Below are 69,091 nucleotides of genomic sequence, written 5' to 3'. Positions count from 1 at the left end.
GCTGAAGCTGCTGTAAAACACAACAAAAACATTGTCAAATTCAACCTCGCATTCATCCACGAATGCCTGGCCAGTAGGTCTGCACAGTGGGCTCAAATCAAATACACATCAACTCACACTACCTGTCTGTCTTCACGCTGAAGTGTGAATGTCCAGTGTCCAAGATTGTGCAGCAGTGTTGTAGGATTGGTAAATGCAGGTTTGTTGCATTATATCATATAATTATATCTAATAGGGTGGTAATAGCTGTAACATAAATGCAACACAAGACTATTACAAAACACAGTTGCAATATGTGCAAAAACACAGTTGCAATATGTGCAACAAACATGGAATAACATTAAACATTAAAATAAAATGCTCCAGTAGCCAGAGACAAGAGTTAAGAGAGCTAAATGTGTGTTGCATTTGATTGTTGGAGGAAAAATATCCAGAGACCAACGTCGTCCTATTAGTGTTGTGATTTATTTTTTTGTTTTGGAGAAGATTTGGATTTTCCTCCATGACATCCTTCCTTTATTGTATTTGATTCACAAATAAAGATTTTTGTTTTTGTTCACTGTACAACGTTCAACACCACCCACCGTCTCACACCACCCAAACAAACACGCACGCACACACACACGCACACACACCATCAAAGTGACCAGTGAAAACTAAAAACGCAGACAATAGTACATATAGCTTTCAGTTCTGTAAGTAAAGTTTAAATAGGTAAATAAGTTTATCTTTTTTACTATGTGCATCTACAGGGCTCCACTTTCCTCTGTGGTTAGTCCTGGTCAGTTCAGCCATTATTAGATCATTATTTCATTCAGTATTTTAGATGTTATTTTGGCTATTATCAATCATGTGACAGATTCATACAGCAGCACACGTTTAGACCTGCATACGGGACTTTTTGGACTGAGATGCATTAACCTGTTTGGCTGTTAGGGGGAGCAATGACACAGAACAACAGAGAGGCTGTTACAGTAGGCCTGCAGAGGAGCTGCAGTATACAGGGACTCCATCTCAGCAAGATATAAGATTATTTACATCAACATGACTCCAAAAATACCCCAAAAAGCGAATCAGTGAAACCACTTCAAACTTTTAGCATTATTACTTGTGTTAGGAGGCCCATCAGTAGCCTGGCCTCTTTTAAGGGCTCTTGAGCAAGACGACAAACTCGCATGCTATTGTTAGTTAAATCGCCCTGCTTGTACATGCGTGACTGAACTGAGAGGACACTCACCCGTGGGTGCTGCCTTTGTTACTGCAACAAATGCTCCTTTTAATGGTCTTTCAAATCCAAACCCATACCGGACAGTTTAATTGAACCAGCAACCTGCCGGTTATAATGAAGTTGGACAGTGTGGAGGTCAGTACCATGCCCCCCTGCGAGTGTTTGATGTTTTAATTTTTGAGGAAAAAATCGTAATATTTTACACTGATTGTGTTTGTTTTATAGGTCCAGATATGGAGCCTTTATTCTACTCGCTGATATTGTCTAAGTCGATGTTATTGTGAGATAATGTGGATCATACTAACACAAGAATACAATTATTATTACAGTATTTTATAATATGTAGAAGGACAAATATGAATACTGACAAGTAAAGAAAAGAGTTGTGCGTAATAGCTGAGGGGTTGTTTGGAAGATAGACTACATGCCTCTCGCTCTCACACACACTTTTCATGTCAAAGGTTTTCCTTAACATCCAGCTCTTAACAAGTAGTTTTTCTTTAAGTCAGTTGTTAGTTTTTGTTCCAAAATGAGAATAGTCACTGTTTGCTCTTTAACACAACATAAAGTCACACGTCTCTTCCTGAAGGACAGGTCACGTGAGGACTTGAATTGAATTTACACAAATTAAACTTAATACACCGTTTATATTTTGATTTTCATTTGCGAATTAATTAATAAACACGAGCATGAATTGGATTATATTCGAACAGGCATTTTGGAAACAAAATCTGGAATTGCGCTGAACAAAAAGGTACAAAAATGGCTTAAAGTTTGTACGTACGTATGCAAGAAATGAAGCACTGACGAAACACGAATGGAAACTGATTCGAGAGATTTTTCATTCTTATTTTTGAACAAAATTTATTATTAAGAAAGAATAATTAGCTAAACTGTGTGTGAGCAAAGTATGTGTGTTTATATGGATACAGAGAACAATTGTAATTATAGTAAGTCATCATTATCATAGTTTTTTGCGCTGTGCAACGACTTCAGATATATATTCTATTATATCTATTATATATATTATATATATATAGTTTTTCTATAACGCCAACATAAAAAAGAGAGTTATTATTACTGAAGAAATAAGGTTCTGAGGTCTTACCTTAATTATCGAAGTTAAATTCAGTATATGACTCGCTTTTATTAAAAATAGATAGGGTAATTAGATATTTTTTACACACACACACTCTCTCTCTCTCTTACACACACACATACACACACACATACTTGCTTCTGTGTGAGTAGAGGCAGATGTGCAGACATGCATAGACTACAGTATAATGGCGAACGCTGTGCTGACAGAGCTTCGCCACTAGATGGCGACATAAACTCTTAATGGTTAAACCCACAGAGGGTCTGAGCTCAATGAGGGCTCTCTCATGCAGGCCTCTTGGCCTAAATACACTATCATCAGTTTAGGGAATATACTATGGCCATGTGTCATTTTACCATACTTGCCAATCGTCGATCGATCAGTATATATTTCCAACTTTGACTAAAACATATGAATGAAAATGACAAGATCACGTTACGTCTCTTAAACATTTATTGTCAGAAACGTTGGCTATTGCAGTCGAAAAGAGGGAGAATAGATAGTTGCAGTCAGATAGTATTTACATGTATTAAATATGCCTACGTTTTCAGTACTTCTCTGCAAAATGATTCTTGACTGATAGACAGAAATTGCCCATAGGTCAGCCTGTTGACAGGCGAGTTATTCTGATATTCAAAAACCCTGTGTTTGGAAAAGAAAAAAGACACGTGACATGGACAAAGTGGGCAAACATACTGAAATGCTCAGGCTAGTTTCATGGTTTGATAACGTTTCAGAAAATACAGACTGATTAACCAAGAGATAGAAGTTTATTTTACATGGAGCGATTTAATCTTTAAAGGTCTGCTTTTTAAGCTTCCAAACTGTGGAACTGAGTTTATCTAAAGAATTTAATTATGTACACACCCAAGAGGTGTTGTTAGCTACCATTGCATTTGCAATGACAGAGTATGGAGATATATTTTACTTTTTCGTCTAAATTCTGAACATATCATTTAGGATTCATTTTCTGTTATTCCGTTATTATTTGTTTAAATTTGCCTGTTTGCATTGTGATGGTCACAGACTAAAAGAGATTGGTTTCAATGTCTAAAGACGAAAGCTGTTATTGTAATTTATTCCAGATTCAGTCTTAGTTTCTGGATTGTGTGAGGTGGAATAAAAGCGCAGGATTGCCCGGGGTGTCTCATGCCTTCAAGGCAGAATGTCTCATTGTCTGGTGAATATTTGAAGGAGATCATGCATCCCCTCGCAGTATCGCCTCGCAGTATCGCCTTGGTCAACGTGTTGCAACCCATTTCCGATCTTCTGTCAACAGGCCGCATCGACTGGTTCCAATTAAAATGTGAGGAAGGAAATGTGTAGGTCAGAACAGAGGCGCTCTGGCGACAGAGAACCCGTTCATATAATATAATAAATTATAGCACAGTTTTTTGGATGAAGGCGCATCCATGTCCGCCCTTCACCTCCTGTTTCAGTATCTCCAGAGCTAACTGGAGCCCTTGAATTTATTCACGACTTTCTTCTCCTTTACGCGCCTGTTCTGAAACCAGATTGTCACTTGTCTCTCCGTCAGATTAGTCTGCGCGGATATCCTCCTCCTTTTGTCCTTGGTGATGAATTTATTGGCGCCGTACTCCCTTTCCAGTTCCTTAAGCTGCACCTTGGTGTATGGCACACGCTTCTTTCTCCCACGGCGGATAGAACTGTCTCCACCAGATATAGTGTCTGTGGAGAAAAAAAAATGCAATATCACATTTAATCTGCTCGACTTTATCAGAAAGAAAACGAATGTTTTTTTTGTTTTTGTTTTTCACAGACATTTAATTCTCATTTTTAAATTGGTCTTCTTTCAGGCGCATTATCAAATATCAACTGTGGAAAACAGCATTTACATCAGACACATCTGTTGGGGGAGCTTAACTATCCATTTACATTAACATAACACATTTATGTGTTAATAAAACAATTTAAAAAATACCTTGTAACGAGGATTTCCACAGAGGATTTGACTGTGGCTGCTCCTTGGTGCAATAAACCTGACCACTCCAACCATTGGTGATGGCCCATGGCTGGTAGGGCTCCATGGGCAACAGAGGCTCATGTCTTGGCTCAGATGGAGCACTCAGGGCAGGAACGACAGGGACGTCCAAGTAGCTGGGCTGGTAAGGACCAGAGGAGTAGCCCTGATAAAACGCAAATTCCTTTGCCCTGGTTGAGAACTCCTCACCAGAGACCGATGAGTCCATGTATTTATCGCCATAACCAGAGGGCTGTGCGCAAGCCTTGACGCTGCCGTGTGACATCCTACATGGGTAATAACTGCTGCCAAAATATCCATAGGGCAAAGATGCATTGGGCGAGCTCTGAGTGGCCGAACAGGGACTGCATTGTTTGCCAGGCTCCCCCATGCCAGAGACTGGCACCTCGCTCGCAGTGTAGGTGGTGCTCGGAGCCAGCGAGGTTGGATGCGCTAACAAATTCCTGCACTGGTTTGCAGCAAAATTGCCTCCAGTAAATCCTTCCATGTTCTTGTTTCTTTCATCCAAGCCGTTGTCGTAGAGAAACATCACCGGGTCAATCCAGTGCGAATGGAGGAGTAATGAAGCGGTCATAGCATGCCCTACATCGAGACGACCAACTCTTTTTCAAAATCCCCTCGACTGAGCAGAGACAGGGACTCGGGCAGAGTAACGATACCAACAAGCCTGAGTACATAAAGATCGCAAGGTTATTGGCCAGGGCCAAGCACGTGATATGCAAAAGAGATGATAAACGTCTAGACATCAGATAATGCAGATCAAGCTGCATATTTGTGAAGATGTACTGTACATCAGTATACATTTCAGATATGCAAATAAGCCATAAGGGTATTTCTTTTTCAAACAAAGTGATATTGTGATCTCAAACTGAGTGGAACTGTGCTGTAAAGGCAGAATTTGTCTGTCTTCTAGTGCCATCACAACAAGCTTATTTGATGAATTGTGTAACACATGGCATGAGATAAACTATATGATGCATCTGCATGTTTTTAACAGCAGAATGGATGCGCAATTACGCGTGCCATTTCGGTTGCACGAGCATTTAATCAAAGAGTAAACCAAAAATGATGCCGGAGATGTGGATTTAAATGATTAAATGATTATTTTAGCTTTGTATCTAAAGACTGGACTTTTTATGCGCTTTAAGTCAAAGCTGCAGACTTTAAACAAATGTACCATCATGTTACTAAATTATCTGAACAGACTGACTGACTTAAAGAAAGTATTTTAAGCATAATGATTGTACAGGCGGTTTTAAAGAAAAGAAACAGAATGATGTCTTATGAATACATTTAAAACGAAAAAATTATAAAATGATAAATTTAATCATCCTCACATTTGGCACTGCGGCGTGTAAATCCAGACACAAATTCAGAGTTCACAAAAGCATGCCACATTTGGCTGCACTCTTCCTCATATGCGGGTGGAGGCCAAGGTCAAGTTGAAAGTTGCAGTCTGGCCAAATAGACACTTCACGCCAGGAAACCCGAAGAGAAAACCCCACAAAATGCCGAAGAGGAGTTTTAATCGGCAGACTGTGCTCGCCTTTTTTTTTTTAAAAAGACAAGTTACATTAACTTGTTCGCTTCTCTTTTCTTTCATCCCATCAGACACTGGAGATAAGAAAGCCACAGGCATTAAATGCTCAAAATGAAAGCTCAGGATTATTATTTTATCCTTCTACTAGAGTAAAAAAGTGACTTATGGACAAATAAATGATGCCTACAGGTTTCTAAATTCTGCGTAAATGCCTCCCTAGATGGGATCTTGTTTCCCTCCGTAGAGCTTAAAACAGCTTTGAATTAGGAGCACATATATGATACATAAACAAATCCTTCATGAGCCCAAGAATAAAGAAGCCCAAGAATAAAAATAAAATGATGTTTACGGTTTTGCCTATATATGGCACTGAAACATTCTGTGTGGGAGCGCTGTGACAGACTAAACGAGGTGAATGTGGACATGAGGGGTGCGACCGGTGTCAAACAAAATACTGTTTTAACGTTCAGAATTCAAATTTGTTTTAAATTTCTATGGCGAGACCACAAACGCAGAGAAATGTTTCTCCACCTAAATTTGAGCACCTTTTTATTTTTAATAGAGTTTTCCCACCTTTTGAGGCTGTAAATCTTTATGGCCCAAGTTCATAGCTCGTAGGCAACAGTGAGTAGTGGAAGAAAAGCGTAATGTTTTATGTTACTGAATAGGTTTAGGTCTGATTTTTGTTTTTATTATTGTTTTTACATTGTCATGATGACCGACCTTAGATAGACTCGGATTTTTTTATTTACTACTACAGTGCACCGCATTTTGGATAGATAAATTGCATACTTTCTTAAATTTCGCGTGAAACCGATTTGGGAGCGTTGGTTGGACAGGAATCATCTCAGCCACGTTGTTCACACATTAGAGGGCGGCTGCAGCAGCTGGTAGGAAATGTTATCTGAGCGGTTTAACGAAAAGACGACCCGTGTCTAAACTGCAAATTGGCAAAATGAGTTGTTGATAAAAAAAAAAGCATTTTATTTTCATTTCATTATGCCGTCAACACACACACACACACACACAAACACCAGGCTGCAGATGTGCAGACTTCAATATTTAAAACCAAGATACTTTGTGTTCATTTGACTAAAAATGACATGGGAACCGAGGTGCTATTATTAGTTACGGTGGTTAAAGGCACATTTAGGACAAATAAAAATGATGGTACTCTTTAAGAATCTTTGAGTTGTCGAAACGCTCACGTTAATTTACAACTAAAATGCTACAATTTGTATACACGTCGGCAATATACAAATATTAGGCTATATGAAATAATTAAAAGAATATGTCCTATTGTGCTCAAATGAATTAAAGGATTCCTGAAGTTGTTAATAAAACAACTGATTTAATATTGTATTTTGATAATGTTTTGATTTGACATTAGTTTTGATGGCTTTACAGTTCTTTAAAAAGCAGGGTTTAGTTTATTTTTTAGAATAGGGCCTATGGGGCGCGCACACGCGCGCGCGCACACACACACTCACACACACACACAGCTTTATATTAGAAATAGTCATTATAGCTTTGACAATCGAGCTTTATGGCTGCATTGGTTTGAATACAAAATGTAAAAAAAAAAAGGCTTGTAGGCTACAATATGTATTTACAAAAAAATGGAACAGCAACAAATGAAGTGTGTGAGAAGTCTTCGGTGTTAAGATGAAACATCCGCACTTTTTTCTCCAGAGACGGTCTAACTTGTTGGCGAAACCTAAAAAAAAAAACACCATGCACCTTCTTCCTGATCTACTGTAACTGCAAATTCACATCCATTACATGCAAAAAAATGCACGTGTCACCATCACCATGTTTAACATTTAAACAAAAATGGACCGCTCAATTCAAAGCTTACTGAAGTGTTGAAGAGGCTTTAGGTCGAGCAGGAGGGATGAGGCGCAGCGCTGCAGCAGATGATGCAGGCTGCGTGTCACAGTCTGCTGGAGGCCTGAGACCAAAGTGCTGCTCTGTTTGCGGTACCTATCAAGTAGATGACAACACAGCTCTTAGCCTACAGTGCTTAATGGACTTTTTATGGGTTTGTCTTGTGATCGCATGACCTATGGCACCTTGGCCCCTCAGTGGCTCTTGGCAAACTAGATCAGAAACATGCCGCCCTCCTAAGTGGGGATAGAAAAAGAGGTCCACATCCCCAAATTACTGAAGCTGTCTGCGTGATGCGACAGTCGGTCACAACTTTGTTTCACAGTGGTGGAGTAGGCAACATGCAATACACATATCCATTAGAGAGGAATTTTAACATCGGTTTGGATCATTTTGTCTTTTTCGTGTGCAGTTTTGATCCCGTGTTCCGCATCCCACCACTGAGTCCGCACTGCAGCCAAGTTTGTCCGGCATGTTACCGTGACTACAGGATGCAAACTTAAACATTTCAGAGGTATTTACTTGCTTGCGCTCGAAGATATTGATGTACAAATGTACAGCGAGAGTCAAATTTCATCGAAGAAATGACAATCATTCATCCTCTGTCTGGTGTTTGGGTTCATTTGCATTACTGAGGCCCCCATTCACGCAAAGCTCTCTTTGAATCTATGACAGTTGTTCCAACAAAAACCGAATTTAAAAGGCATTACTACACAAATCAGCAGCAATCAATGAATATTATGCTTCCAGTTAAAAAAAAAATAAATCTATTAATATTTCAGCTGAGTTAAAGTTAACATCCAAACCCAGAAATGAAAAACAGATGACACTTTAACAAAGGAATATGGTAAATTGTCACATCAATTGACATCACAATTTGTTTTTATTTCCTAACAGGATATGATCAGACATTCTTATCCCAAAGTAACACTTCCAATGTCAAAAAGAAAGAACCCTCCATGAACAGAAGAAAAAAACAAAACAGCAACATAAAGAAATAAATCACAAACAATATGTGGATAAATATGTGGAGACTAAACTGTGTTTGCAGCCTTCAGCCTCGACAGAGTTAATGAGTTGTCTTCTTAACACCACAGATGCCCACAGAAATTCTGGGATCTGCACGGCTGCCACTATTGATATCTTGGATCCGCCATATATCTGACAATTTACTCGCTTCTAAAACTGAAAGGAGTGTTTTAAAAAGGCTAGATCACACAGGAAACATGATTTCCAATAGGAGATAAGTGCACACATGATCTGTCACGCTGTGTTGGAGCTCTGTTGGCTTCATGTCTTTCACAACTTTTGAAAGAAAAAAAAAAAAGAGGTCCTCAGGGCAAAATGCACCCTAACTACACTATGTTAGTCCTGTGCAGGGTCAGGCCTGGCAACGTTGTGGACGGGGTGGAGGCTGATATTACTGGCCCTCCTCCTCACGCAGGAACTGGAATACGGAGGAGAAATCTTTATTGGCATAACCGCGCGCGCACATCATACGGTACATCTGATGGGCTAAGGAGCCGAGGGGGACAGGAGTCTTTGTGTTAGTGGCTGTGTTTTGTGCGAGTCCTAGATCCTGAAAAAGAAAAGCAAACATACATTAAAAAAAAACCCAACGGGGCTGAAAATTGAACTTAAAACCAAAACCACCAGTCCACACACCACAGAGAATTTTTCTTTATGTTGTAATAATATGGCCATGATTCGCTTTTAAGAGGGACATAAACTACTGCTCAACAGTTCACTGCATCATTTTGGTGGTGTGAGCTAAGATAGAAATTCCTTTTTTCCACATGCAGGGCATATGACACAGAAATCACTCCCTGGCTGATTCATGATAAAATAACTCACTTTAAACAAAGCATGAATACGTTATTTTTAAATCTTTTTGTTCTAAATAATATCGAGGCTAATAGGAACAAGTTATTTTTCCACACTAATGAGGAAAAATAACTATTACAACCATATTTGTGATGACAAGGGCAACATTATAATGGTCCTACGTTATTAGAAATAAGTTATCAAACGGACCTTAGCCATCAGCTGGGTGCCGAAGCCTCCCTGGTAGTTATTCCCAGAAGGAACTCCCTCCATGACTCCAGGCACAGGGTTGTAAGTGTCACTGGACCAGCACCGACCTGAACTCATGTTCAGGATTTTGGCCAACAATTTAGGATCAAGACCAAGTCTGCAAGTGAAGACAAATGTTACTTACACAAAGTGTACTGCTGCTGCAAACATAGTCCTGATTTAAAATGACTGCACATGCGGTTAATTGTAACCAAGAGAGTGTTCACCGGATTCCCAAGTTCATTGTTTCTGAAGTCCCGATCATTCCAATGGCTAGAAGCATGTTATTACAGATTTTAGCTGCCTGTAACAAGATATAACACCATGTTAATCATTTTTTACTTTAAATTTGGATTTAATTAAAGAATTTACTAACAAGTTCATTCACATTCTATTATATGTGCAACCTTTGAAAAAAAAAAAGAAAAAAGAAATGCTTTAATTTCTGAGTGACAATTGCACTGTGACAGTTTGTGGAAAAAATAAATATCTGCTCGTACCTGTCCAGTTCCAACCTGACCACAGTACACCACATTGGCTCCCATGCAGCTCAGAAGTTCTGAGACTGCAGTAAATTCCTCCTCTGCTCCTCCAACCATAAAAGTCAGTTTACCCGAACTGGCAGCTCCCACCCCTGGGAATGAGAAATCGTGCTTACATACAATGAACCATGTGCAAGCAGAGGTGGTTGCTTTACAGTGATTTTCTGAAAGTTTCGTAAGTTCAGATGCAGTGAGCAACATGAAAATTGAAGGCAAACAAACAATTCAAGCTAATTCATAAAGCCAAAGTAATTATTGTTAATCATAGCAGCCGGCCTTCCCCGCTACTAATCATAGTAGCATAGGAGAAGGCTGCCATGATAACACCGATCACCCTTTGAAAATGTGGATTTTTATACGTAATTCTTTATACGCTTCACACGTAAGTACAAATAATCTTTTTAAAGTTTCACAACCACATAAAAAAGGGCCATCAAACTTGACAAATGTTTTAGGCGAGATACAATCGGGAGATAATTAAATAAATATGTTTAAATGTGTTTGTTGCATCTTGTTATAATGGTGCATGAGCATAATTTAAAACAAATAAATACGTGGGGACAGAACTGACATTCAAAGCTTTTGGAGGGAAGACAAATGAGTGAGTTTCCGTCATTACTTTGGAACTATAGAGATTCCTAACTGTAAATTTAAAGGCCCTATGAACCTATTATGTAGCAATCATCTCTTATTTATTATTATGTAGCCTCACAGTAACACAAATGACGACACAGTATTGAATGCATGTTAGATGCTACATAATACATAAAACATAAATAAGTAAGTAAGTTAAATAAGGCACAATCACAACCATTTAAGTATTAAAAGTACGCATTTAAAAATTTTGAGAAGGACAATAACCTATAACCTGCTCTCATTGGAAAAGTTGGTCCAAAGTTTTGGACACTGTTGCAAAACATTTGGTCAGCTTTGGACAAGATTTAGGAACAGCTGTTTCTGGATCTATTTTTTTTACATTTCACGGTGCATTCAGGTTCACATGGGGTTAAAAGCTGTGTGATATACAATAACCAGGTGCAAGCCACATGGGTGCCAAGAAATTAACCAACATAGTCTTATAATTAATCCTGAAGTTTACAGGAAGCCAATGGAAAGAGGCCAACATGGGTGTAATACATTTCCCCCTCCCTAGTCATCATCAACAGTCTGCCAGCAGCATTTTGTACTAACTGGAATCTAGAAGGACCGAGCTGCTGGAGACACGTGGGAGTTACCACAGTCAAGCTGAGAAATAATAAAAGTGTGGGTAATGGCTTCAAAATTTATACAGAATAATGGCAATTTAAAAATTCAAATAAAAACTGAGATATGAAAAGCAAATTTTCAAAATACTGTACGACCAGCAGACACTAGTCTTGGATCATTTGAAGACCGAGTTGAAAACTGAAAACTCCTCTAAAGTATAGATTGAAAATAAATTTTAGGTTGAATAGTTTTAAGTCAGTGTTTCTCAAACTTTTTACACAACGTACCACCTCAGAAAACATTAGGCTCTCCGAGTGCCACCAAAATAACCGACTATGGACAGTTTACATAGGAGGCATTATTTGTTGTTGACTGTTTTGAATCCTGAACGGAACTGGTTCAAGTACCAGAGCTAATTGGTGGAAAGGGGATTCCCCTGATCTGCACTTAATTTATTCTGCTTAGAGGCACGACTGCAGTGTTATTGAACCATTAATTTTACCTCCACTTACTAACTAACAATGAATGTATGCACACATTACATGCAAAAACACAAAGTGCAAAACTGTTTTGCTGTAGAATTTTCATAATTATGTTTTTAAATAAAAAAGGTATTTCATTTTTTTAAAAATATTTTTCCTCCTCGTACCACTAGAGGCAGCTTAAGTACCACCAGTGGTACATGTACCATAGTTTGAGAACCATTGGTTTACGTAATTAGCTACATAGTTAGCTACGGGTAATAAAATACATTCTTAAATGTATTACTGAGTTTGTTATTGAATGATTGATAACAAAGCTGTCAGAAAGCAGGTTTGTGGATTTTCTCCAGTGGCAGTGTTCTTCTTAAATGTGCAGAAACTTTACGGACGCATTTGACGTGAGAAGTGAAATTGTTATGAAACTGGAGAAAAAGCATGGTTGATTACAATCTAAGGAAACACAGATGACTACCTTATTGTGAGCCACTGTGAAAACACCTAATCAGACATTTTTGTTAAAAGTAATGCATTTGTTGTTGAGGGAGGTCTAGAAGAAAATTGCTTGGTCACTCCCAAATACAATATTCCTTCTTAGCACAAAGTTTGTTCTTAATCCATATTTCTATTATCAACCACCAGTTCAACAGTTATTTCACAGCTCTACTCCTTTGCTTTTGGTAAGGTAATAATTGTAGTGTGAGGCAAAATGAAAGATGGCAGTTATCTCATCTGGTCCGTACATTTTTTCACGCAAAAGAAACTACTATCAGACACATGCTGACTCAATTATGTCCCCACCAACATGTGTGCTTTTATGTTTAAGCTTTAACCACACTGGATTAAACAGTCACTACCATACCAATGTACTTCTTTTGATTTCTATCTGACCACTAGAGATGTTCAAAAAGTTTCATTTAGGAGTTAAAGCCTGTTGATTGACATGATGTATCAAAGTATGACATACATTTTACAGTTTGCACTAGTAAAACTGCTACGGCCACCACACACACACACACCCACACCCAAGTTCAAGGCGGAAAGCTGGACTACTTTAATCCATGTGCACTACCACAGGACGGAAGCATATAAATCATTACTAATCTTTAGGGCCAGGCTATAAAATGGACCAAAATCAATTCAAAGAAAGTAGCTGTCCTGACGTTGACGAGGTCAAGTTCAAACAAACTGGGTTTCGGTGCGGACCCCCAGGAAAGTCAGCTCGGAACATTTCTGCAAGCAGGAGCTGCTGCTCCTCCTCGTCTTCCTTAGATATATGCTGTTGGTGCTTCTTTATCAACCGTTACTTTAGCAAAGAGCAGCATTACTGACCACTTATTGCCACCGTCGTAATAAATAAGTACTGAAATGCCAATGTTTAAGTGTCAACTTGACACAAAATTAATTATGTTGAAAGAAAGAGTCCCTTCCCAGCATTCTACTATACATATTACTGTAATACAGAACTTACACAAGTTTTATTGTTGAATCTACCTTTCCAATAATGTACAGCTAAAAGAAACTACTTTGATGATGGATTGATTTGTTATGAAACTTTCAAGCAGAAATGGCAAAGATTCACAAGTTCTACCTTCTTGAAATTGAATATTTTCTGGATTTCTCAGACTTCAATGATAGTAAACTAAATATTTTGGGGTTTAGGACTGTTGGTATGATAAAAGAAGATGCCATGCTAAGCTCTGGGAACTTGATGTGATAGATTTGTTTTGCTATTTGCTGCCATTCATTAATCCAATCCAACAATGAATCAAGAAAATGATCAGTCAAATAGTTTTCTTGTTGCAGCCATTCTTGCTAGACTGGTCGGAATCACAATTTTCCAAACACCACAAGTAAATAAACATTTGAACAAATATAGTATGTTTTCATAAAGTATTCACTAAGTTGCCAGTGTATTGAAACAGTCAGTTTTTGCTTGCATTTATTTCACTGGGGGTTGAGACCTCTTAGTATGATGTAATACAGTTCACAGCTCAAAAATAGCCTCTGAATTGACCATCAAGTTGAATAAACACCTCTTTAAACAGTTTAGACAAGAACTAAACATTATAACCTCTGTGAATGGGGGGGATTTGTACTAGGCTGCATTAGTTTTAGTTGATAACCCGACAACCAAGTGTGTGTATTTCAAGATTAGACAGCAAACTAAGATATATTATGCAACATATATCGTGATTAAATATGTAAAATGTACCTCCTGATACAGGTGCATCCATTAAAACTGCCCCCATCTTCTCAGCGGCAGTGGCCATCTCTTTTGAAACAGCTGGGTCGATGGTGCTGGAGTCAATGAGCAGGGAGCCTTTTTTCACCTTTCTGTTGAGAAAAGTACACATTTAGAATACAACTAAGATCCATAAGGTTATTAAGTATGTATAGAAAGAGGAACCAACTTCAGAATGCCATTGGGTCCGGTGTACACTTCTATGACATTGGGACTAGAGGGGAGCATGGTGATAATGCGGTCCACCTTGTCTGCTACCTCGGCAGGATTATCCACAATCTGAGAAAACACACAAAATCACAAGGTAAGAAGAGAACACACTGTTGTGGAAACTGTTTAAAATGTAAAAAGGCGTGTGTACACTCAGCACCCCCACCTGAGCACCCAGCTCTTGCACTTCTTTGCAGGACTCCGGGAACACATCGGTAGCAATGACCGGATATCCGTGCTTCAGCAGGTTCTTTGCCATCGGGTTTCCCATATTGCCCAGACCAATAAACCCCACTGGTGTCTTCGAGGCCATAGACCTTGTGGAGACTACAAAACAACAAATGGATCAATGCTAAGACACAGTATCCTTTTTACATATTCCAGGACTAAAATACTTGTCTTCTTGTCATTAGGTGCCTTATTTCCCCCAAAGTGTTAATGTAATATCTTAGATGAGTAAATCATTCAAATTAAAAATGTATTAGCAAAACTGTGTTCAGATAATATTGTCTTAATGTGTCTAAGAATACCAGATTTCAATTTAATTTAGTGACAATTCCAATGTAATTGCCCTTCAGTGTCTCAAAAGACAAGGTTGCTTATTTCATTGAGTAAAATAACTTAATTTACTCTTTTATCTTCCCATTCATAACAAAAAAAAACAGCCATTTACTACCATGTGCTTACCCACATACTGTATCTAAACGACACCTCGTTGAGCAAATTCAACGAAACTAAATAAATATTGAAGTAAACAATTATGCTCAGGTTGTCCCTCTCAGAAGTGCATCTGTTCAAGTGGCTACAAAAAGCCACCTGCATCTTTCTGCAAAAGGACTTGACAAAGTGCACGGTGAATGACATTACATAACGTGCCTTAAATAAAAAGTCAGGATGCAGTAGGACACAAGAGCAACATAATGACAACTTCAAACCCTTCAGCGGTTTCAATAGTGCAGTCGAGACACATTATTGGCGTTTAGCACGAGAGAAACAACATCATTTTAACAGAAAAGCTCCTTAACCAGTAGACTGTGAGCACAACCCCCCCAACAGCAGCAGCTAAACCCCGTCTACTAACAATTAACTAAAACTTCTCTCCCGACATTTCAAGCTAAAGTAGTGTTTTCATGTCACAAAGAGCCTTCAAGTAACAACGGGAGCGTGTAAAGTAAGCGTAGCGACGTGCACAATGCGTCCACGGTGTCCGTTTGTTCTCCTTACCAAACGCAAAGTCAACATGCTTGCAACACCCTCCAACTAGGTACCGAGACCCTCTCAACACAGCGGCCATGCTTCTTTCCTCTTGACCTTACGTGTGACGTATTCGTACGTACATGACTGGCAGTTCCTTCCTCCAATCAAATTACAGCCCTCCTCCCACAGTCAGCCAATGACCTGGAGGGGAGGGTCCGGAGTCACCAGCTACATTTGTTACATTTATTTTATTTTAGTGTTTTTATTTTACGTTTCCTCAACAGTTTTACTTACTTAAAGTGGTTCTACGTGTTTCCAGTCGGTCTGTGTTAGGGTAATGTTGGGATAGTTTTATTCACAGTGGTTGGAGAAGTATTCAGATCCTTTACTCAGGTAAAAGTAGCAATATTACTGTGTAAAAATAGCTACAAAGTAAAAGTCCTGCATTCAACACTGCGCCAAACAGCATAAGTGTTCAGTATTAAATATAAAGTATCAAAAGTAAAACTACCGTACTCATTATATGCTGTATATATTAAATCATTATTACTGACACTTTAATGTGAAAGCATTTAATATTGTAGTTGGCCGGCCTGGAGTTAATTTTAACTACATACTGGTAGTCCAAACTATAAAAATCCACGGTATTTTATGTTTTAGTTTATACCTTAATAGGGCAACGTATCCTGGGAGATACAACTCATAAAATCCAAAATATTGAATATATATATATTTTGAATGTGGAAATACTTTTCTTAGGGCCTAAAGAGATGAGTGATAACATTAAATTATTTTTTGCAATTTATTTTCCACTCCTGCCTGTTTAAGGGATAAATTACTCTTGTTATGTAAAATCTGTTTATACAAAGTGACTAGTAAATAAATGTTATGAAGATATAAAGTGCAGTATAGCACTAACACATAGAGGAGCAGAAGTATAAAATGTATAAAACAAGTAAAGTAAGTTCCACCACTGATAATCATTAAATAATTTAAAGAAAATAAGTTATATCTTTCATACGCACTGTATGTTATACTCTTTATGACGTCATAAGATATTTTCAGTTTGGGATTCCCGAGCCGATTCCGGATATGACGCAATGTTGTTATTATTCCAGGAAGTGGGCACGCGGACAGCACTGAACTGCGTCAACAATTGTTTTTATGATACGTTCAGGTTTCAGCTTCTGTTCAACATGGCAACTGGGTACGTTCAAAGTTCATTTTATAAATGCGACTAGTAATAGTAATAATAATATTTTCTGGTGCTACCTCGAGAGACAGCGTCGCTTAATGTTTACGTTAGCTCACCTTGATAGCGCTGCTCTTCTAGTTAGCTGCTCTGTTTGTCGTTAAGGGCGTTGTAAAGTTACTAACATAAACCGTGTGATCAACCAGTAAAAGTGTTGTTTATTTTGTGCTCGGTTCTTTACACATTCCCTAAGAACAAATGTGTATTTGCCATGCGAGTAACGCGTGATCTTTGTTTAGCAAAGTATGCGTTCGCTAGCTCGTTAGCTCGTTAGCTCACTTCGCCACATATGATCAGTGTTTTCACTTTAGGCCTCGACTCGTTTCAGCCATCACCGTTCACTTTCGACACGTTTGTGTTTATTGTTAAACATTAGATTGAGAACATCGTCGACTGTCGTAACGTTAGATGGCTGAGGTGAATGTTCACAGTTTCCGATCATGATCCGAGGACATGTTTTGACTGTCACAGGCCTAATTACGTCGGACAAAATTATATCAGCTGAGGCCCAAATGGAAAATCCTCCCCGAAGCAGAACTCATGAGAATCATGTGTCCGTGTTTTTAGTTTTAAATTTAAATAAAGGCCACCTGTATCAAGAAGAGCCCGCTGGTTATATGAGAGTATTAATGATTTACACCTGAATATAAAGTGGTCTAACAGATAATTCAAGATTTACACTAGGTTGATACTACTGATGGTACTAAAGCTAGAAGAATTAATGTCACCCATTATGATAAGTAAATGTCTTATTATGTCCGGTTTGTGACTAAGTATCAAAAGTAAAACTGAGCAGTGCTTCATCATTGTTTACAAAGTAATTGTATGCTTGTTAAATGCTTATTACCATAATAAGATAAGATGAGATATTCCTTTAATAGTCCCACAGTGGGGAAATTCCAATATTACAGCAGCAAAGTGGATAGAGAAAAAAAACAAATATAGATGGACAGTATAACAGAACAGTAAGAGTGTGAAAAAAATAATATAATATAATATACAACACTGTACAAGGAGAAAAACAGTAAATAACCCACAACAACAGATAACACAATAACACAAACACTAGCAGCAGTTGCACATGGGCAATAGATTGCACAGTAATTATTGTCCATTGATTATTGCACATTGTATTTGACAAAATTATTAGGTAAAGATTACACATAATAAGAGTTCTGGGGACAAAATTCATTAAAATAAAATAAAGTTGGGAACAACAAAATCAAATTAGGAGTTATTGTTTACAAAATTAAATCTATTTCTCTTTATGTATTGAATTACAAATGTAGTCTGGTTTCAAATTCAGTTTTGCTCATGTAAATCTAGTAATGTGAAAGTATTTAGAAAGATAAATATCTGAGTAAAGAAAAACTAAGATCTTATACAGACAGACACCAATTATACTACAATGATAGTATACAACTACTACTAAGGGTGTGACGGATAAGTTAAAGTTGGATATGTCTACAGTTACAGTACCGCCTGGTGCATTGTTTGTCCATTATGTGTTGGAAGTGAAACCCCTACTGTAAATGTGTGTGTCATGGACTGTTCCCCGGTTTCCCAGTGATAAATTACCCTTTTGCTGGTCAGTTGTCCTGGTGACAAAACTGGAATTTTTTGAACATTACGTCTTGACAAGGACTTTTTTCGACAGTCCCTTTCAGACTTAACTGTCTCACACAGGGAGAAGGAATATGCCAATGAACCCAGCATCACACAATCCTACATCAAAGCCAAATCTAAGCATTTGTTGAAAATGTGGATTTGTAGTTTTCCTTTTCGTAGACAAGTTACTTCAAATGATCAGGAATCATTTCATATCGAAGGCTCAGATTGGGACCCATCACCTACAATCCTGAATCATTTTGTTTGTCCGAAAAACAAACTACAAAAGATGATTCTACACGTTTTGTGTGACTCTGGGTACAATTCTTGTTTTACAGAGCCCATAGCAGCTGGAAATACCTACATTATAACATTTTAGTTTTTCGCAAATGTACATTTGAAGTAATCAGTTTCATCGATTTATAGCAAAATGGTACTTTCCTTAACAAATCTGTTCATGGTTGACATTCCTTGAAGTCTTAAATGATTGCCCGATAGGCCTGAGGTTAAACCTAATGACAAGCCTAAAAACTACAGCAGAGATGGCAAATGATGGAAGAAACATTTTAATAAGGATTGAAAAACAATAGTTTATCCTTAAATAATGATTATATTTGCTTTATGAAAACGTATTATGGCTCTGTTTGAATATCAGAAATGGTTAGAGAACTTTAAAGTGTATTAGCAGTGTTGTATGTTTCAAATAGATTTTACAGTAAACTTGACAACTGATAGGAAAAATGTCATTGTCATCAGTAACTGTACAGTAATTGTGGGATTCTCTGCATTGAATCTGTTTGTTTGTATACAAATGACTTGCTTCTTATTGCTCACTTATTGTCATTTATTGTAAATAATGTTATTTTAGTATTGTTTCTGTGGTTATTATCCTTTCTAAGCACATATTTTATTGCTTGTCTCTTCCTGTTTAGCCACTGCTGAGTAATTTATGGCACTGTTCCTGGACGGGACTTTATTAAGCAACGACATGGACACATCAAACTTTGCCCACGTCATCTTTCAAAATGTGGGGAAGAGTTACCTGCCCCATGCTGCACTGGAGTGTCACTACACCCTGACGCAATTTATCAAACCACATCCAAAGGACTGGGTTGGCATATTCAAGGTGAATAATCTTCAGTGTATTATAAAAGCCTTTGAAGAAAACACAAGATATAGATAAGTGTTGTGATTATTAGTAGTTTTAGTATTGTAGGATGTATTGTAATGACTGGAGCACAATGTGCAATTGAGCAATGTCATCTTGGTTATTTAAGCGTGATTTAAAATATCTATGAATATGTGCAGCTGAACACTTACTTAAGGAGTTTATTTTACAGAATTTCAAGTCAAAGTATTGACTCAGTGGAAAAACAGAGAGATTTTGAGTGCAGTCATTGTCACGTTTATTTGAAAAACGAGCCTGGCGGAGGGAATAGAGCATTTTGACCCCCAACACACACTTGAGTGTCCCACATGGATCTTGTTAGAGGAGCACATTAAATCCAATACAGCGGTAGTAATTTATTTTGGCCCCATCTGTAGTGAATCGTGGATATGGACGGAAGCATGTGGGTCTGAGCTCTTCTAGACCAACAGGCTTTTTATCTACCAGAGATGAGATGGAAGCTGGGATTAAATCACACCAGATCAAAAAAATCAAACTAATGGTTCTCTCTGTTTGTGTTACAATCTGTCTGAATGTGCTTCTAGTGTTGAGAGTCACAGATATGCTTACTGTAATGCCATTAAGCCAGCCAAGACAAATAGTTACAGTTTTGCTGAACATCAAACATTTCAATTGGTCATGGATGTGTAATGATAAAAACCTTAAATTTATACTATGTCTGAAAAATTTGTCAATGATTCATATACTTTATGTGTGTTATTGGTGGTATTTCTGTGGATTCAGGAAATGGATGTATACAGGATACCAAGCCTCACTTAGAAATGAGGGCACATTAGGCTACCGGAGGTGGATCAGGTAATGTCTGGAGGCTGTTTAAATTCTGGATTCAGCACTCTGTCGTAGCTGGATGCCACATCACATTGTGTTTAGCTTCAAGGTAGGCACCAACTGGCAGTGTAGATCTTACAATCTCTAATTTCTTGAGCCGCTTAAACACATAGCTAAGCTGGAAAAGGCTGAGTGCAGGATCGTAAATCGTGTAAATGTTCCTGGCAGCGATGACAGATGAGACGTTTGGTGCCAAGTTCTCGCGTTTGTATATAGAGATACTTCAGTGTTTGCTCCCGGTCACCACTTTCTCATTGGTTTGCTTCTGATCTGAACGCACTATGCGTGTACCAGATGTGTCTAGTTAAATGATTCAGGTTAAACTAAAAAACATCCTGTGGTTGAGTTGGTTGAAATGTGTGAAACTGTCAGTAAGTTGTTTCAAAGAATTATAAATTTGAAAAATTATGACTAAAATAAAATGATTTGCTCATTTTAATCTACGCATTCACGTCAACTTAAAGTAATTTAAAAGTAGTTAAATCATACACTTCTACTTTGCAAAGAAAAACTAAACATACTATTGATAAACAGATAGGAGACAGGTTCTTGTTTGCACATGGACAAAAGCAGCCTTTGGCCCCTTTGATGTTGGAACATTCACCATGCTGCGTGATGCTAGCTGTTCTCGGCTTCATGGAGGAATGTTGTTGGGACAGGTTGTCAGAGAGGCCTAGGAAAAAGCAAGCACGGCTTTATAATTAACCTGTCTCCAAGCACAACCTCTCGGTGTGATTCACGAACAACTCGCTCCTGAATTTATACAGTCTGACTGGCACATAGACAACACATTACCTCCTGCAGTAACATTGCCACAGGCTTCTATCAGCTTTCTAGCAGAAGTATGACTTTGCGGTAATGCTGGGGAAAATGTCTAAACTAAACTGTTGCATTGGTAGACCCTATGGCCGCACTTTGCAGCTGCTTTGTTTTTTGGAGATTTTACTCTTGCATCGTTGCCTGTGCTGTGCGCTTCACTCACCAGTCCAGTTTTTTTTATGGTGGCTCACTGGCTCTACACCATCTCTCCCTTCTCTCCTCACATTTGGACACATTGTAGACCAGTCTGTTGTAAGTGAAAGAGTTCCTCTCAGAGTTTTCACCCACCACCACCTCTGCTGCACTAATGAGTGGACTGGTAAGGGCTAGCCTTCAGTAATGACACTCACTAACTAGGTGCATGTTTTAATTGCTTCCTGTTCTTTACTGCTGGCTGGAACTGCACTGGTAACAATTGGGGGTTTTGGAGCACCAGAGCCTTCTATCTCTGGCTCTGATGAACACTTGCGGTATTGTAGCTGCAGGCTGTTTGTACACAGGTGAGAAAGTAAACTTCCCACATAGTAAAAAAAAAAAAAAAAAAAGCCTGTCCACACCAAAAATATCTGCTTCATCAGTATATATTTAAATATCTGTCTGCATGACTATTCAAAATTGTATTAAGTCACACTTTGAAAGTCCCATAGAGACAGCAGAGGCTGGTGTAATAGGCTGGTTTGACTGGGCTCGTTGTGGATGCGTGTGTGTGCCTGAGTGTGCACACACCGAGAGCCAGCCAGCTCGATGTGACTCTGATTTTGTTTGACAGTTTTATGGCACCGGGCTGAAGTTATGGATGTGTTTTCTGTACTCCCCCCTCATCAGCCATCAGTTAGCAACACATAAAATACGTATAATTACATTTTGGTTTTCATTTTCAAGTCACCTATGTATAAAATTTTCACCTATTTTCCTCTTCCTGTTAGAAGTGAGTTGTAGCTATATTTCCACAGTTAGGCTTCTTCATGACAAGGGCCAGGCCACATGCACATGGTGACCGGGAGTTGGTGTTTTAACAGAAATTATCATTTTTTTCTTGTTAGGAAAAAAAGGTACAGTAGGCATGGTGTTGCACTATCATCCCAACATAGATTAAAAACCCTGTGATTACTGTAATAAACCAGTTTGGGATATTTTGGAAGTGGCACTGTGTGGATTCTAGGAAGTCTCCCTGTTAATCCTCCGTTGTTATTATCTTACACTGATGTGGTGAGAACGTCTGGTTGAATGTATTCCCCACAATGTCTCACAGGTTGGTTGGAGCACAGCGAGGGACTATTACACATTCTTGTGGTCGCCTCTGCCTGAGAGCTATGAGGAAGGTACCGCAGTTCACAGAACAGTGGTCTTTCAGGGTAAGATCATACCATACTTTTATATAACTTTGACACCTTTTAATAACCGCGTATCAGAGGGCTGTTCAGAGGATTGTTAAAACTTTAATACCAAATCAGTGGATAAAGTTTAATGAGAAATTCTCCCAACAGATCTCTGTTCTGGTGTTAATGAGAGTTCAGTTTATGTGTTTTATATCTTTTATGCACTTTTTATAAAGTAATGGAGAGTGACACTAAGGGGAGAAAGACATGTCTTATTAGCTTTTAGATTCAAACCCACAACACCACACGCATGCTCCAAATGACTTTTTTTGAACTGCACCTTGTTATAACTTCAGAATAAGTGTGCAGTTTAAGATAAGCTAATGATTGGGTTTTGGATTGTAGATTATACTTTGCTTTGCTTCTCTGTACTGCTGTACACTGAGTTCACTGACTTGATGTCATTCTTTCCCAGGATATTATGTGCCCAATGACGATGGCGAGTTCTACCAGTTTTGTTATGTGACCCACAAAGGGGAGATCAGGGGAGCCAGCACGCCATTCCTGTTTCGTGCCAACAGCCCTTCAGAGGACGAGCTGCTGACTGTGGAGGACGAATGCAACTCTGACATTCTGGTGGTCACCACCAAGGCTAGCTTCCTTGAGGTATGACATGCCACAGCAGCGCTACTAAATATATAAATGTTCTCAGATCTTACTAGGCTGTCTTATCCAGAAGGGCTAGTTAAACCTCTGAGTTCTTATTAGTCTGATGAAGACATAAAATACAGTGGTGAACACTATTATATACAATTTGAGCACGCTGTTAGTGAAGTGAAATATGTGAATGGTCCGAACATCTTGAACAATTTATCTTTCTGTGCAGCAAAAGGTGGAAGAAGCCCAGAGAGAGAAAGATGAGCTGGTCAAAAACATGGCCCTCGTGCAACAGGAGAAGGAGCAGCTGGAAACTGAGAAGGAGAGCCTGCAGAAGGAGTGTGAGCAGGAGAAAGAAACCTGTGCTCGGTTGAGAAGAGAGAACCAAGTAAGCGGAGAATGGACTGAGTCAATTTTTAAGGGAGGGGAGAAAAATGTTTGTTGCTATTGTAAAACTTTTGTCAGAGAAGCGCAAGGCCTAATTGTTTTTTTTTGTTGTTGCAAAGAATAATTTTTTGTCGTTGATTGAGCACAACATACTGGTAAATGTGCTGAATCATATTATTAATGTTTTTTTCTAGTTCATATAGGTATTCCAAGTACAGTTTTATATTTAGCCAAACAGTCTCTCAGCACCCCCTAGCGAAAGACTGCAAATATGCAGAGCTACACAAAGTCGTGATCCACTAAAAGTATAAATCACACTCTGACAGATATGAATGTCTGTATTATCAAAGTTGTAATTCAGCTTTTTATAGCATAACATTAAGTCTTAAAAGCAATGTCAGTAATAATTCATATTGCTGTCCTCTGCCATAAATCTACTGGTTTTAAAATGGCTTTCAGATGAAAACATGATTACAGATTTTGTGGCTGTTAATTTTATGACTATACTTTTATATGATTTTTTTATGTGGTGTGAATATAAAGATTCCAAAATTCTGTCTATAAACAAACTGTAAAAACATAATTTCCTTTTGCCTTTTTGATGTCATCTTTTAAGTTTGAAGGCTCTGCATCGAGCCATAGTGTTCATTTTGATTTAGACTTGCATTTCAAAGACAATAAACTTTTTATGTTTTGAACACGTTTTCCACAAGCTTAGAGTCAAAGACAAAGATGGAAAGCGGTACACTAGGAAGCTAGTATTATTTGTCAGTTTAACCCATCTTGATTTATGTGGGTCTTGGCATAAATTGGAGTAAATTATTTTTTTATGAATGAGAATGATTAATTCACTCAGTAATTCATTAAATCAAGCACACTGTTAAACTGAAGCACTTTTTCTTCCATATTTTATTTGGTCTTATGTCTTTTTTAGGATTTTTATTCCACTTTTCGGCTTTTGGTTTTTTGTTTCTAACATTATATTTAATTGTCTCTCAGGACGTGCAGAATTCTTCCCAAGCGCTGCAAGAGGAGAAAGAGGAAGTTAAGATGAGGCTGGAAGAGGCCACAGCCAGAGTTATACAGTTGGAGGAGGATCTGATTGGAGTCACCCAGAAGGGCCTACAAAAGGAAACTGAGCTGGATGGGTGAGTTCAGGATGGAAGGGTTGTTGAAGATTGACTGAATTGCTGGTTTTGGTTTCATACAGAGAATTTAATAAATTAAAAAAAAAATCCCCTGGTTACTCCAATACTCAAAACATTAACAGTGAGAGTTTTGTGTTAATAAGTACATTAAGATATCAACTTGTATGTTGTTGTGACGTCTACAGGTTTTATATGTACTTATCTGTTCACTTTTACTTATTTTCTGTCTGCAGCTTATTTTATCTGTGAATAGTGCTTAAAAACATATGCTTTTAAAGACCACAATCTATGGTTATTTATCAGTTATTCCAAACACTGAATGTGAACATAGTCACAATTTGTATCCCTCATTCAGTGTCTAATAATTTGACCTTTTCTTTAGTTTCAAAGATAGAGTGAAGAAACTTACAACAGAGAAGGAGGCACTTGAATCTCATCTCAAGAATGAGAAAGATGAGAAGGAACTCTACAAGGTAATGCACTAGTAGTATTAAAACTCGTCTTATACGTATGTCCTTAAAACAGTTGCATTATCGTATAAAGATTAACAAAATAAAATGAAGAATGTCAAGGTTCAGATGTTGCAGCTATGGATGTTCATGTCACATGATCATTATGTCAATGACTGCTGCTGTTAGTGACAGTTGTACAATCTGTCAACAGTCAACAATAATTTTGTTATATTAGAGTCCCCAAAATTGGAGGTCCAGTTTACTGACTTCCTGTGTCTGTTTTTCACTTTTTACGACTGTGATTATTCTGCACAGTCTTCCCTAAACATTTAGTCTAAACAGGGCATGCCTTATTCTGTCCTTTTCTGGTGCGTCTGGTGTTTTGTGTCTTTGTTGTGGTGGGCACTGCACAGGAACTGGGAGTGCCACATACTGTACTGTCGCCATGGAAATGCAGCCAGAAACCCATACCTAATTTAACTTGCACCATCACACTGGGGCTGTTGCACAAGAAAAACTTTATGGGCCTATCTCATTCTCCGTTTTTTTAATTGAGGTCATGCAACATTTATTTTAATAGTCATATGCTCTTTGGTACACGATCGTGATGTTGTATAAATGATGCGAAAGCCAACAACTTTATGTTTTTATAAGTTTTCTTGTGTTTTATAACTTCTTCTGTGTGCGTGTGGGCCTGGTTTACATCTGTGTGTGTGCACCAGATTCACCTGAAAAACCGGGAGTTGGAGAACACTAAGCTGAGTGCAGAGCTGCAGATGCTGAAGTCTGTGGACGTGAACAAGGAAAACACCATTGCCCAGTTTAAAGAGGAGGTGGGACGCCTGCAGGCATGCCTCACTGAGAAGGAGAAACAGTACAGAGAGATCCTGGCCAAAGTTCCCCCCTTGGTACAAATAATTTTGTTTTAAAGCTTTAAAAAATTCACACCTCAGTAGATATAACTTGATGAATTCTTATATCATATAAAACTTTTAAGATTAGTGATAACAAGAATAACACACAATAACACATTTATAGGGACCTTACGGAAATGAAAAACCTTCACCTTAAACATGTTTGTCTCTGGCAGGGAGACATGAAGGCCCTGAAGGAGCAGCTGCGGCAGAAAGAGGAGCAGCTCCAGGCCAACCAGCAGCAGTCCTCCTTGTTAGCCGCTGAGTTGAGGGACGCCTCTAGCACCCGCGACCGTACCATGTCTGAACTCTACCACATGAAGCTGGAGGCCGATGCCCTTCGCCAGGCCAAGGCTGAAGCCCAGGCCCAGTGCGTCCGCCTGGAGCGCCTGGTTGAGCAGATGAAGGCAGAGGCCAAGCAGGAAGCGGTAAGGATGGTCATCAATCTGCTAACAATCTTCATTGATTCAATTAGCTTTATATGAAAGATTACATTTATTATTAGAGGTGTTAATTAATTGGGGAGAAATTAATATAATGGTAGGAAGGCGGAGATGATGTGTGGCCATAGAAAACATGTACTTTTCTTTGTTTCTTTGTAGCAATGAGGAAAAAGATAAAAAAAAAAAAAGAATTCCAAATTTTGACATTAATATATAATCACACATCAAATTATCAAGTAGTAAGTAAGTAAAAAATAATAATATCCCAAATAATTAAAATTTCATGAAAACTATGTTTAGGTGGTCAGTGAGCAAGAAGAGCAATATAATGGAAACGGAAACAAGAATCTCTCTCACAGGGGGGTTTACTGGTTCTGCCTTTGAAGGGGGCTGTAATTCTTTCCATAGTTCAGACCTAGCCAAATCTAAACTAAAACAAAAAACAAGACAACAGTCCCCCCTAAAAAGCAATGTTTCTTAAGAACATAACATTACCACATTACAACCGCCTTTTATTTAAAGAGTGATTTGATAGCACCTCTGAAATATAAAAAGGCTAATATACATTGTAGATCATAAATGTGCTAATAATAAGGGGATCTTTTCTCACTTTACAACTCCATATGTGCCCTCACTGTTGGCCCATTACTGTGTTTGATATGTTCTGTTTTATATATTTTGTCACCAGGCCAAATCAGAAGAAGAAGAAGCTGCTGACCCAGCGGTTGCAGCAGAGCTTCAGAGAGAGGTGGAGGACCTGAAGCTGCGGCTGCACATGGCTGCGGAACACTACAAGGAGAAATACAAGGAATGTCAGCGACTGCAAAAACAAGTGCTTAGACTCTCTGAGCAGCAAGGGGTAGGTCCCAGCAGATACCAGCCGACATACTGTATACTTGTCCTGCACAAGTGAAAGAACAGAACTCGAATTAGATTTCAGTCAAACTATGCCTGCCTATCTCATCTCACCAAATGGCCACTCCTTGTGTCTGTGTTGCTAATTTTTTGACTGGCATTCAACGTGCTAGACACTAGCGCATGCACATTTTAATGTCTCTTTGTAAAATGAATATGCAAACTTAATTAAATACACTCTAATAATTGAAATAAATACAATTGTGTGTATCCAGCTTATGCATGCACCAGTTTACTGTCTCTTTCTAGTTGCATTTAGAGCTAACACTTTTTTCTGTCTGCAGGAACTGAAGAGAAGCTCAGCACAAGAGGCCACAATAATCCCTGCATCAGTGAGTCCAGACACATCAGTTCCAGGTATGTTACATCTAACTGTGCCAAATTGTAAGTTATAGAATGAGTAATTGCACTCAAAACTGTATTCAGTAATCAAAATTAGGGAAGTTGATAATGTGTAAGTTTACCAGCAGTGTCATTTCTTAGGTGGTTGCCTTGTGTTTTCTGTTTTTTCTCTTAGAAATCAGTCAATCAAACTAGTTTTATTTTGGACACTGCTCTTTGACATACTGGTGTGTGGGTGGGCTGTAATAACATGCCACATTTAAGTGTATTTGTCATTTTAATGAACAGTTGAACTGATAAAATAGCTTTTTGCCTCAGCTAAATGTCTGACTTGCCTTCATCGTCTTCACAGGGAGTCCAGGGTCTGCTGATCCCATGCTGGAAGCCATCATCCAGGAGAAGCTCAAAGGCATCAGCAGAGAGGCGTCTGACAGGAATGACAAGTACAGGAAATGCAAGCAGATGCTGGTGGTAAGAAATGTATTATTAGCATCCTTTTATTGGCCATGTGTACCCAAGTTAGATGGTCAAACTCGGTTGTCAAAGACATACAGTCTCCAAAGGTATGATATCCTTTCTGTGCTCTGTGCACCGTGAAGGGAGGGATATGATAAAACAATTGGTTAATGTCTGGCGGCTCTTTAGGAGGAGAAGGATCGGAGCTGCATGTTTGCTGATGAGTTGGCCAAGATGGAGGTGAAATTTAAAGAACAGCTGAAGACCAACGAGAACCTGAAACTGCAGTTGGCAGCAGAGGAAGATCGCTACAAGGTCAGTTCATCGGAATACAGACAGCACTGTGCTCAGGCCATTCGCTGCCAGTGATGCTCTGCTGCTTTTTGAAGCAGGTCTGTCTCTGGACACTTTGTGTGTTTTTACCGCTGGGTATGGCTGGTCTAGCTCAGGGATTGAACCTTTGATGCTATCTTCCCCTTGAACACAGTCGCTCTGACAGTGTTGTTTATGAGCAGGCCTATCTGTGAGACGACATTTTACTGCTATTTATGTCAGGCTCCGAGGAGTCATCTCCAGTTGCCAAGCTAATGCTGTGCTTGGCTCAGGTCAGGCGGATATTTGCTTAGTGTCTCAGAGGAATTCAAACAGGTTGTTTTGCTTTGAGCGGTATTGTACATAAATCAGTCCTCTGCAAAGTGAAGCCTTTTATGGTTGTGATCAATTAATGTCACGCACTGAGGTCTAAGAGTATTTCAGTGATGCAGTTTTCAATCGGCTGCACATATCAGATGTTAGAAAAGTTGAAAGAGTTGAAAATATCTCTTCATTCTTCTGTTTTTGTGTTTTTTGTGTACTTCAGGGCCAGGTAGCTGAGAAGGGACGGGAGCTGAAGGAACTGAAGGATACACTAGCGCTTGTTGTTAAGGAGAAGGAAAAACTGGAGGGGGTTAGTGACAGCTTTCATTTTCTCTTTTATAGACTTCTTCCACTCTAAAAATTCCCTGAAAACTGCTATTCCTCTGCCATTTTCCCTCTCCCAATCTGGTCTGTGTTTAATATGCCTCTAATTGTAGAAGCAAAGTAAATGAGTTCTTATTTTCCATTCCATTACTTTGGACCACAGCAAGGTCCTCACTGGCCTAAAATATTGCTTCGAGGTAATGCTGTTACAGCTAAGAGGAGCAGAATGACCCAATTTGAGGTTTAGACTGTAAATTAAATTGGCGTCTGCAACTAACATCAATAAAACACAGCGTCCCATTCCCTTTGAAAATAAGAAGAGTTTCTTTTTTAATGAAGGCACTAATTAAACTGTTTGTGTGAGCGAGAGAAAAGTCACAGCTCAGGAGCTGCTGTGCGATTGTAAGTGGTGATGTATTACTTGCCTCGACAGACTGGGAGATGCAACCAGATATGTAGCTCCACAGAAAACATGTTGATGCCATTTACTTTAGCTATTGGCCTTTGTTGTTGTGAAAAAAAAATCAAATACTGCTGTTTTCCCCCCCAGGAGTTGCAGAAGGGCAGCAGGAAGGGAGATCAGGGGGGCAGTGAGAAAACCAGTTTGGAGAGTAACCAGTCCAGTGTGCCTTTGTTCCTGCAGTACCCTGTCCCTTACACACAGGATGCCCCCACCCCTCTGCTGGTCTCTCAGAGCCCCAGCAAGCTGCATTTTGGCAACCCTTATTCCAGTTCAGACTCAAAAGGTTGGTTTCATTTTCAGAAAATAACACATAGTTTGTTGAAATAAGTAACATTTGCGGGAATAACTGACTTGTATTAACTGTAGCTCTGTCTATGAATCCTCTTCCTGCAGATGAAGGAGATGAGGAGTTCTCAGATGACCAGCTGCTTAGGCTGCCCCCTGTGGGCCCGCCCTCCTGGGACAGTAATGTGGTGTGTATCCAACCCACCCGCAACCACAGCCGGCCAGAAGGCCACGAGGAGTCAGAGGAAAAGCAAAACAACAACAATGTAAGCCTCTCAGACTGCGCTGTCTCGTTTCTCTCCCAGTCTTTTTTTTCTTTGTGTTAAATATTCACAAATTTGAGTGGATTTACCCTTTTTTAAAATTTATTTTTACCTTTATTTCTCAGGGTAATACCAACGAACAGCCCACAGCAACTGAAACTCACAGCCCATTTGTGAACGACGGACAAACTGCCTTCTGCTTTGATCCCAGGTAACACACCCTCACTTGCCCAAACTCTCATAAATGCCGTGCAAGTTTGCTACACCCTACATTTTTCTAAACCTGTGCATTGTAACATGTGTAAAGTGTTTGTTCTGCCACACAGCCCCCTTTTGTTGGCATTAGTCAAGCGGCAGGCCACCCACGTTGCATCAGACAGATGCTCTTTATTAGCCTGCGCTCCTGGTTCGCCCACATCATCACTTCACTGCTTATTAACATGAGCTTTCTCTCCCTGCCATTCTCTTCTCCTGTCCTCTCCCCGTGAGCAGCATGGACATGAAGCGGTGTCCGCTGTGTGAGGTCATCTTCCCGCCCAACTATGACCAGAGCAAGTTTGAAGAGCATGTGGAGAGCCACTGGAAAATCTGCCCCATGTGCAGTGAGCAGTTCCCGCTGGACTGCGACCAGAAGGTGTTCGAGAATCACGTGCTCACTCACTTCGACGGCCACCCGCTCAACTTCGACTAAAGAAACAGAAAATCAGCACATCCGCTCTGCCTACTTCCTGTCACAACTGAAATAAATCCCTCTGCACTCTTTTCTGCATGTAATGGTGTGAAGATCCACTCTTTAGGACTATACTGACTTTCGCTTTGTTACTTCAACTTAGAGAAACACTTTGAAGTGATGTGACATTTTGAAATGACATTCTAATTCAGTGTATATGGCAGGGCTACTGAATCTGTCTGCAACAGTTTTTTAAAGATGAAAGATTTCCCTTCATTTGGATTTGGAGAATAATTTAGGAGGATAAGACTGTTGTACGTATATATACCGACTTTAAATTGACTTGGCTGTCACTGATCTGTTAGACTACAGGACGTAACGAATCAGGGAAAGAGATAAGTGTTTACCAAACTTACATTTAAGACATCCAGCCAAATGGTTCGCCCCTTAAACATCACTGTACATTTTGTCATTCTTTATAGAAAGCAGCCTTGGTGCACTATATGCAGTCAGGGAGAAATCTTCAGTGATTACATTCAGACATGATTATACAGTATATCATCAGATCATCTATTTTAGAATAATTAAAGCCAATGATATTGTGAAAGCCTTGATACTTTGTGTATGATAGATTTGTGTTATGTTAGGTTTCCTTTGTTTTGATTTCAGTTATTTAATTGGGTTTTAGTGTCCGAATTCTTAAGATCTTTCATATCATCAGCTAATCTGTGCATGCTGAGCTTATGTTCAATTTCCTCCTTTTGTTCTTCACTTTTACAGCATTAAGTTATTTCCTTCATAGAAATGTTTCATTTGTTAAGTGAGTTTCATGTATCTAATATGAACTAATAAAGTCCGTTTGAAACTGAGTTGTGTTGAAGCGCAGTTAATAAAGCAGTCTTTAGGCACATGTCAGAGGAATTTTTATTCTAAATGTAATAAAAGTTTACATGAAGCAGCTTTTTGAAGAAATACAGTACGTCACCATTAGTTTCTCCAAACAACCTCTGATTTTGCCTGTTCATACACATTATACTATTTTTTTTTTTTACTCCAGAAACATATGAAAATATAATTTAATGCACTTAACACATAACAATACATTCACTGTACACTATAGCAAAGACTTTTCTCCATACTGGCAGTACAATACTGTCACAATTCTTAATTGGACTGTAGTTTTTTAACACTAACATCCATGCAGTGAAGATGTTACCTAATGGCTCAATGGTGATAAATCCCCAATCCTGTGGCATTTTATGATCTGGGGTTCATTATTTCAAAGATTAAATGGTGTGGTACATATCCTCAACTGACATATCATTATGGCACAAAGTAGGAGCCACGTGTGTTTCTCTCACAGCCTGAAAACAGGACTGTGAGAACATAAATGTGCTGAATACATGGCGAATGTTGGCCCCTTTCTATCCATTACCAGGACAATCACAGTTTCATAAGACAGGGGAGTTGTTGAACAGCATATTGTCTGGACTGAGCTGTCTGCATTCAGATGAATTTATCTGAACTGTCAAAATGAAGCCATACAAAGATCTGTACTAATTGGAATGGTTTACAATTCAAGGCAACTACTGTACATACAGAAATCTCACAATACTGGAAACACTGGAGGTTTGGTATACATCTTCCCTGGGAGCAATGCAAACATCTGCTCTGAAGGCCTTTTGCCTCGTTTTGGTAGCTACTGTACATACACCAGAAACGAGATATTGGCGAAAAGAAATGCTGATTTGTTGGCAACTTGTTACAAAAAGTGCTTCAATCCCTCACTTTAAAATAGCAAGGAAAACTGATTTAATCTTCAGGAAAGTGACCAGGAACATTTGGAACAATGACACAGAGTTCCCATGATCCCACAGAACAGCATAAATACTGTCAGAACACTAGGGCAGGATTGTGGTGCTGAAATGCTTGCAAACGTCTCCTGAGATCATCCTTTGGTGCTCACACACAAGTGTTTGCAGTAAAACAGATGAAAAAGGGTATAGAATACTTGTGATATGAAAAGAAAAGTAACTAAGTCTATTAACTGATTATTAACATAAAATCTGATAGAGAATGAAACATGTACAAAACGTTTTCAGCCTTGTTTACCACACACATTCAGATTTTTTTTTCATTTGCATCTGTCACACTTTTTTGGCTCAAATTAGACGGAGGCAAGGTAACAGTGTCTCCTTTCTCTAAAAAAAACCCAATCCGAATTGTTCCTCTAGTTTCCTCTGATTTCACGCTGCCTTAAAAGCAGGATGCCCTACTGTACATGCAAGGCCACTCGTGACTTGGTGTGGCCATCATGCCCTCGTCATCACAAGCACCATATGTACAAATGAAAAAAAAATTAAGTCAGATAGATAAATGATATCTTAAATGTGCAAAATACAAAACTGTGAACTACATAAAGATTCAACATTCTGAATAAAAATTAAGGATGAATCATAATATCATGCAATCAAAAATAGTGTCATAACAAAGTGGGATAAGAGAGAGAGAGAGAGAGAGAGAGAGAAAGAGAAGGGGGTGGGGGTTTCAGGATGAGGTGAAAAGGGTGGAATGAGAAACAGCCATTGCTGGTGATGGAGATGTTCAGATGTTCAGGAAGTGGCCTGAAGAAGAGTGCTGGTCGCTCTCTCTCTCTCTACTGCTGCATCTTGCGGATGATTTCAGTAGAGATGGGTGGGTGGAAATTGATGGTGTGGTGGCGGAGACCCTGAGACGTTTTGTAACTCTTCCCACACCGGCACTTGAAGGGTTTGCGCACCCTTATCTGGGTTCGATGGCCGTTCTTGGCATGATACTTGATCCCGTTCACATTCTGTAATGAAGCAAAGAATATGACACTCAACCATATATCTTACATATATATATATATATTTGTCTATTTATATTAGGATATAAAGAGGAGGAGAGGAGAAATTTAATGTTATTAGAAATCTATCTTGTTCTGCCCCTAAACAAACTCCTGCTGCTGCCTCAGACTAAGTCATCGCCCGTAACCCTGTCATTCACGTCAGCAATGCAATTTTCTCAAGCTGCACATCATTTATCCCAACCACACACACCAGATGCGAATGGAAAATCCTGTAAAACTCCACATCACTGAAGTAGACTAGATGTATGCATCTATGTTGACATGCTGTAATGCTCAACTAAGAACTGATTTTCTATTGTCAACAGCAGGGAATCCATTTTGATGTTACATCCTCATTTCTGTGAGAAAATAAAATTTCACACTTTGTACAATGCATTATTTAAGTTGAGAGGGATGCTGAGTGAAACCTACCTTGTATCTCTTTTTACAGCCTGGCACAGGGCAAGCAAAAGGCTTCTCATCTCCTCCGTTCATGCACATAGAACTGAGGATGGACTCGGAGCTGATGGCGCTCTCTGTGGTCCACGACTCGTCACTGTCAGACTCCTCAAAGTCTACCTCCTCCTCATCACACTCGCTACCTGTGGGAGGGTGGAAGGCAGGAAGTCAAACAGTAATTAACTCAGGGCATCACTACCAGACATGCGATCATAGAAACTGTTCTCCAAGAAGCTCTGATTTATGCGCTCTTCATGACTAATCTCTGGCGATGAAATCTTGGCCTTTAAGCCTTCAGGCTGACAAGCATGGACTGTTCTCAACATGTGCTTTGGGGCAGTGTTCCCATAATCTCTGCTTCGTGTAACGGCACCATGTGTCTGGAAAGACTGAAATATGCCAATCGTGGGAAAGACAGTATGTAGTATTTGGGGTCAATGATCTGCAATTGTTTTGTCAATTAATTAAAGATCTGATGCCAGAAGACGAGCTGCAAAACCACAAGAGCTAAAAACAAGACAAAACACTAAAGACTGCATATTTGTACATGGGAAAACATTGCAAGAAAACTTTTTTACTGTAATGTAATGCACACTGTAACAATAAGACCAATCAGTTGGTCTATGAGAGCTGATTTTTCTCTGTAGCTTGAATGTAAGCTTTATCAAATATATCTCCTGAGATCTTCTGCTAATGACATGAATAGTGCCAAACTAATGGGCATGCATTGCAAAGCTGTTGAAAAGCAAAACAGGAATAGCAAACAGAGGTGCACAGCATATCAATCAACCAAGTAATAGAAAACATGCTGAAGTAACCAACAATTCAACATGTCATGTTTTCTACAATCAAAACTGAATTTTAATTGGCCATTAAAGCCATAACAACTCACAGTATATATTGAATCTACTAGTATTTGAAAAGTGAATAAAGGGGTAAAACTATGACGTACTCTCTGCCAGTGTCTTGACATCGATTTAATCTTTTCTATATTATCTTTTTTTAAGTAAGAAGACTAGAAGAACAGCCTCATTACTCTTTGTGATTCCTATTTGATCCCTGTAGAGGACATTGACTCTTTGCCTCATTGCCTGTCTTCATAATGTAGGAGGGTGAGAGCCCTATGTAAGCTGGCAGAGATTCAGATTTACTTCATGCTTGCCTTGAAAATAGACCTCCTGGTTGAATGGACTGGAGAGGTGATTCGTGTGAAGGATGGTTATGTACCTGTGGGTGTACTGCTGCGGAAAGAAGAGGAAGGTGTGATGGGTGGGGTGACCGGAGGGGTGAGGTTTCCACTGGTGTGGCGCGTCGGAGCGGAACTACCGCTGCGAGACAGACTGCCTGTCAGGGACAGAGACAACTTGGGCTGCACCTTCTTCTTCACGGCCTCGTGTTCTCGCCGTGCAGCATCTGTCATGAACCTGGCATCGTGGAATATTAGACGGGTCAGGGTTTGACATCTTTTTTTATGAAAAGAGGTGAATCTATTATTCGATGTACCGTGGGTGACTTGTTACTGTGGCACCGCCCTGATGTTTAAAAAGTTCTGCTATTGTAGTTTGCTATTGTAGAGCACATTAACAAAAAAATATCATTGGTCTCTATTGCCATCAAAAAAGACCAGAGCTTATGATGGATAGTAAAGTCTTTGGTAAATGTGTATCATATAAATGAAATGTTAACATAGACATTGTAAAAACAAAAGTGGAATTAACAAATTAAGCAATAACCACATCAAGATGTGTTGGTGAAGACAGGGAGACAGCGGCAGACCTTCTTCTACACTGGCTTTTTGCCATTAAAACCACTATTCAAGCACCATATCAAAGACAACTGGGATGAACCTAGGCCAATAAAAAAAAAAAACCAAACACTGAAGCAATTTATCTAAGCAATCCACCAGATGACATTCGCTGGTAGAAGCTCTTAAGAGCAAACGCTTCATAGGACACAGTAGTAATACTCACTGATGTAGAGGACTTCTGTAGATAAATCTTTATAGGCCCAAACCCAAACTAGTAACATCAATGTCATAATTATGTCAGATGTATTAAGAAGAAGAACTTATAATTGAGTGAATGCATAAATAAGGGACCATTCTGCAGTTTTCTTTCTCAGTAAAAGTTACATTTCTTTACCTGTTGATGTAGCTGAGGGCAACATATGTCGGCTGCTGCTGCTCCTGCTTCTCCAGAAGACGGGGGTCTGTGTCTGAGCAGGCGAGACAGGTAGAGAGAGAGAGAGAATTAGGCACATAATCAAAATCTAGTCATATAAGGCAATATTGAGACTAGCAGTGTGCTTGTTTTCTGTGGTGCAGTTTTCGGTTTCTCTCCCAAATTGGGATGGCCAGTTCCCCCTGTACTGCGGTCTTGGCTTCACTGAGAGCATAGTTTGTTTACACTATCTCCCCAGATCGAACCCCTCTCTAAATGAGCATCCCGACCAACCAGTTAGTTACTAGTGCAATGAAATGGATCCCTCAGTGGCTTCCCACCTGCAAACTCTCCCTATTGTTTTCAATCAAGTGCCCAGCCAAGCTGGAAGCAGCAGAATGAATGAATCCAGGTCTCTGTGGTGGTAGCCAAGTGGCTTTTCCTGGATCATAAGGAACACATCTGGACCCACTAGGGGCCATTATGCATCTGTTATTGTACATCTCTAAAAGAAAATGTGAAAAACAAATAGAACTTTGGCTGTTTGAATGTTGTTGAAGATGACAGATGTAAACTTGACTGAACTTTTGCTCTCTGCTGCCTTAAAAAACATACATCCGTGTGGCCCTGAGCAGTGCACTCACTGGCAAATGGTAGCAGACTGTGGTTGAACGGGGTGAGTCCCAGGTATGAATGTGAGGAGTTGTGCTGTCAGAGAGCATGCATGCTCAGCTGACTCAACGAATGAAGCCAAAAAAACGTTGTTAAAGTTATTTAGTGAAAATAATCAAAATGCAGGATATTGTGAAATGTGCAGTACAATTAGATTAAACATGATGTCATGTACCACTGTCTAGACTATAGTCACTGTTTAGTTAAGTGTTTCTGGACAAACTCCACAGTTATTAAGGTGATGCTAGTTTCTGGACTTATTGGACCTGTGTACACTTTTTTTCTATTAGTTGAAGTCATTGCCCTTTACTGCATGATTAGGCTACTTCCGTGTTAAATTGCAATAAACCATATTCTGACTCTTGCTTTTATTTAAAATGTACAAGAAGAACGTAACATCTCAAGTGCCCTCTCCTTTGAATTTCCATGGCACTTTTTGCTGCTTTGCAGACACCACATTGCTCATACATGACCACACTTGACACATACTGCGTTTTCCCATGCTGTGCTCCAGACATTCATCTTGCTCAGCGGTGCTAAATGTACAACAATAGCCAATCTCCACACCCTGAGGTGAAGTGGGCCTGACTTCAAACACTCACTTCCCACTGCCGTCCATGTGGGAGAAGAGAGATGCCCCATAAAACAACAGTGTCTACCACTTACCAGCTGAGCCTCCCTGTCTGCCTCTGACAGAGCTGTGAAAGGCTGCTACCCCCATGTGGTTAAAACTATTGCTTGTTTCCATCCACAACCTCATTTATGCACAACACTTACACCTAAGGCTATTTGTAACATTGCATTTTAAATACTACAACGCCGTAAAAGAATCTGTATGTTCAGCAAACAAAAAAAGGTCCAATCCTACAGGATATAATTGATGATTATGGCAATGACACAAAACACATGGAAATAGTGTAATTCAAGTTTTCCTGGTTAGAGGGGTAAAGCAACACCTTTCCGGAGCTGTAATAAAACCCTGAGTCATACTCAGTGATTACCTCCACAGCCTTTCACTCCTGTGTGTTTGTTTGTTTATCTGGATGTTAGAACCAAACACTTAAAAACAGATTTCTATTAAACTTCGGATGGACACAACGACCTTGTGCCAAAAAAGAACTGATTAGATTTAAGTGGTGATTTCGGATATATTTCACCATTAAATGATGATCTATTTCTCACTGTAATGGGGACAGGTGTGTCCATACTTTTTGACCACCAAATGAGATGCAATTGCATCAATGCATCAATTATCAATAACAGTACTGGCATTAAATGCCTGGTCATATTTAGTCTAGAAGTAAAGTTTTTGTGTTAAGAAGTTAGTTTATTTTGTTAAATATATAAAAAAGGATTTAATAGAAACCAAGGTAAATAAGGTATCCAAAAGTATTGTTTAGGTAATAGCTCCAATATTGGAGAACTTCAAATGCCCAGGCATAGCCAAGACTCACAGATTTGGAAATGTGTTGATGTGTTATGTATTCTTGTTAATTTCTGATCTGGTTAATCCGTCAAAATGATCTCTCGAAACTGTTTTAAGTTAATTTAACTTACTGATTAACTGAGTTAATCACAAATACATCTACTCATCTTCATCTGGAAGCCATAAGGAGAAATCTATACCAGTTGGAATGTAGACAAAAGCTTAAAGTGCAGACACAACCATCTAGGAAACACAGCACAGACTGCACTCTGTATTTTAACAGTATAACTACTGACTTAGTTCTGTCATGAAGGAGGTGAAACATGATGTTGACCAGTAAAACTCAACCCAAACCACATTTAAGTGTACACGAGGAAGCACACATTTTAGAGGTCTAACAGAAATCTAAGTCAACAAACCAATGTCAGCCTTACTGAAAAGTAGACAAGAGTGATGAAAGACACGGGGCATCATCCACTCAGTGGTCAAGCCGCTCGGTTGTCGATGAAATAGAGACAGAATTTTATGATACTGGCAGGTAGGCTCTACGAACAGCTTAAACCTCAGCGCCTAAGGCTCAGAAGGGCTCTCTCAAGGCCTCAGTCATAAGCAAGTGTTTCATTAACAGTGGATTTATCCCCAGTGAGAAGGACAGCACACCTCTCTTTACTCTCCAGCCAAAGTCATGGAAACAGAGTACGAAAGACACATTCATAACAGCACTATTCCCCTGCCAAAAGCCAGAGGCAGTGCAGAGACTATTCTTAGCGCTGTGTGTTGGTATGTGTGTGCGTGAGTGCAGAAGAAATCCCTCCTAAGATCCCTAATGAGCCTCAAGGAGTGGAATAGCAGCCTGCTCACGTAGCGCTCAAACAGCAGTGGATCAATCTGTTCCCACACACTGTAAATCACACACACCTCAGGTGGGGACTGGGGAGAGGGAGACCTGCAGGGGCCAGTCCCCCGCAGCCTCTGCTATTCTTTTGGGGCCACCAGCAGTCAAGGACTGGGATGAAGGCGCCTCAAGTAGAGATGGGAACCCCTCTAATCAAACTACACAGGTGGTCCACCTTGGTGGCCGACCGCTAAAAGCCTTCTGGGAAACAAAAAAAGAGCATTTATTCATCACTTGTTCCAGAGGCAAACAATCAGTTCCTTTAAGCCTCAGAGATTGTTTATGTACCAGTCAGGTGTCGGATAAAGAGGAAGTTGGGACAAGCTGAACAGCGAGGTATAATAAGGCTCTTCAATTTTAGATGTTCACCGAAATATATGCAAATGTACATTAGTTAAAAATATTATTTCCCATGCAAGGTTTCCACTTCCTGCAAACAGAGTTCTCTCTTTGCAAAGTGAAGAAAAAATTCAGGATAAAATATAAGAAAGCTGCAGATCAGAAAAAAATCCTTTAACTAATTAAAAAAACATTTATGGAACTACACCCAGTCTTAGAAATGCAAGTTCCCATCCAGTGTTTTAGATTAAGATTCTTTAAAATATGTTTCTGAATGTTTAAAAACCGTGTTATATTTCCCCTTAAAATAAATCAAAAACCAAAGTAATGGGCCCTATATATTTCTCATTTCAACAAACCTCCTTAGCCTTAATATGACCGTTCACACCAAACATACTTTGTGTTATGAAGCATTGCCTTTGCCCATTGTTGGTGTCTATATGTGAAGCCTGTGTATAGGAGCGTGTACGGGCTGAGTCAGTCGTTGCAGTGTATGAGTGCAGAAAACATGATGCAATAACATGTTCTCATTAGGGCCCCTATGACGGCCTGCAACAGGAAACCATGGGACGATCACACAACAAACCTTCCTAAGGCAACAGGGGAAGTGACGCCTGCTGCCCTCTCAAAATGCCCTCCACGACCCCCTCACTCACACACACACAGACACACACACATGCACACACCAGATGCACAGCTCCCTCTCTCATTTCCACCAGTGTCTGGCTCTCCCATCCACCCTCATGGCCAAATGCACTGTGGGGTAGAGCAGAGTGGTGAGCATTATGGTGACATGTTTATGGCGGCTCTGAGCAGCGGGGGACATTACCAGGAGTGGTGGCACAGGTAATTCATTATGATGTGACCTCTGAGGAGGAAATGAAATGGAGTCAAGCTCCATGTGTAAGCTGCCTTGCAGGTTACTGAAAAAAACGCAGGGAGGTTAAAATGATCTATTATAAATACGTTTAGCAGAGACAGCAACTTGAAACTACACACATGCACCAAGTCACACACACACACATCTCTACAAAGACTCGTCTGTACAAACACACAGGTAAATACACAAACACATTCATTTCTGTTCATTGCATACATATGGTACTGCATTAGGGCTATTATTTCATTAATTACTCTAGATTAATAGTTTAATGTATAAAATGTCCCAAAATGTTTTGTTTCTCAGAGCTCAAGATGACTTCAATTGCTTGTTTTGTCTGACTAGCAGTCCAAAACCCAAATGTATTCAGTTTACAATGATGTAAAACAGCAAATCGTTACAATGGAAGAGCTGGAGAATGAAAGAATGACTAAAATGATTAATCCATACAATAGAATAGTCAGTTAATCGAACACGGTTTCATCTTAAATATGCATTTTTTAACACTGTTTTTAGACTGATATCTAGTATTTACCATCTTTGAATTTGACTGTGTTCATGTTTAAATTACAGGTATTCAGTGTTCTCAAACCTACATTTTTGGAAAGCTGGAGAAGCCAAGTGACACGAACACTCTTGCTTGAACTGGGTGTGATATCAGCTCTCAGGACTTCAGGTCACATAATCTCAGGGTACAATTTCAGGAATATATTACTCCTTTAAATAAATAAATAAATGTCATTTATAAAACAGTACCTAAAAAAAAAACAATAAATGAAAGGAGGAACCCTCGCAGCATTTGACATTGGACGATAGTTTCATGAATTCAGGACAAATTTCAGCAATCATCATTTGTCCTACATCGAACTAAACGCCAATGTCGTGTAATCTCAACACGCGCTGTACATCATCTCCTATGAGGAATGCTTTATCGAGTACGGGAGCCCCTCGTGTCGCAGTCACCGCACAGGAACAGGAGCAGTGGTGTCGGGGGATGGGGAAATGTAATTAGGCCCACCAGGTGCACGGATCAGGGAACTAGTTACTGCTTCCCAAATTTATTACTTCCGCGCAGATTTTGGGGGTGCATACCAAAATGTACTAAATGAGCCTCCAGTGAGAGTTGGCAACAAACAGACCCATTGTTACCCGAGCCTGGACACTTGAGGCCATCAGTGTGCCAGGCCTCAGCAGTACACACACTCACAGGTCTAATAACATGGTCGCTATTTGCTTCTGGTCTACAGCGGCCTGGTCGCTCGGTGACAAAGTAAACATTTCAGTGGCTTAGTGCGTGCACTTTTTTCATGCCGCACAAGACTACCAGGCCACTGAGAAGATCTTTCAAGCTTAACATGACTTAGGCTCAGTGTTCAAACTTTCCTCTGTTCTTGCTCGTGTTTTCTAGGCCTCATTAGCATCTGCTCTCTTAAAGTTAGCTGAATTTGCTCACAAAGCTCTAAGTGGACCACCCAACACTCATATTATCAACTTGAATCTGCTGTCACAATGGTGGGCAAATAGTAGCAGCTCCGTTTTAAGTTTGTTTTATCATAATTGATGTAAGCTGTATTTAAAATGTATCTGTTATTTGCTTTATTTTGTTGTTTTATTGTATTCGTTTTAAAGGTTTTCCTGAGAAGCATAACCCACATTGCTGTATGTGTTCATTTGTATATTAGGATCGAAAGCTAATAACATGGAGCTTTAAATGAACAACCATGGCCACTGAAGACTTACTGTAATCATCTCTTTCAAGTACAATGTTTAATGGGTACAAAGCTACTCTGGAAGGACTATGATATTGTGTATAAGAAGTATATTTTAAATCATCAATTATCCATTTCAATATGCTTTCATTTACTGAGGTTTGGCCCTTTGAACTGGTTACTGCATACGTTGAGGAAAATACGTTTTGGCCCATACTATCCACCATACACTTTTACTGTACAGAACAGGCATCTTAAGAAAAGCCCCCTCACCAACAGCAGAGCAGCGCCACCTCTTGTTCACAAACCCGATCAGCAGGCCGGCTGGGGAAAACGGGGACAAGAATGTGTGCTTGTTTTCCAGGCGCCTAATTATAAAGGAGAATGTGCTTTAAGCAGCAGGCCACCAGATGAGGAGGAAGACAGGCCAAATCAAGCACTCTCTCTGTAATTATGCTTCACAGGCACTTGGCACAACGCGCAAGATTTCGCACTTCTCAGAGTGGGCACAGGCCAGCGGACAAAGGAGGGGAGCAGCAAGGTTTTTCCACTCTGAGCCAACTAATTGCCTCATTATTCCCCAATAAGTCATTTGGAAGCATTTTTTTCTAAGGCTAACACCTCGGACACATGCATAGCACACAATCAGAGGGCAGAGGATATTAAAGCCAGTCAAGCAACAAACAAGAACAACAGAGACAGCTGTGCCTTGTCAGCTTCAATAATAAAAGTCTGAAATATTAGATTGCGAAACAGATGTAGGATCTAAAAGAGTGTCAAATTGTGAGTTAGAGAATTGACTTGATCCTGATTAAACTTGAATGGTAAAAATGCTTCATGCAACAAACTAAATAAATGTGTAGTTTTTGACTAAAAACATTTGTAAATGTACTTTTATGCACTTGTATTTGTATTGTTTTATGTATTTAACAACCCTAAACTGAAGCTCTCATATAAACTGAATAGCATGCTTTATTTTATATATCACTGTAGTAAACAAAAAACTAACTTTTTACCTGTACACAGAGGTGACTTAGACAAATATAGAGTCCTTTGTGAGAACTTCTCTCTTCTTAAAAACAACTGCAATACTACAAAACTACATTAACTTTCACATAACTATAGGGATTTTTCTATAAAGTAAAAATGACATTACTTCATGAAACAAAAAAGTTAATGATGCACTAATTAAACAGTCACTGTCCGGGATTGGCCATCAATTGTCACACAAATTACTCAAACAGAAGAAGTTCAATTTTTCCATTCCGAAAAATGTATCATAAAGTCGCTAATAAATAGAGACAAATCTCCATCTCCAGCTTCAGGTAGTTCTTGTTATTGTCTTCCCCCACATGAGCTAGAGGTGGCGCTGTTGATTGTGGTGAGACTGATGGCAGTGTCGAGCATGCTGGTGGTGTATGCATCACATTCAAAAGCAACACAGACTCTAATGAACTTCTTCATACGTGTATGCAATACTTTATTCCAGCCAGACACAAGTCTGTCTTTAAAGTTACTTCTTACTTTTCCAGATGTTCAGATTCAGGATGGAATTTATGACGTCAACTGTTTTTTAAACAATAAAAGATAATTGATTACACAAGTTGTTTTCAGCATGTGTTATATAGCCATTACATGGATTAGTGATCAATATCAACATCATATGTCTTTATAATGAGGCAACTGCATTTCTAAATTTCACTATGTTGACAATTGGTGGAATCCCCTTAATAGTTCTAATGATTATAATTACTTAGTATGTCACAAGTGTGAGAATATGAGATACTATTTGATTTTATCTAATTGTGAAATGGTTAATAATATATAAAGCTATAAAAAAAAAGAGAAATATATTCACCAATGAAAAAGGTGTTCTGTCCACAACTGGCCAAAAACTGTCAGCTAATTAATATCAGAGCAATAACAACATTGATTAAAACAGGTGATTTAGGCAGATACATGTATATATATGTATGAACTACATCATTATTAGAGAAACCCAGCGGTTGTTAAAGTGATACATGAAACAGACAGTAACTCGGTTTGTGTCGTCAGGCGGATTGAAACCAGCTGATGATCGATCAGTGTCTCCATCGTCATTGGCTCGCGCTGACTGCACGTTAACTCACGACGCGTCCGAGGCAGCTCTGCGCGCGGGCCTCGCGCTGTAATAATGTTGCACGAGCGACCCGACAAGAGCTAAAGAAAGTGTCTCGCTCCCCGTCGGCGCTTCAGTGCGGCTCTGCGGGTGTCGCAGCCAGCTGTCTAATCGGGGGGGGTTCAAGGTTGATACACTATTGCAGGCGGTGAACAAGGAACCGTAATATCCACACACAGACATCAACAACCGCCACACCTAGCAACAGGGTTGTCAGGACGCAGGAAGTAACTCGCTAGCTCGCTAACTTAGCCACTCCTGCTAGCTGCAAACCTCGGCCATTGCTAGCTGCGGCGCTCGTTACTTATCGGCTCTTACCGATGTGGCTATCCTCGATGTGCACGATGAGCTCGGCCAGAGAGTCGAAGTGAAGTCCGCAGCCCCCGAACCTGCAAGCGTTGGAGAAGAAAGAAGCAGCGGCGATGCCTGTCATGGTCGCTGCTGCATTGGAAATGAGGGCAGGCAGGCAGCAGCGAGCAGCGGAGGAACAGCAGGCGGACAGCGGTGGGAACAGCTGGAGCGGCAGGGGCGGTGCGGCGACTTCACCGAGCTGCGTCAAAGCAGCTGGAGAGCGACAGCGAGAGCGGAAGTGTGGTGTGTTGGCTTTCATTAGAAAAGCATAAATAGTTTTTTTTGTTTTTTTTAAAGAAATGTGTATCTAAGCAGCACAATTTATATTAGTATTCTGAATGTATATAACGAGATTAATATGTATCTTAAAGTTGCAACCAACACGGAAATATATTTTTCTGCTACCAGTAACGATAAATATCGTTTAAGGAAGTCTTTTAGGACTATTGTGGCCACTAGCCTGAAATCCCAATCCATAATTATAATGAATGGAGCTCAGTACCAGTGCACAGCATGCGAAGCAGTCACCAGCAAATACCTTTACATACAGGCCTGTAAGACTTTGTTTGAGTAATTCAATTATCACAGGTGGAATAAATCAATTATCACAGGTGGCTCTAATCAACTTATCAATTCAAATAGTGATTAGTCAACGAATCAACTGACCTTTTCATCGCTAACTAAATATCTCAGCATCCACGTTGTTTAGCTGCAATCATTTAAATTATGAAATACCTATATATATATATATATATATATATATATATAATATCTTGTTTCAATGTACAGTTTTAAACATGTTTATCAGGACATAATTCTCAACTAATGTAGTAGATTTATTACAATAATAAATGGACAGAAACTATATAATGAAGGTAGTGTAGTGGTAAGTGTAGTGTAGTAGCTATATTATTACAGTATGATCCATGGCAATGATACAACAGACCAAATAGGTCTAAGCAAAGGCACAGTTAACACACTTAAAGTCATTTTAAAGTTTTATTTGTGCCATTCTGAGGGGAAGTTGTTGCTTTTTTATTTCACCTAACTTGATGAATGTAGTTAGTACAGCTGGATGGATGGGTCATCAGTAGGTCATCGGCACCATTACTACAAACTATCTGCTGAATCTTTTTTTATTTTTTGCTTTGTGTCTTTAACTGTTCCACTTGCCTCCCATGCAGTGCCTTCTTATAGAGTATGTACTGTTTTAACAAACAGAATAAAGTGTTTGTGTTCATCTGAATCGTCAGGATTTATTTCAATGTATATCCACGCTATTAAATCAAAGAACTACTTTATTAACAAATTTGCAATCATCAGTAATTATTTTAGTGATGGATGTTAGTGACATAATGGAGCCAAGTAGCTGCAACACATCTTATTGCCACAGTGTGGCAGTATTGGTCAGTACATAAATATGAGTTTGTTCTTCATGTGCAGTCATTTAGGAGTCTTCATCACAGACTTTACCACGAGTGTTGTTGCATACATCATGCTTATTAAGTACACACAGAGAGTCTCAGTATCAAATAGGTTTTAAATACAAATTGCTTCAAACCTCCGTCCAATGTTTATGTACCATCTAGATTATTTAATGCATTGTGCGTCGCAATTTAAGTTTGTTCATTCAGTTGTTTCAGATAGAGACAGGCTAGAAAAGAACACATGTTGCCATTTTTATATAGTCCTCACTCATAAAATATGGCCATTTTCCTATGGATCCAATTATGTATGGAATCACTTCAGGTCACAGAAAGTAAACAACTTCAGCTTGTGTTCACAAAGTTTACTCAGAGCAACCGATATGAACGATTTTGTGTCTTGTTATAAAAAAAATCTAACTTTGTTCTTTTTTTTAACCAGTTTTCAGTGGATGAGACAGAGTGATGCAATCACTTGCAAGACAAACATTTTGGTCTTCATAAGGTACACGTAAGAATACATATCCCTGGTATGTGGCCATGAATGTTAATCTTGTGTTCATCTATGCTCTATGGAAATGTAGAATCTTTTAGTAGAGGTGCAAATCTTCTGCAGAAATCCATTTTGTACAGTACAGTAATAAGATTTACTGACTTTAACTTCCTCCAGTTACTTACTTATTTCATCTATTGAGTAACTTTGAGTTTGTGCCTGGTAATGGTGTAATGGGTCATCACTGGGCCCAGCCCTTTTTCAGAAAACTAGTTTCAGTTATGCCTGAGAACACTGTGGGATATTACTTTGAAAACATTACATCATGCACAGCCTCTTATTTAAAGGAAGTTGATGGCTTTTGTTTTAAAATGCTGGCATTACCTATCCACAGCTATTTATTGATGGTTGTGCTTGATGAGCATAACTACAGCTAATCATTACTCTTCATTTTGTTACAACCCATAAATGTAGATGAGGTAATAGATGCATTTGTGATTTTCTGCTCTAGAGATTCACTGTGTAGGTTTAACCTCAATGTGGAAACATCTAAGACAAAGTCACACATCAACTAGTAAGTGATTGATATGAAACAGAATTGTGAACTCAACAATCAGTCAACTCGGTGGAGTGGGAGGATTTGAAAGTCTAGCGAGGTAAGTGACTAAACCCTGTTTGCTCTCTGTGAACTACCTAACAAATTCAAGCTCAACAACAAGATAATTAGCTCAGTTAGTTTTATGCACCACATAATAACAAGTCAATAAAGAGAGGCACCGAAATTCTTCTGGCCTTTTTAATTTAACACTTAGCGGACCTTTTCCAACCTATATTATTTCAAGTTTTATGTTAATGAAATACAATTAAAATGTCTTGAAACATAGCAGAAACTAGCTCATAAACTCCCCTGAGAAATTATTTCAAGCTCAAATGATCCGAATGTTTATTTATGAATTAGTATTTCGTAGAACATTAATAAAACAGAAGGTTTTGCAGGCCAAGGTAAATTATAACAGAAGAAATAACACAATGGCAGTACTGTTCAACAACCTAATCCAAAATATTAATTATACAATGTCGTAATATAAATAAAAATGAAGACTTAAAAATTAACGATGTTAAGTTATTGTTATTATCATCCATTTATATGACACTTTTCCAAACCCAGCCAGGGAACATTTATAAATGGTTTTACAAATGACCTGAATAATCCAGTTTGAGCACACACAGAAGCCCAGTTCAGATGTCAAAGGAATGATATACTCACCCACAAATGCTGAGCACAGAGGACATCATCCTACACTGTTATAAATCTGAAGGGTCATCACACAGGCAGCACCATTCACCAGCCGCCTAATGTAAATGTTACAGGCTCGAGTGTTTGAGTGCAGGAATGTCACCGGGGTTATCTACTCGGAGCCTCCCAGTAGATACGTTTTGTTGAATTAGGCTCTCACAACGCTCTACAGTGATGTTCGGTGTCCCAGGACCCAAGTCTGTCCTGCACTGGTGCTCTTTGGTCAGTTGACCGTTCTTTTCAAAAAAGCGAAGACCCAAAGTCGTTAGATGAGGCTGTGAGAAATATTTATTGTTTAAATAAATGCATATACTGTACAGAGTACCCTCCTCTAATAAATTCCAAAACAATCCCACCACCCAATACAAAATTTAAACTACTCTACTGCTGTTTTGCAGTGTTAGCAACTTTATTTTTTCACAGATGTCATCAACACGTAGAGCAGAGCATGACAAATTACTAAAGTTCTCTTTATGAGTAACATCTTTGCACGTTACTCATAAAAAGAGAACTTTGATAAATAATGTCAACATGTCCAACTTTGGTAATCCTGTTACAAGTGTCGAGGGCTTACTCATGCAATGTTTTTAACTAGTCTGGCTGACGCCTCTGGTTTTGCTGTCTGGTAATCTTAGTTTTATCTTAGAAATGGTGGCCACATTATCCCCTGGCTATGTCACAACTGAGAGAAGAGCTGTTCCTACATTGTCACAGGCCATCACCCCTCCACAAAGCACATTTTTTAATGGAAACAGAGGCTTGACATTTGAGGTTGGTTGTTTTCATAGTTTGCAAACGACCTTAATATACCCAGAATACATAAATAATTAGTCCTGCTTAAAGTAGTTTATTTCATAGTCATTGTCACAGTATCTTTGTAAAACCATGATGTCTTTTGTTTTCAGTCACAGAAACAACTCCACTAGTCAACGCATCATCAGATTGCAGGCTATCAAAATAGTCTTATAAGTGGAAGATAGGTTGCCTCTTACTGAAAACTTTTTGTTGGTATATTTAGGAATTCAATAAAGAAACATTTAAATAACTTGGCCTGCATTCATTGGTAAGACAAGCTTGATGGTCAGTCACTGTGAGTGATCTCTTTTATGAACAAAACTAAATTCAATCAAAATTTCTCTGTCACTCCTTTTCTTAATCCTGAATAAATTGGAGATGTTGTTTGCAGGAACTTTGTCAAAATGCAAAAATGTATGCTGTTTGTTTCTTTACCTCAGCTTTGCACTTAAGATAAGCAAAGACGTTTGTAAGGAATGAAGACAGCAAAAACTGAATGTACCATCAGTTTAAATAGCCATCTTGTAATGCGGAATACCATGCAGTTAACATTTCCATCCCTGCAGGCACAATCATCTCTGCTTAAGGTATGAAGAGCAGGAAACAATGTTTTACAGTAACTTTCCATTTAACATCTGCTTTCCATCTTCGGTTGAGGTAAAATATATTCTGAAGGTGTTTTATATTTTGTTTACAAATTGAAAGCCTGTTTGACACATTTAGCACATTTAGCCGTTTTCACCTTTTGCACCTGCTGCACCGAAGCACCCTCACTGGTGCTAATCTTCCCAAGGTGATCTTACTCAAAAGCATTGCACAAAGGCATAATAATAAAAGGTTTAGTATAATATAGATCAAATCTGCTTTAGTGTGGGTCACTGACCCAAACTGTATCGGCTCTTTCCAACCTTAATAGTCTGCTCCTCTGGGAGCATAATGTTTGGATTGGTTGGGAAATATATTGGCAATAAAGAGACAAAAGGATGTCATAAACGTTGATTAAAGCTCTGGTTAAAAGACAGAGGCGGAGAAGCTCTGAGTTATGAGGGCTTTCCAGACTGCGTTATTGTTTCAGTGACAGAGCTCTTAGTGCGTCTAGTGGAGTGGTCGCAGGCGAGTGGTAAACATTTCTCAATGTGTGAGGAGTCATTAATCCCTGGAGCCGAGGATGGCTTCACTATCTGTGTCTGTGGCCCAAGAAATCACAGCCAGTTGGCACCAGCAGGTCACACAGAGCTCCAGCATAAATGCTTTGTACTTCAAAGCTGTTTAAATCTTTTCTAATGTGCTGTATGCTATAAGCACACACTTCAGACAAGACTGTGGGGAACGACTATGTGTTTTGCACGTTCACTTCATTTGCAAGCGAGGCTGTTGAGGATGCATGTTAGCTCTGCCAGCTTACAGTGCAAAATAAGTTTAGTTCAACTAGAGAAAAAAGAAAACCTTTGAGGAAAGATCAGAAAAGAAGGCAGTAGCAAACAAAACGAGCTGTTCGGGCTCTGACAGTGAAGTCGGATAATAATATGTAGCTTTGATGCTTTGAAATATGAAAACTGTCACCATGGCCTGGTTACCAACTTCTTAGTGTACAACTGTGCAAGGCGTTAAATGTCCCTGAAAGCTCCAGACTTACTGGTTTTTGCTCATTTGTAACTGAATGGTAGGTCTGTCTAACGAGTGTACATGTGTCAATCTTAGTTGTATTTTTGCCTATATGTTTTACAACATGGCAAGTCTGAGGCCAGGTATTCCAGCTTAGAAAAACTGTACACTGTTCACACAGGGCATAAGGAATGTGGGGGTTAATAGTGGCCCAGCAGCTGATCTTTGCCTCAGGGACCTGCAGCAGGTTGATCCAGCCTGTCACTGCAATAGACAGCCACCTGTGAGCACAACTGAAAGGCTTAGCATTGTCTAACTTCCTTCTCTCAAATATTGTATACTTTTATTTTCTAATTAATCCAATAAGCCTTTTTTTTCACAGAGGATATTTTGACATCGCAGAAGGAAAAGCACAGCTGTAAATAATAAGATTAACAATAGGCAATTTCCATTCAGCTGCTACACTTTCAGGGGCCCGGTATTGCGCATGCTGGCTTGTTGTCACACTTACTGGGACAATTGAATAAAACAGAGCCATCACCAAAATGTCTTCAGTAACAAGGCCTTGTTTAAAGGTACATTTTCTTACAGAGTGGCTTCTTTCTGTATTATTAAAGAAAAATGGTTATATTATGTTAGCCTATTAGTAAGGGTTAGATTAAGTATTGCAATGATCCAGTACTCGAAGTTTGGCGCAGTATGTGAAGTCCTTGGCATTGTCTTTCCAAGTGATAAAATGTGCGACTGAATCTTTCTCACTTCAAACTCCCGAAGGCTCGAGGAGGACCAGACACACACAAGATGCGACGCTCATCCGCATGCCTGAATGGTCAAGCACTGGAGATCCAGCTTCTTCTTTTTCTTTTTTCTTCTTTGCAACCACACCCACACCCACTCCGGCTCCGGCACCGTCCATGCGTCCATGCCTCTGGGCGTGCGCTCGCAAAAACTCCGCCCCGCTCGCGCCGCCTCTAAGCGGACCGCAATGATTTAGAAGTTCAGGAATCCCACGTGACGTCACCCGGGGGTGACGTTATGCTTCTCTAAATAGATCGTATTGTAATCTTTTCTCAGTCCAACGTGGTTTCTTCTGAGAGACTGCTTCACATTTTCTACATTTGTTTGGTGAGTTGAAAAACCTTCCACCGCCATGCAGAGGACCGTGCATGCGCCTCTGCAGGTTTGTTGGCGTTTGTTAAAAAAGCGATCCTTGTTACTTTTTCTCCTCCTTTTTTCTTTTTTTTTCTTCCTCCTCTCTCTCTCTCATGCAACAGCTTGTTTCGTTGTTCGCTTCAGCAGCCTTGGTCAAGGGTTTTTTCTTTCTTTTTTCTCCTTGTTCTCAACTTGTTTGTGGGTGCAAAGTGAATGAGATAACGGGTCTGTTTAGTTTTGGTAGAGTAGGCGCATTGTCATCTCACTCCGGCGTCGTTGGTCTGTCTGTTGACTTGTTGGAAGTTGAACGCGGAGTCAAGTGCCGCTGCCGCTGCTGCTGCTGCTGCTGCTCGGTCTGTCAGGTAGCAGTGGTGACAAGTCTGCAGGAATTCATCATTCACACACACAATGGGTTATTGCAAAGGACGGATTTTTGCACTGCACTTGGCACCAATTTGGCACGTCCTCCAGTTATTCTATTAGTCCTAAAGCCGCCAACGCCGGATCCCTGCACCATTGTCACGCCTGTCCCATCTCGGGATACGCAGGAGCCGGCGTTTGTCCCGGACTGTCTGCGTGCTGCGGTTCACCAGCGACCGTCTGGAAAATGATAGCTCGGTTGTTTGTTTGTTTTTTTGCTGTCATGCCAGTTAGAAAAGGAGAAGAGTGATGCTCCTGTTCCCGTGTAATTTACGTTCCCTTTTCCCTCTAACTGTAATGTGACTAACATTACGTCATTCTGCAGGCCAGTCGATATTTGATTAAGCGCTGAGATGTTGAGGGTTACTTTCAGGAAGGTTGTGCTGACGAGGCTATACGGCTAGGGGAAAAAAAAAGAGGGAAAAAAAAGCAAGATGTTTTAATCATTTGATTACTCTCCGCTGTCATTCTGTTTATGTGACAACACTATCAATAACCCCTCGTTTGTCATGCACGCCGCTTTGGATCCATGTGCAGGCTTTCAGTTTTATTGTGTCCTTTTAATTGGCTCTGCTAATAACGCCTGATAATAAGGGGATTCATGTCTAATGATGAGTTTAGTAATTCTGATCATTTAGACTGAGATGGGCTTTTAGTTTAATCATTTTTAAAAAAGCTTGAGAGAACAGGCCCCTATTGTACTACAATGGAAGAAAGTTACATTTTATGAAAGCAACAGTCTGAGAAAAAAAGTTTGTAACATGGATACTCTTTTTCACATTTTCCACTTCTTTGTTGCAAGAAAGAAAAAAATGTCTGAGAAGTTAACAATTGTGACTTACAAATTCCCCTAGAAATAATTCTTAATAATTAATAATCGTAATAAATATTTTTTTCTTTTGAATCAAAATCTTACTTTCAATTATATTCTACTGAGGTGAATCCAACTGCTCAGGAAAATAAATAATACACATCAAAATATTGATAATTACATAATAATATAATACAAAACTGCAAAGACTGTAAAATTTCCACATTAAACTTACTGAATGACTTACTGTTATTCAGTAACCTTGATACAGATCCAATTCTTCATATTTTACACGATGTTCAGCTTGATTACAATCCAGGCTCATTGCAGCAATAAAATGTGACCTTTATTTGTAGATGGTTGTTGCATGTGCTCAAGGTGAAACATTTCTCTGGTAATAATTGTACTAATGTAGGAAGGGGTCAAATAACACAAATCACAACACAAATCACACAGTCCAATCAGAAGTTTGGCCTCCAATGTTTTTTTTAACCTTAAAAAAAACAGATGCTTTATTACTTTATTATTTTTACATTTTTAATACATATATATTCTGGGACTTTTTTTTCTCTATTCCAGCCATGTCATAAAATATTTTGTGAGTAGAATAATGTGAGTGGTATTAGTGTCATGGTGGCCCTCTGAGGGGGCATCTTTGTATTTGTTATGAGTTTACATGTTGTGGAAGAGACCAGTAATTGATAGGTCTGGAGGTTTACATCACATCAGTCTTTCTGTCACGCATTCACTGCAAGAGCAGAAGTTCAGGGCAGACATTGCCTAAGAGGACCATGTTCCCTGCCTCAGGGTTCGCCGTGATCCTACCTTGAACTTGTGCTGTCAAAGGCCCAGGCTATGGGGAGCTGGAGATTTGAATTGCTGCTCATGTTTGTGCTTGCTTTAACCCCATATGCCTTTGCACCCCAACCCCTCTTTTCCTCACCATATTGTTTAAATTCTAATATGCGTTCTACCTGGAGAATTCCTCCCCAGTTCCTCTTGAAATCGAACGCCGGACCCTAATCCTTCCCCTCGCACACATCAGGATATAGTTAATGTAAAGTGTAACCAAATTTCCTTTGCTAAACTAAAACATCTATATCAAATGAGAGCCAAGTGCCCCTTCCAAAGAAAGGGCCTTGAGTACTGATAATTTGAAATGTGAAAGCTATTGGATAATTCACAGAGGCATTCACAGAATTAATGGTTAAAAGTTTTATGCGTCGTATGGTTTGAATTTCCTGGTAAAGGTGATGAAACGAAGTCCCTTTTTAGAAACAGGAAAGTAAAATTAAAAGTTTTGCATCTGTTCATCTGTTCTCTTTTAATGCTTTCTGGGGATATCAGTTTTGTGATTTATTGTGAATTTTAGGTTTAAACGAAGGGATTTATACTCACACAGATGTTCAGGAGGAAAAGTCTAAAAACGACAGCGGCAATTGGTATTGGAGATAATAATGTGGCCTAAAATGTTGAATCAAGACATGAATAATCAGCGATAGACTTGTCAAAGCGCTGGCTCTACAGTAGTACTCGCCATCATTCCAGGTCTAGTTAGGATCAGCAGTGTTGGTCATGTTTGTTGTGTCAAAGGAAACCAGGTAAGTTTTTGGGGCCCTGTTAAAGAGACGGAGTGAACTGGTGACAGAAAGAGAGTCCAGGGCTCATTGCTCTCTGACAGAGAGACCCTGTCCAGACCCTGTTCTGCAGGCTTGGTCATGAAGTACAGCTTGTTAGGAAAACAGCACTGCTTAGCATAACACAATATTTGAGTGTTTTGACTATGCTTGAGGAAATAGTCTGTACCCATGAAAACGCCACACATGTACATAGTGTATGAAGGTATTCATGCTTGACACGTGACCCTTGGCATTGACTTGATCTCTGGATGCGTTTTAGTTTTTGTGAAATAATGATTGTTGTGGGTAAAAGAGTAATACATGTTGTGTTGCATGTATGTAAAATGAGAACTGTAGATGTTTCAGCCATTATCAAGAGACCCACGTTATAAACAAACCCCACACACTTAATCAGTTGTTATTCTCTTAACAGACCTCTTTGTCTTGATATGTTGTTGTTGCATTGTGTACTGTAGTTTCTGTGTCTCTAAATGTCTTCATTTAGCTTTACTTTTGTGGTATAGAGATGGACTGTTGCACCTACCAACTTCCATAATTCATCCAGGCACAATATAAATAGTTTGTAAAGGCTTAATTCACATACTGGAATACAAAATAAGTGTGTCTATGACTTGAAGTACCATGGAGGTTTACATGCCCTCAGTGGTGCTTTGGTTTAAACTCCACGGGGGCCAACGGGGTCATTCCTGTGAGGAGTTTGAATGTTCAATCCCTGTTTGCTTGTCCCATATGCCGAAAGACTTGCATATGTCTTTCATATGCTTGCATGTTTAGTGTTTTAGAATCTTCCTGCTATTGATCAAGGCACTGATCTCGAAGCTGAAGATTGGTCCTGTGCTCCTAGAAGGGGATTAATAAAGACTAATTTAACACTTGTCATATTAATTTGACATTTGTCAGCAAGTGCTGGACATTTGTAGTACTGCCATGTGGTGGCTGCTCAGAGGTTGTCAGTGCTGAGGATAGTTTAGGCTGCTTTGTGCTGGACAATGATCTTTGAAGTGGACGAGACCTTGATTTAAGACATACACTGTGACAGAGCAGCCAGCAATGACCATATATGATATTAGAGGCAAGGCCAAAGACTTACAACCCGGACAAAAGAATACTCAAATAATATTTTTTCTTTACCACAATCACAATCTACAAGTCCTTTTCTCTCATTTAAATAAAAAGGCTAAACCTGGATCCATGTTTAATGGTGTGTTAACGGAAACATCCTAACAAGAATTGCATAAATAAGATGCAATATACAATTACTGAAATAATGATTTGAAACAGGAAGCGAGATTAGATCAAGTTTGTAGTGCCAGCCTTTAGTGCGTGACAGCTTTAATACTCTTTACATGCACACTTCAGCCTCTATTCAAACGTATCTGGTTTCTATACCAGCTATACTTGTTGCCTTGTTGACTTTTTCTAATAAAATGTTTTCTGCCTACAATAATAGATCAACTATTGTTATAGATACTCTTGACATAAACAATTATGTAAGCTGTTGTTAAACTTTATGGTTTAAATATTTAAATGTGAGTGAGGCATCTAATGCAATGATTGATTAAAGTGCACATCAGAGCCTTTAAATGGCATCTCATTGCTCTTGGTTTGATCTTGAGAAGCTGATAAAATGTGCCTGTTAGTACTGTTTTTTTTTCTCTGACATCCTATCGTAAATATAGTTGGGCTGTTTTCAACATATGCATCCTACTTATTGTTGTGAATGATTTAGTTTCCGTAAGTAAACAGAGGGACAGGTTTAGATTTAGAGAATTTGTAGGCCCTTAATTTTTATGTGTCTCAGGTTTCATTTTATATTTTCCAACAGAGCACAGGTACAAGGCCCTCCTCTGGGAAAGTTTGTCCTCTCTTTCACTCTAAATTATTAAAGCATCTAAAACGCCATTGCACATTTGACATGATGCATAGCCGTTGCTGTAGTGTACTGAGCAATTACTTACAAAGCACATATTTGGCAGTAATTGCAGGAAACAAATATGTTGTCTCCTATTTGTAAGATTTAAAACTAACTCATGTTTTAAAATTGTTATTTATAAGAAATAAACTGAACCTTGCATCTACCTTTAACACAATGCTGCTCTGCCACAACTCTCTTTTCTTGTTCTCACTATGCAATGTATGCGATTAACTTAATTAAATCTTGAAATGGCTGCTGTACAACTGAAACATAAAAGTACTGCATCAATGTTCAAAAAAGTATTTGATGAGATTTACAGGAATTGCGTTCTATTTAAGGTTCAATGTGTTTCACTGTATAGGTAAATTACTGAAGAGGGATTTTTCACATTATGACTGGTGAGTAGTTGTAGTTGCTAGATGAGCACCATATGTGCTAGACCAGATTCTGTCACTTTGTGGTGAGAATGAACATTTGATGAACTGTGGTTTCAACATGGTGGTGGTGTTTGACTGGAAATTTCTATTGTGGTTCATCATGTCACTGTGTCATTGTTCGCATCCAACTTTAAGCTCAGACCCATCCCTGTTGTAAGCTTCACAGAGTGCTATAGCAATATTATTATTATTAGTTTTTGTTCATAAATGGCTTTAGAGCAGGTTGAAATTAAGATTACATGTAATAAAAGGATAGTATTAAAATAATCTATTAGATGTTGGACTATTTAAATGCTTTTCCATTGTATGGAAGTTTTTGCTGAAGTTATTGATACCAGTGTTTCCAGTCTTTGAAAAACCCACAACCTTAGCCTGGATGTCATTTTATTGGATCCAAGATTACTGTAGTGTGAGAAACAGTTTCTTATTGAAAATAACCACACAGATTTTTTAGATGCAATAGCAATTTCACTGTGAGTGTATTTTTCCTCTTAGACGCTGGCGGGGAAACTCAAGTCATTCATTTCTATCTGCTTTTTTTTTGTGTGTGTGTGTGTTTTTATAGTTTTATGAGAAGGCGGCCAGAGTGATGAACTCAGACCAGGAAAGGCCGTTCATGTGCAACGCTCCTGGCTGTTCTCAGGTGAGTGTGTTGAGACGAAATAACACAACATTGTGTGTACATGTGCATGTGTGTGCTTATGTCTGCCTGTAATATGAAGAGGTGTACATTGAGGAGGCCTGAGGAGTGGGTTACTGCCTCACACATAAGGGAGAAACAGAATAGCATGGAACTGAGTGAAACACAAACTGTAAATAACGCTGGCGGTGTAAAAATACCCATAGAAAAATATTCTCTTTGAAGTCAACGCCAGGGTTGATGCTCTTATAGGAGACGATCTTTAAATTTAAATTAACAGCGAATGTTATTTGGGTTAAAGTTTCAGTGCACAGGATTATTATTATTTTTTTGTCTTTGTATATACAAATCTTACAATCCTACTCTTTTAAAACAGCGATTCCCCACGGAGGACCATCTGATGATACATCGACACAAACATGAGATGACCCTTAAGTTCCCCTCCATAAAGAATGACAACATGTTATCAGGTGAGTTACGGCTACATCGGTACAGACTCACACACTATCTCAGCAGGGTTCTTGGAGAACTTGTAGTTCATCTGCAGGTGTGTGCCTTGGTGACTCATGCTCAGACACACTTGTGTATCATCAGAAAACTTTATGGCGTCTCTATACCAGTTGTTTACAGTAATGTAAATCATATGACACATTGCATCTCAGCTCTTTTCAGTGCATACCACTTATACACCCTTCAGGAGGCTACAGAGACACTGACGTATGACTGGAGAAATCAGCATGTTAAGCAACATTCCTCTTCCCCGTTGCTTTGTATGATCGTCAGAGGTGTCATTACTCTTGATCTTACTGTAGAGGCAGTGGGAGGTGGTTTGCCCTGCTTTTATGGATGGTGGGGTGTACAAGACCCATGTGACATGCCGATGGGCACATTAATCTACTGTTCAAAGAAACACCAAATCATAGATTGTGTACTGCATAAACAAGTGTCAACCCAAGGCCAATCTATAAGTATAGATCTCCATTCCTAGAAACTGCTAGGCCACATTAGACAACAGTGTGAGCTGCTCAAGCCATGCCGCCCAGATTGTGTCTTCTTTATTATTTACGCTGAGCGGACAGCGGGATCGGATTTTCTAGGCCGGGTGTTCTTATCGCCTGTTGTCTGAGTTACAGTTCTGACCATTTCTCTTATTGAGACCTTGAACTCAGGATAAAATAGTCAGTGCTTTTACTGGAAGTTAAAGCTCAGCCATGTGTGGTACTATAAGTGTACCCTAAGCTGGTCACCAAAATAATCCACTCTTTATCTTTTAGTACTATAATTATTAACCTAAACTTAACGTCCTACTCCATTTGCCACTCTTTTCATTTACTCATAGGTGTGTTATCCTCAACTAAAAAGTACTTGCTTTTTTATTAATAGAACTTGTGACATTCTTAGCCAAAATGGAAAAAAGTATATTTGTATTTTGGGTACACAGGTCATGATGAAAGTTTGAGTCAATCCCTGGTCTAGCCAGAATGGATAAACAGACAATGAAGTATGCTTTTAGCTTTTGAAACAAGCCTGATCCTAAAATCACCCTCAACTGTCTGAAACCTGATCCTTGTACACCCCCCACAACGTCAAGTTGAATTCCACGGCTTGACTGGGCTCGACAAATGAGACCCCAACTCTATAGGTTGTATCTGTACTTTATCAGCTGAAATGGGGCTGTCAAGCGTAGTATCTCCCTCTCACTAACAGAATAGAAGTTATTTTTTCCTAAAATCATTGCAAATACGTAACAACACTGTACATTCTTTACAATTTAGTCTTTATGTAGATCTCCATTGTTTCCCATAAAGTGTTTGCCAGTTTAACTGTGGTCCACATAAATAAATAATAGAATACACAGCATTATGCTGATGAATCAATGGGGCTAGAAAGACAAAACAAACAAAACAAACCAAACATTAAGACTGGAGAACTGTAAATTAAAGATTCAACTGTAAAAAAATGATACAATAAAACCAAACAAACTGTCAGATCTTAGATCTTAGATATTAGTTCAAATATCTTGACATTATCTAAAATATGCTGTAACATTGCTTGCTAACATGGTGTGTGTGATGTACTGTTGTATTTCATTTTGTTTTGTGTCTTGTTTGCTTGTTTAGTGCCGTTTTATCATGAATATTTCAATTGTGACCTGTTAAGGGGCTACAAATGAAAATTAGTTAACCTAATTCTGGCACAATATATAAAATGGTAACATTTATGTTTAATATTATACATGGTCCTTTACAAATACATGAAAAAATAATAGAATTAAAAGTAATGAAAAAAGACTGATGATGTGTTACAGGATGTTGGTCCTTATTTTGCTCTATTCCTCATGCCGTCCACCATCATGGTGTACTGTATGTACAGCTTGACAAATAAACACTACTAACATGTAGTTGATTTCAAAGCTAAAACTTGAAAAACCTTGATTTCCAGACCAGACGCCCACACCAACACGATTCTTGAAGAACTGTGAGGAGGTGGGATTGTTCAGTGAACTGGACTGCTCCATCGAGCAGGAGTTCTGCAAAGCCCAAGAAGAAGAGGACAGTAAACAGGTACTGCAGAGTAGAGAACAAAGCCTAAGGCTGAAAAAGGACCTAGGTCAACCCAAAACCACAGCCGCCCACAGTGGTTAGATCAGGTGGTTAGGAACAGTTATCTGGTGCTATCGTCAGTCATGTCATTAATAGCAAGCAACACGCTATGAGCAGGTACACACACTTAGAATAGATTTAATACACCTCATGTCACTGCACTTTGCACGCATACTTAAAAGTGAAAACCACAGGTATTTGTACACCTACACCGATATTTCTGCCATATTTTCTCCTTTTCTCCAAATTGTAGTCATGTATTGCACATCCAGCCCTTGTCATGCCCCAGACATCACACGCCCCGATCCCCATCAGTCTTGTTGACAGTGACAGACAGGGCTAGCAGGTGGAGATTTGTCACCCACCACAGGTGAGGAGAAAAGAGATCAGGTTCTCCACCTGTAACTTCAAACAGCTCTCCAGCCATCTCTCTGGACAGGATTCCTATTTCTTCCAGGAACGTAAAGACAGACCCCTGAGACCACTTTTGTGGCTGCAATGAAAGACCTCGCCAGACATTCTCACATCTGAGCAGAGTTGCAAAGCATTGACATTTGACAAAAGACCTGCTAATTTATGCATTATAAATCTGCCCTGAGGCACCTTAACCTGAAACATGGGTTCTAGTCAAATCACCACAAGACAGACTGCTTATCTAATGTCTAGAAAGATGTCCATTGCACACTGTAGCTAAGCTGTCGTCTGGGTGGTTTGGCTCTGGAGCTCGTCTATGCTCAGGTCAGCCTTGTCTAGCCTCTCCAGCCTGTGTGGTTTATGATGGGAGGCAATGCTAAGTCAGCAGGAGGCGAGTCAGAGCAAGACTCTCTGGGAGTGCATAGGACAATAAGCAGAGATAAGGAGGGAAAGCTTGAAACTTCAGGAAAACAGCAATTGACTAATATGAATATGAAATATTCATTTACAGACACTAATATAAAAGAAGAGAGAGTGATTTAGTTTATTGATATTTTTTCAATTTCCTCAACAATGACATGTAATTTAGGATCAGTACCAGTTTGTCAGGAAAACTGTTTCTAAAATCTGTGACTTTATTATCTTTGTTGTATTTGATTATTGCCAGTGACTGTTTCACATTTGACTTAATGCAAATTACTTGCTGTTTGTTTTATGCTAAGATATGTGAGTCGAGCTTGGACAAGTATTGTTTCTTACAGTATTACAGGGTTATATTATATATGTGGTTCTATTAACAGAGGTAAAACAAAACAAACTGTCCTGCTGGGCAAATAACAATACAGAAACCTGGTCTTCATTAGACCCTCAATGTTTCCCCAACTCAGCTCAGAAAAACCCTGTAGATGATAGTTTACATAGTTCCTCATTACCTATTGAAGTTGGGTGAATGCAGCCCAAGGCCAAACAGTTGTAATTGCTTGAATTGCATTGAAAATACATTCTTAGAAGGTTGCACTTTTTACAGATTCCTAACCTTCTATAATATGCTTGTTTTTCTCTCCCCTTCCTTGCTGCAGAACATCTCACTGCATGGCCAGGCAGGCCAAGGCCAGCACCAGCATTCCCACTCACGGATGGGCAACCACGATACCAGCATAGTGATCCAGCAGGCCTTGCCCTCTCCTCAGTCCAGCTCCGTTATCACTCAGGCTCCATCCACCAACAGACAGATAGGGTGAGTAGACCAAGACTTGGAACAGAAAGAGTGGGACGGATATTATTATTATTATTATTTTTTTGCATCTCTTTGAATTATGCAAACATCTTCTTTGTGTCCGAGTTGTTACAAACTGCTGACAGACAGATTTTTTTTTAAAGAAGTGCTGATATTGGAGTGTATCCTCTCACCTCAAATTATAGCGACAGCCTTAGGCTCGGCCTAGTCCCTTTGTGTCTGTGCTGATCATCCCTCTCTAGTCTCTGAGGTAATGTCAGTGTTTTGTTACATTTGGAGCAGTGTGTGTGGGGCCGGCGATTCATGTTTTGCTGTTCATTCAGTATTGTCCCACAGCAGAACATGCCAAAGAGGGTCCCAGAGGACAAGATGAGGTCATGTTAAAGCCTCAGTCGTGACTGCTTTTACAACAGTTTAGCATTACATGCTCTAAAATAGTTCCTTTCACTGTATAGGAATGTCAGCCGCAACCTTAGAGCTCTGTTTCTCTGATACCTTTGCGCTACCATGCTACAGGTGTAACAGCAAATATAGACAATATATTAACAGCAATCTGTGTTGCTTTAATATTTACTTGCAGCGTTTAGTGATCAAGGAATATGCATACTTCATGTGTAATGAGGCTGTGTGATTTTATAAATTCTACTAACCATCATGGGGCTATCAGCTCTTTTTGAGCATCTTTCCCTCTGCTGGTCTTTTGTCTTTTTATATCAGTAACGTGATATTATTATTACCACATATAAACATTTATACACACGTTCTTCCTTATGAAGATGCTACACTGACCTCATTCATTCCTTGTCCCTTAACCCCAACCACCTTCAAACTTGTGCCAGGGCTTTGTTACTGTAAACCAGACCTGTGGCAGGCAAGTTAGACATTGAGATGGCTCAGTGTTATGTCTGTGCTGTGTGTCGAGGTAGTCCTGTGTAGATTTACAGCTTGAGGAGCTAGTGAATATTGAATGGGAGGCCCATCACTAAGCCTGACTGACACCCCGTCAGGTTCTTTGTCGAAGACAGGGTTGGAATTTCATCCTCTTGGAGGAGCAGCAATCACTGCCAGAAACATAGACATTGCTGGGCCAGCTTCACCTGAGTTTACCTGTCATTAAAAACTCTTCACCTGCCCAAAGCACAGACTCACCACTTCACCTCTCTTCACAGTCCTTTACAATCAGATATCTCTGACTGATTTGTTGAGAGACTGGTTGTTACTGCTTGCACACAAAAAAAAACTTGAAAATCAGAGCTGGTATGGTGGTGGTGATGGTGGTTCTGCCATGGAAAGGCACAAGTCTGAGTTATCAGTAGCACATTATTTGAGGCATCCCACGAGCAGCCCTTGTATGCGTGAAAACTACGGAGGCGTCTCGTGTTTACAAGGACAGTGGAATCCTAACAAATGAATAGGATGAGTAGATTCACATGAGAGAAAACTGATCTGGAAATGTTTGCATCAGCAGGAAAATGGGTTGAGGAAACCCCTACACTGAGAAGCAGTGCTTCCACAGGAAGCCATTAGGGCCAACCAAAGGCTCAGCGCGCAGGGTCTCTCCACAGGAACTTCCTACACACAGACAAAGCTGGACAATTCAGGCTTGATGTGCTTTGTCCAGTTTGGGACTTAGGGAGCCTACTGAAGGTCAGATCAGTGATTCCCCATGATACCTGTTATCCTATTAACCCACCCCTATGTCTTTGTGAAGAAAAGAAAAAATCATTTAAAGCGTTTTGTTTATAATCCACAGTGCATAAATTCTTTAATGTGCAAATATTTATGTTTACTTTTAGACACAATAACCAGACAATTAGGAAACAGTTATCCTCATCAATAATGGATAATGGAAAGGTTTGTGTATGTGATTGCAGGCCTATAAAGCTTTTGATCTTGACACACTTTATGGAGCTCTGTGCTCAATATATCTCTGAATGGGAAGAAATCACTAAACAAAATCAGTTTAATCTCACGTCCATCTGCTTCCTTCGTTCTCAGCTCTGCCGAACGCACAGCGTGAGCATCCAATGAATTAGGATAACAAGTCATTTTCATTGCTCCACAATGTTTACTAAAGAGCTTTGAGGCTTGGAATCAATTAGGATTGGCTTTCCTCAAGTCCATTTACTTTAGGGCTGAGCTGGGCCTGCAGCTGTGAAACCTGAGGACCTCTCTCTCTCTCTCTTTTTTCTCTCTCTCCTTCTACTCTGAGTCCCTAAACAAGGTCTTCGGGGAGCTGCACTGACACAAACCAGTGTTAAAACCAGGCATAAGAAACAGCCAGCAGATCTTAATGTCACGGCTATCATTATCATACAAAGGGAAGCGGTGTCCAACAGATTTGAATGCTTTCTGCTTTTCAATTATAAACATCTGGTGCTGAGTTATGTCAGAGTTAAATGTGTTGGACGTTACTAGTCAACCATGTGAGATACAACATTCTGTGGAAACTTCAACCTTTTGACTTGTAAGAGGAGATGTGCGGGTATGGGTGTGGGCACAAGGCATTATAAATGACATTCTTTTATTCTAGCTCAGTAGAGGAATTCAGTCCAATTGTTTCCATTACATAGCACAATCAACCTGAGTGCAGCTGGGTTTAGTGAGGACTGATTACAGTACAGATGTGGTAAAATATCTGATCATTGATTTATGATGATGTGCTTATCTCAAGTTTGGCAGTATATTACAACAGGTGATTTTATTAGATTGGATCACATTTATAATGGCTTAAATGAGTAATTCCTAAAAATAATTTGCAATGTGAACTAAAAAGGTGACCACTGACTGTTGATGTCAGTTGGTTTTGGTTTGTCACCATCTAACCAAGACGATATTTCTCAAATACCTCTTAAATTTCCCAGGACTCAAAATATCAAAAAGTTCCTATTATTTTATTCTTATGCAAGTATGACATGAAAAAATTATGTTACTTCAAAGTAATCCACCATACTTTTTGGCAGTTTGACATTTTCTTTAGCTTTAGTCTTTAATCTCTGAACTTAAATATGTCTTGTTGGGGATATTTCACCCTGGTCATACTGTGTGCAACTTCATACTGTGCGTGACATCACTGTGCAAAGCTCTGAAGGAAGTCAATTTGTGGTTTTGTTTCCCATGCTGCTTTAAATGCACAACATTTTTCACACCTCGGGGCCACCAGCCACTTGTGCTCCTTGTTTTTGCCTGTAAGGGAAGTAGCACAAATAGCGTTGGTCTGCATACCTTCTAAACAACAGGGTTTCATGCAAAGCCCGAGTGTAGGGTGATACATTTGCTATTAACTTGCTGTATTTTCTCAAGAAGATTTGGTGATATGCTGATTAATTATTAAGGGCCACTGGGTAAAAGATCTTATGGGACTGGTACCTGCCAGTCGTTCTGTCATATTTGCATTTATTTTTGCTTAATATAGATCATCATATCAATCTAGCCAGATATGATTTCTAGATAATGGCTTGTACTTTCACAAAAACCAAACGCTAATAATCAAATTTTTAAAACAAATAAAATGCACATGCAAATGCAATCTTTGCATGGTCTGTCACATACAGTATATCTTGATCCCGATGTGATATTCAGTAGTTCTCAGTTGATGACATATTGTTCTTTTGCTGTTACAGTGCAATGAATTAATAGTAACGTAGCAGTGCTGATAGTTTTGATGATTTAATTGCAGGATGCATTGCATATCAGATTTTTATAGATTACCTAATGCTTTTTCCCATGCATGTGATAAAGCAACTGTGCAGATCTCAACACCCATTGTGTCAGTGCCAGAACAGAGAAAGTCTCCACACCTCTACAGAGACTTATGGGCTTTCCATGGACACAATTTGACCTCATGAACTTCACAATTCAAACAAAACTTCCTTTATTATTGTTTATGATTAGATTGCATTCAGAAAGTGGTGATAAGGAGGGAGGTCCGTCATAAGTGCAGAAGTGCAAAACCGCTACGAAATGCCTGAGGTGCCCTCATGCTCTGACTTGACATGCCCTTCACCACAGGCAAATATGGGCAATAGTCATGTATAAACTGTAGGGCTAATGCACATAGAGTAGTGCCAGGTAAAGAGAAAAGAAGAACAAATAAACAAAGGTACGGAGAAACAAAGGTATACAGTGTAATCAATTACAAAAAAAGGAAGGAGAGAAAAAGAAAGAGAGAGAATGCAGGATGTACATCTGACCTGAATTAAGATGAGCTCATTGTGTACTGCAGTGGGTTTAATAGTGCGTTTGTAGAGGAACGCCCAGACTCTGTTCCCTCTCATTCCAGTGGGGCTGTGTCATCCCTGCCCCGGGGCCACCACACATGCAGGCTCCTGCACAAGCAACTCACACACAGGGACATGCCTCACAGCTCTGGGGGAGCGCAGGGATCACAACGCGGGGAAGTGTGGAAAAGGGGGATCAGAGGTGGACAGGGGAGAGGAAGAAATGGATCAGAGGTGGATGGAGGAGAGGAAGAGAGGGATAGGAGGTAGATGGAGGAGAGGAAATGAAGGATCAGGAGGGTGGAGGGGAGAGAGAGGAGATGTATGGGTTTTTCTACCAGGATTGTGGCTAGTCTGGTGGGGGAGAGAATAAAAGACATGTCTGCACAAGGAAAGGAAAGGATAGATCATGTTTGGATGGAAGTATGGATAAAATGGGATCAGAAGAATGAAGGTGTGGGAAAAATGCACTGGGAATGCACTTTCATAAAAAAAAATGGAAAAGTGAACTAGAGGCAGAGGCACGAGACAGGCATCAGGTGGCTGAACAAGAGGAAGAGAAGTTAGTTAAGGAGGGGAGGGACAAAAACACTGATAGATAGTTTTAGTTTTAGTAGATGAAGAGTGAGATGGATGAGTTATCACTGAAAGTGAAAGGGGCAGTGTATGCCAAATGTTACAGAACCAGTCAGGCGCTGTTGACAGATTCCAGTTCAAGATGACACATTTGTTGCTGAAGAGGTTTTTTTTTCTGATTCACTGGTGATAGGAATGTACCGACATGCTTTCTACTTTCGTTGAAAATGAAAGACAACCCATCTTTGCTGTCCTCAGCCAATGGCATCTAATGAATCAAAACAATATCATATTTGAATAAATACCGCAACACTCATGCTAATTTGCTCCAGAGTATCATCCACCACCATTTCTCAACTGTGCTTTGGCATGGTTTAACTCAGCTTGAGGCTCCCTAATGTGAGGACACCCCATCCTAGATCCATCCCAGTGCAGCACCCTCCCAGCATCCATCCCTCCACTAGCCCGCTAATAAAAGTCAGCCTGTGTCGTAACCCATTAGGGCTGATTTATTTGATCAGATTCGTATTATTTCCTCAGTCCAAACCCCATGGCACTCTCCTCCCACCAGTGATTAAAGGCAGTAAATCAGGGGCAGGTCCTGTGTAGTGTTTACTCAGAGAGCCAGGCAGCTGCAAGCTGTTTGAGGCCCTTGTTTCTCCCTCTGTTTACCACCGTTCCCATGGCGACTGCACCACCGTCTCCCGAACGTCTGGAACTTGGCCCTGGGCTGTTTTGGTTACGTTCGAAAGTTTTTTAGCTGCTGTGTCTACCCAGAGCTTGCAGTGACTTCACCCAGCGAGGAGTGAGCGCAGCGATGTTGGACGAGTCGAGGAGGGAAAGAGAGGGAAAAGCGAGAGGAGGAGAGGAGGGAGGGACAAAATCTAGGGGTGGGCAGGCACAGGGTGGGGGGAGGGCGAAAAGCCAAGAGCATTACATCATTGCTGGAGCAGAGTCAGAAAGGGAAGGATATGAGTCAGTGGACTGACTGCACCTCTCTCTCCCTCTCTCTCCCTCTCTCTCCCTCTCTTGCTCTTTTTGGATGGCAGCCAAGCCCCTTGTGTTTAAGTCCCCAGTACTTGAGTTGGAGTTGGGACTGTGGGGATTGGGACAGTAAAGCTTAGTGTGTGCGCAGACTGCAGGATCTGGAGGTTAGAGCAAGCCAGTCCAGAGGGGCTCGAGTTGAGGTGTGGGCACCATGAGGGGTCCAGAAGAGAGTTATAGAGGATTAACCGGACAATGAACGGTTGTCAGTTCTGCTCCATCAGAGAGAGAAATAGCAGGATAACTCAGAGAAATAGACTGTGGAACAAGAGATAAAAAGCAAAAGAGGGACTCAGAGAGGAAAGAAGAAGGTCTAGCAGTGATGTCATGGTGGAGTGAAGGTGGGCGGGGGGGTGGTGTGGTGGTGGTGTGGTGGTGGTTCTTGGGCGGGGATTGTGGAGGAGAGCTGGGCTGAGAGCAAGGCACTCAGTAATGTGAGAGTGCAGGGTCAGGACTGCAGAGTGTCTACCTGCTCTCCCCTGGGGCCCACAGCCCAGGCTATTATCAATCCCCTCAGTGGAGCCACAGCCTGTCATTATTCACTCACATGCGCACACACACATTCACACACACACACGTTCACACACAGTTTTATGAACATTCACACTCTGGCACTTGCACTTATTCACACACAAACTCTTTGAACATGAATCCAGTAATCCACTATACTGTCTCATGCATATGTTAATGTATTCAAACAGATCTACAGAAAGCAGAAGATAACTAAGAAGACAAAACATGTTGTGTAAATTAGAATGTGTTTATCATATACCTATATGGAAATCCAATTCAGGCACCCAGATCAGAGCAAAGAAGTCCTTACTTAGTCAGCATATGGGTTGAAATATGCTGACTGGTTTAAATCTCACAGGGTCTTTATCAGGGCAGAAATAGTAAAAAGAAAAAGCACAAGAAGTTGGTCTTTAATGTCTTTTAAATGTCTGACAATAGTGGAAATGCCGACCACAAGTTTCCAGAACTCAATATAACATCTTCAAACTGCTTGTTTTGTCCAATCAACAGTTCAAAACCCCAAAACCTGCAATTCATCATCATATAAGACAAACTAAAGCAGGAAATCTTCTGGAGTCCAGAACCAGCTAATTTAGTTTTTTTCTTTTTTTAACTGTTACTGTTTTGGTTATCACAATTGTTACCAAAGACATTTCTGTCAATTGATTAATCAACTAATCTTCCAACTCTTTTGTTATTGTAATGCATACAAACATATTTAGCATGTACACATCAACTGCTAACTTTCCTAATGACAATATCAGCACCTTAGAGCATTTAATTAATCAACTGTTGATGACTTTGAGGTTTTTTTCTTCACCAGTAAAGGATATGGCAAACACTGGACTTTAAATAGTTAC

The 69,091-nt window shown here is 39.6% G+C and overlaps 5 protein-coding genes across 6 annotated transcripts in view; 2 read left to right on the top strand and 3 right to left on the bottom strand.

Annotated features, from left to right (window-relative positions):
• Positions 1 to 3,762: 3,762 nt before the first annotated feature.
• Positions 3,763 to 4,906, bottom strand: hoxa13b (homeobox A13b). The gene is made up of 2 exons (XM_035672810.1): positions 4,270 to 4,906; positions 3,763 to 4,016 (listed from the first exon to the last, which is right to left on the bottom strand). Exons 1-2 carry the CDS (start codon positions 4,901 to 4,903, stop codon positions 3,778 to 3,780), a joined length of 873 nt encoding a protein of 290 aa, XP_035528703.1. The 5' UTR covers positions 4,904 to 4,906; the 3' UTR covers positions 3,763 to 3,777.
• A 3,686-nt stretch (positions 4,907 to 8,592) lies between these two features.
• Positions 8,593 to 15,870, bottom strand: hibadhb (3-hydroxyisobutyrate dehydrogenase b). The gene is made up of 8 exons (XM_035672433.1): positions 15,736 to 15,870; positions 14,678 to 14,838; positions 14,471 to 14,580; positions 14,272 to 14,393; positions 10,330 to 10,463; positions 10,057 to 10,133; positions 9,791 to 9,947; positions 8,593 to 9,335 (listed from the first exon to the last, which is right to left on the bottom strand). Exons 1-8 carry the CDS (start codon positions 15,803 to 15,805, stop codon positions 9,177 to 9,179), a joined length of 990 nt encoding a protein of 329 aa, XP_035528326.1. The 5' UTR covers positions 15,806 to 15,870; the 3' UTR covers positions 8,593 to 9,176.
• Positions 15,871 to 16,786: 916 nt separating this feature from the next.
• On the top strand, positions 16,787 to 31,947 carry tax1bp1b (Tax1 (human T-cell leukemia virus type I) binding protein 1b). 2 transcript variants are annotated; one of them, XM_035671603.1, is made up of 18 exons: positions 16,787 to 16,915; positions 19,501 to 19,694; positions 22,657 to 22,759; positions 23,199 to 23,389; positions 23,610 to 23,768; positions 24,767 to 24,915; positions 25,298 to 25,388; positions 26,090 to 26,275; positions 26,458 to 26,709; positions 27,413 to 27,583; positions 27,924 to 27,996; positions 28,334 to 28,452; positions 28,627 to 28,752; positions 29,297 to 29,383; positions 29,948 to 30,143; positions 30,254 to 30,411; positions 30,534 to 30,619; positions 30,901 to 31,099. In XM_035671603.1, the coding sequence occupies exons 2-18, from the start codon at positions 19,518 to 19,520 to the stop codon at positions 31,097 to 31,099; spliced, it is 2,523 nt and encodes an 840-aa protein (XP_035527496.1). In that variant the 5' UTR covers positions 16,787 to 16,915; positions 19,501 to 19,517. The 2 variants fall into 2 exon arrangements, with proteins under 2 accessions (XP_035527496.1, XP_035527497.1); XM_035671604.1 differs by lacking the exon at positions 16,787 to 16,915 and having other exon boundaries at positions 19,518 to 19,694; positions 30,901 to 31,947.
• Positions 31,948 to 32,355: 408 nt separating this feature from the next.
• On the bottom strand, positions 32,356 to 45,177 carry jazf1b (JAZF zinc finger 1b). The gene is made up of 5 exons (XM_035671605.1): positions 44,963 to 45,177; positions 36,548 to 36,620; positions 35,634 to 35,830; positions 34,380 to 34,549; positions 32,356 to 33,911 (listed from the first exon to the last, which is right to left on the bottom strand). The coding sequence occupies exons 1-5, from the start codon at positions 45,075 to 45,077 to the stop codon at positions 33,735 to 33,737; spliced, it is 732 nt and encodes a 243-aa protein (XP_035527498.1). The 5' UTR covers positions 45,078 to 45,177; the 3' UTR covers positions 32,356 to 33,734.
• A 6,501-nt stretch (positions 45,178 to 51,678) lies between these two features.
• creb5b (cAMP responsive element binding protein 5b) overlaps positions 51,679 to 69,091 on the top strand; it is a 41,340-nt gene continuing 23,927 nt past the window's right edge. Inside the window, exons 1-5 of the mRNA XM_035671606.1 lie at positions 51,679 to 51,734; positions 57,550 to 57,627; positions 58,001 to 58,094; positions 60,067 to 60,188; positions 61,721 to 61,878. Of these exons, the coding sequence (XP_035527499.1) occupies positions 57,574 to 57,627; positions 58,001 to 58,094; positions 60,067 to 60,188; positions 61,721 to 61,878 (428 nt within the window). The 5' untranslated portion in view covers positions 51,679 to 51,734; positions 57,550 to 57,573. The remainder of the gene's footprint in view (positions 51,735 to 57,549; positions 57,628 to 58,000; positions 58,095 to 60,066; positions 60,189 to 61,720; positions 61,879 to 69,091) is intronic.

This window comes from Morone saxatilis, unplaced genomic scaffold, assembly GCF_004916995.1.
Source record: "Morone saxatilis isolate NCDOM2014 unplaced genomic scaffold, NCSU_SB_2.0 Contig24, whole genome shotgun sequence".
In the NCBI taxonomy this organism is placed as follows: Eukaryota; Metazoa; Chordata; class Actinopteri; family Moronidae; genus Morone; species Morone saxatilis.
This window is presented reverse-complemented; position numbering and strand designations above follow the sequence as displayed.

What these genes read in the sequence shown, in the direction of transcription:
- hoxa13b (XM_035672810.1), bottom strand. Translation starts at nt 4,903, where the DNA reads ATGACCGCTTCATTACTCCTCCATTCGCACTGGATTGACCCGGTGATG. An exon ending in GTGGAAATCCTCGTTACAAG is followed by an intron (nt 4,017 to 4,269) that starts GTATTTTTTAAA and finishes TTTTCTCCACAG; the next exon opens with ACACTATATCTGGTGGAGAC.
- hibadhb (XM_035672433.1), bottom strand. Translation starts at nt 15,805, where the DNA reads ATGGCCGCTGTGTTGAGAGGGTCTCGGTACCTAGTTGGAGGGTGTTGC. An exon ending in GGACCCAATGGCATTCTGAA is followed by an intron (nt 14,394 to 14,470) that starts GTTGGTTCCTCT and finishes TTTTCTCAACAG; the next exon opens with AAAGGTGAAAAAAGGCTCCC. An exon ending in GCACCCAGCTGATGGCTAAG is followed by an intron (nt 9,336 to 9,790) that starts GTCCGTTTGATA and finishes TTTCTTTTTCAG; the next exon opens with GATCTAGGACTCGCACAAAA.
- tax1bp1b (XM_035671604.1), top strand. Translation starts at nt 19,518, where the DNA reads ATGGCACTGTTCCTGGACGGGACTTTATTAAGCAACGACATGGACACA. An exon ending in GGTTGAGAAGAGAGAACCAA is followed by an intron (nt 23,769 to 24,766) that starts GTAAGCGGAGAA and finishes ATTGTCTCTCAG; the next exon opens with GACGTGCAGAATTCTTCCCA. An exon ending in TCCAGACACATCAGTTCCAG is followed by an intron (nt 27,997 to 28,333) that starts GTATGTTACATC and finishes TCGTCTTCACAG; the next exon opens with GGAGTCCAGGGTCTGCTGAT.
- jazf1b (XM_035671605.1), bottom strand. Translation starts at nt 45,077, where the DNA reads ATGACAGGCATCGCCGCTGCTTCTTTCTTCTCCAACGCTTGCAGGTTC. An exon ending in CATCGAGGATAGCCACATCG is followed by an intron (nt 36,621 to 44,962) that starts GTAAGAGCCGAT and finishes TCGCCTGCTCAG; the next exon opens with ACACAGACCCCCGTCTTCTG. An exon ending in CCGCAGCAGTACACCCACAG is followed by an intron (nt 34,550 to 35,633) that starts GTACATAACCAT and finishes ACCCTCCCACAG; the next exon opens with GTAGCGAGTGTGATGAGGAG.